We start from the raw sequence: 61,011 nt of genomic DNA on the forward strand, positions 1-61,011 counted from the left end.
GTCACATTTTCTGGATAAAAACCACACTGTTGAAGGATCATTGGTAAGGCTGTGAATCTGAAGGAAAATGAAGACCAAAGAGCATTCTACAGAAGTTAGAGATAAAGTAATACAAATGCATAGATTAGGGAAAGGGTACAAAATAATATCCAAGTGTTTGGATATCCCAGTCAGCACAGTAAGATCAATAATCAGGAAGTGGAATCTGCATCACACCACCCAGACACTGCCAAGAAAAGGCTGTCCCTCAAAACTCAGCGCTCAAACAAAAAGGAGGCTTGTGAGAGAAGCCACAGAGAGGCCAACAATCACTTTGAAGGAGCTACAGAGTTCAATAACTGGGAGTGGAGTAATGGTGCACCAGTCAACCATATCACGTGCTCTGCATAACATTGGCCTGTATGGGAGTGTGGCAAGAAAGAAGCCGTTACTCAAAAAGTAAGGTTTTGTGGTCAGATGAGACCAAGATAGAGCTTTTTGGCCAAAACTCAAAGCGCTATGTGTGGCGCAAACCTAACACTGCCCATGTCTCAAGACACACCATCCCTACAGTGAAGTATGGTGGTGGCAGCATCATGCTGTGGGGATGCTTCTCATCAGCAGGGATTGAAGGAAGAATAGATGGAGCAAAATACAGGAAAATACTGCAAGAGAATTTGTTTCAGTCCGCTAAAAAACTGAAGCTTGGGAGGAAATTCACCTTTCAGCAGGACAATGATCCCAAGCACAAGGCCAAAGCAACATTGGAGTGGCTCAAGAACAAAAAGGTGAATGTCCTACAGTGACCCAGTCAAAGTCCTGATCTCAATCTGTGGCACTAGTTGAAAATTGCGGTCCACAAGCGTCGTCCAATCAACCTGAACAACCTGGAGCAAATCTGCCAAGAAGAATGGGCCAAAATCACTCCGACACTGTGTGCAAAGCTGGTACTTACTTACCCCAAAAGACTTAAAGCTGTTATTGCAGTGAAAGGTGGCTCTACCAAATATTAATGTGTGGGGGTTGAATACTTATGCAAGCAAGATATTTCAGTTTTTTATTTTTCTTAAAAATATTTCCCAACATAAAACCAATGTCACCTTACAATAACTGAGTTTGAGTTAAAATATCAAACATAACGACATTTCAATGTACCATTTGTAATTCAGTAATATGAGAGAATTGGTCAGGGGTCTGAATACTTTTGCACGGCACTGTATATGTTTGTTGTAAGATACACATATAGAGCATATACACGAAAAGAGCGGAAAAAAAGTTTCAACGCAGAGTACTGTTTGCAAAGAAGGGGTTACATTTGATGCCGTGACCCACATTTGAAAGATCAGCTCAGCCGATCGCCGTGGGACAAACGTGTGATTCAGGTTCTAAGATGCAGACGGGTATAGGGGAGGTGTAATTGCAGAACAGTGGAAAGCAAATACGTTATACGCCGCATTACAATGTATATTGATGTTTACAATTTAAATTTGAAGTCGAATGTGTAACATGATTCCTGGAGCTAGCGGCTACACCTATTCAGTTGATGTAAGAAACATGTTTTTCTTTATTTAATGTTGTTTTCATTTCAATGTTTTGAACTATTGTAAGTTTTCTTTTTATAGAATTACAATGGCACACTGGAGTGATAAGACTGTTAATGTAGAACAATGCGAGTCAGTAAAGCATAAGCAACAGTGCCGCAAGTTCAGCCCTGTTGCAGCTGCTGGTTTCAGTGCAGCAGGAATGGGAAGGGGGTGGATTAGAAATGTACCGGCAATGCAAATTCCACCAGGAGGCGCCAAAGAGCATATAATGTTTAGCACTCCAAACACCCACAGTGTCGAATCTGGTGTTTTGGGTTTCAAAATGGCAGAAATGCAGTAGTCTTGTCCATCCTTTTGTGTATCTGATTCAAAGAATGCTACTTGTGAAAAAGAGCATCATGGACTTTCAGGGGAGATGTTAACACAGGTAATTGCGCAGTTGGGAAAACAAATTGGAGAATCTATTGTTTCTCAGTTAGTTAATAGTAAGTTAGTAGAAAGTGTAAATTCCCCAAACCATGACAGTTCACATGATGATAACAGTGTTGGTTTACAGTTTTTCCCAATTGTTTACACACTAAAATTGGAACTTGAAACGCAATCATCGAAACCTGAAACTCATGTACCAAATCCCTAAACCAAGTCTGCAAAATTGCAAGCACAATTCCTGCTTTACACTCAGTTTCCAATTCTATATCACACTTTTTGCAAAACACTACACACTGTTCTCTACATTAGGCACAACATTAAAAATTAAAGTCTCTGTAGTCCCTTTGGAAAGCAACGCCAATCACAATGCCAAGCTCTATACACCAATTGGCAACACTCACTCCTCACAGGTGTAAACACTAGTTGCTGAATTGTTCACTTAGAAATCAGAGCTTTAGCACTAGAAAAGGCCACAGATGAGCTCTCCTGTTTTGGAGGAAAATGGAAGTCAATGGTGAAGCAAGAGCTAGAGGTCAAGGAGTGGGAGTAAGAGGAGGAAGAGGAGGATGAGGAAGGACAGTTGTCTCAGATAAGATCAGGGCCACATTGGTTGACCATGTGCTCAACCATGGATTTAATATGAGGGAGGCTGGGCAGAGAGTTCAGCCCAACCTGAGCCGCTACACTGTTGCATCTATCATCTGTACATTCAGAAATGAGAACCGGTAAGTTACCTACCATCTACACTATGCTCTTTATGTATGTATACTGTAGTATACTGCAGACCGACATATCAGTAGGCCTATGTTACTCAGTGATTGTTGGTCAATGTTACAGTAATGTTATTTCATATTGAAAGAAAATAGATTATATTAGCTTACTGTAGCCAGTCATATCATATTTGTGGATCTTCTGCAGAACTGAGAGACGGCCAGGCCATGGTGGAAGACACCGGCTGTTCACACCAGAACAGGAGACTGCTGTTGTGAACATGGTGGTGGCAAACAATAACATTAGACTACGAGAAATCCACAACCACATAATTGCAGACAACACAATATTCAATAACATTCACCAGGTGGGCTTGTCTGCATTGGACCGTGTATTACAGCGCAACCGAATTCAGATGAAACAGGTCTACATGGTGCCATTTGAGTGAAACTCAGAGAAGGTTAAAGAACAGCGCTATGAATATGTGCAAGTAAGTACTATACTGTGCATTTACTATCATATCAGCACTGTATAGACACATTACAGTACTGTAATCCAGTGTATTGTGCCTCACCATATTGACTGCTCTAGGTCTATTTCACATATTGTCTTGTTGTCTGTTTCAGAGAGTCTTGGAGCTGGATGCCGCTGCAATTCAGCACATTTATATTTACATTGATGAGACTGGCTTCAACCTAGCCAAAAGAAGGGGACGGGGATGGAACATTATTGGCCACCGTGCCATTGTGAATGTCCCTGGACAGCGTGGAGGGAATATCACCATGTGCGCAGCCGTTAGCCAGCAAGGCGTCCTCCATCACCATGCCAACCTTGGTCCCTACAACATAACCCTTCTCATCACATTCCTGGACACACTACATGGCATCCTCATTCCAGCCGAGCAGAGGGGTGGACCAGAGCAGCCCAGGTATGTTGTCATCTGGGACAACGTGAGTTTCCACCGGGCTGCTCTGGTCCGCAACTGGTTCATCGAACCCACAATTTATTGTTCTATACCTCCCACCATATTCCCCATTCATAAACTCAATTGAAGAGTTTTTTTCGGCATGGCGATGGAAGGTGTATGACCATCATCCCCTCCCATGCGTGCCTCTTCTCCAGGCAATGGAGGATGCATGTGGTGAAGTTGATGTGGGGGCTTTCGGCGGCTGGATCCGTCACTCCAGAAGATTCTTTCCCCGCTGTTTAGCCAGGGGCAACATCGCTTGTGATGTAGATGAGGTGCTGTGGCCAGACCAAAATAGGAGGCGGGATGCAGCCTAATTTCTTTTATCTTACATTTTGCATATGTTTTTGTCTTTTTGTGTTTAGAGTTTTGAAAGAATGAGCCACTCATTTTTTATTTTTGTACAGAAAACCCTTTATCTTACTGAATGTTTTTCCTGGTTTTCTCCTGTTGGGTGTGGAAAGTGTTACATACAAAACACAAGTGTTCAAAAATACTGCATTTTGGAAATAAATGACAATGTTTATGTTACTGTATTGTATTTGTGTGTGTTTATTTATATATATTTGAGTAGGTATACATTACTGTGACAATTTTTTACAATCGGCTACAGTGTAACACTGAAAATGCAAAAGGCATAAAACTACTGATGGGATATTCATAGTAGTGTTTTGTGTTGAGCACATCAGTGTGTTGTTGGTTGGTAGACAGATCTATTCATATGAAGCGTCATTTTGGAAAGAGATAAAACAGTTTTGAATGCAGTGTTTGCTTTTGCTAGAGTTTTGGGAAAATGAGCCAAAGATTCAGCAAACGTGTGTAAACAATTGGGAAAAACTGTAAAAGAGCACAATAGGGTTTCTGAAACTGCTAGCACACTTGATTTGTCGAAGCTCAATGTGATTGTAAAGTCTGAGGTTAAGGAACCACCTACATTTCGTGGTGATGAAACCGATAAGTGTAATGTTTATGAACAGAAGTAATGCAAAGTTATTGAGGAAGAAAGACTTTGAAGTTCAGGTGTATTCACGTGAAATTATGGAAAAATTAAGAGGAAAAGCTAAAGATGTTGTGAAAATTGCAGTCAGAAATAGTAACGTAAATTTGCAAATAAATTCTGAAGTGATCTTTAGCATACTGAAGCAGCATTTTAGTGATGCAATTTCGTCTACAACTCCACTGGCCGATTTCTATGCTACTTTGCCTCAGCCCAATGAAAGTGCATTTAATTATTGGATAAGGGTTAACAAGTCTATGTATCTTGTGACTGTGTTTGCAAAGAAGGGGTAGGAAGGTTGATGACCCAGGTTTAGAGGTTGCAATGCTGTTCATTAGACACTGCCCCGATGCACAACTGGCTAGTGCTTTTAAGACCAGACCACTGGAAAAATGGTCAGTCCAGAAAGTACAGGATATGCTGGATAGCCACCAGTGAGAGCTAAGATTAAAAGGTAACTGGCTTAGCACTGGTGCTACAAAAGGTCAAAGTAATATTGTGGTTAAGTCTAGGACAACAAGCAAACAAGCCAAAGAGGAAGCTTCTGATGTGACCCATGTGCAGCTTGAACACAAGTGTTCGCAGCCCAGTGCCAGACAAGGTTCAGAAAATGATGGCACACTGACAAAGTTAGTTGATCTGCTTGCAAAGGCTCTTAACAACAATGTAGGTGGGAGACCTCAAAAACAGATTAGTGTGCAGACAGAGGTAGAGCTTATAGAACGCAGTGAGCTCAGTGTTAATGATAGTAGAGAGGCAAATGACACACTTATAGGTTGTGGGGGGCTTCAGGTTCAACCCAAATGCATTTATGACCTTGAAATAACCTTGTATGGCTATCAAATGATTGTTCCTGTTTTAGTGATACCAGGACAAGTGGATGCATTTATTATTGGTACTAATTTGATAAAACATCTCATTCAGGTTATGAAAAGCGATGGCAATTACTGGAGGCTCCTGAAAGAACCTGACAAAGGGGAGAGGGGTGAGAGTGGTAGATTTATGACTTTAATGGCCAACCTTGTGCGATGGAAAGGAGATCACATTCCAAATAAGGTGGGAATGGCAAAATTGAGGAAGACAGTGGTCCTCCAACCTCACAGTGAGCATGTGTTATAAGAACATAAGAACATAAGAAAGTTTATAAACGAGAGGAGGCCATTCGGCCCATCTTGCTCGTTTGGTTGTTAGTAGCTTATTGATCCCAAAATCTCATCAAGCAGCTTCTTGAAGGATCCCAGGGTGTCAGCTTCAACAACAATACTGGGGAGTTGATTCCAGACCCTCACAATTCTCTGTGTAAAAAAGTGTCTCCTATTTTCTGTTCTGAATGCCCCTTTTTCTAAACTCCATTTGTGACCCCTGGTCCTTGTTTCTTTTTTCAGGCTGAAAAAGTCCCTTGGGTCAACACTGTCAATACCTTTTAGAATTTTGAATGCTTGAATTAGGTCGCCACGTAGTCTTCTTTGTTCAAGACTGAACAGATTCAATTCTTTTAGCCTGTCTGCATATGACATGCCTTTTAAGCCCGGAATAATTCTGGTCGCTCTTCTTTGCACTCTTTCTAGAGCAGCAATATCTTTTTTATAGCGAGGTGACCAGAACTGAACACAATATTCAAGATGAGGTCTTACTAGTGCATTGTACAGTTTTAACATTACTTCCCTTGATTTAAATTCAACACTTTTCACAATGTATCCGAGCATCTTGTTAGCCTTTTTTATAGCTTCCCCACATTGTCTAGATGAAGACATTTCTGAGTCAACAAAAACTCCTAGGTCTTTTTCATAGATTCCTTCTCCAATTTCAATATCTCCCATATGATATTTATAATGTACATTTTTATTTCCTGCGTGCAGTACCTTACACTTTTCTCTATTAAATGTCATTTGCCATGTGTCTGCCCAGTTCTGAATCTTGTCTAGATCATTTTGAATGACCTTTGCTGCTGCAACAGTGTTTGCCACTCCTCCTACTTTTGTGTCGTCTGCAAATTTAACAAGTTTGCTTACTATACCAGAATCTAAATCATTAATGTAGATTAGGAATAGCAGAGGACCTAATACTGATCCCTGTGGTACACCACTGGTTACCACACTCCATTCTGAGGTTTTTCCTCTAATCAGTACTTTCTGTTTTCTACATGTTAACCACTCCCTAATCCATGTACATGTGTTTCCTTGAATCCCAACTGCGTTCAGTTTGAGAATTAATCTTTTGTGCGGGACTTTGTCAAAAGCTTTCTGGAAATCTAAATAAACCATGTCATATGCTTTGCAATTATCCATTTTCGATGTTGCATCCTCAAAAAAATCAAGCAAGTTAGTTAGGCACGATCTCCCTTTCCTAAAACCATGTTGACTGTCTCCCAGTACCCTGTTACCATATAGGTAATTTTCCATTTTGGATCTTATTATAGTTTCCATAAGTTTGCATATAATAGAAGTCAGGCTTACTGGTCTGTAGTTACCTGGTTCAGTTTTGTTTCCCTTTTTGTGGATCGGTATTACGTTTGCAATTTTCCAGTCTGTCGGTACCACCCCTGTGTCAAGAGACTGCTGCATGATCTTGGTTAGCGGTTTGTAAATTACTTCTTTCATTTCTTTGAGTACTACTGGGAGGATCTCATCCGGCCCAGGGGATTTGTTTATTTTAAGAGCTCCTAGTCCCTTTAACACTTCTGCCTCAGTTATGCTAAAGTTATTTAAAACTGGATAGGAACTGGATGACATGTGGGGCATGTTGTCAGTATCTTCCTTTGTAAAAACTTGTGAAAAGTAATCATTTAACATATTTGCTATTTTTTTTTCTTCCTCTACGATTTTGCCATTTGTATCTCTTAAACATTTAATCTCCTCTCTGAATGTTCTCTTGCTGTTGTAATATTGGAAAAACATTTTGGAATTGGTTTTAGCTCCCTTAGCAATGTTCATTTCTATTTCTCTCTTGGCCTTTCTAACTTCCTTTTTGACTTGCATTTGCAGTTCTGTGTACTCTTTCTGCGTACTTTCTTTTTGGTCCTTTTTTAATGCTCTGTAAAGTGCCTTTTTTCGCTGAATATTTTTTTTAATTGATCTATTAAACCATTTTGGCAATTTAGTTTTACATTTAGATTTGTCTACTTTAGGGATATAATTGTTTTGCGCCTCTAGTACTACATTTTTGAAGAACAACCATCCTTCTTCTGTGGGTGTTTTCTCTATTTTACTCCAATCTACTTCTGTTAGTCTCTGTTTCATACCTTCATAGTTTGCTTTTCTAAAATTGTTATGGGGTAAGCTACCAGACAAAGTCCAAATATCGGCTGGTAGTACTGTTATGGTTGAATCTTTCACTTCAAGAGCTGTCAACAGAAATGTACTGGTTGGTCGAGTTGTAACACCTTTATGGGGATATGGGTGGGTGCCTGTAAAAGTAATTAATTCTTTGAGTGAGCCATTGACTTTGAGACATAACACAAAAATTGCAGATGTGCATCCATGTATTGCTCTTAAGGATTTTGACTGGGGACTCGGTACGGACAGCACCCATGTTAATAGCAGAACTGAAACGGAAGGCATTCAAATGAATTTCCAATGTACACGTAATGTAAACTCCATTGTCATTGAGTTAGAACATGCTGGACTAGACTTGAATTCATGTGAAGTAAGCGATCATTGGAAGACTAAGCTTAGAGATTTAGTTGTTAAATACGAGCAGATTTTTTCAAGGAACAAACTGGATTGTGGTGAAGCTAAAGACTTTGTACACAGGACACACCTGAAAGATAAGCGTCCTTTCTGTTTACCTTATTGTAGGGTTTCACCTGCAGACTATCACAGGCTTAAGCAGGTTCTTAATGATATGGAAGAGAAAGGCATTATAGGAAGTCAAATAGTGAATGGACTTCACCGTTGGTGCTTGTGTGGAAAAAATCAGGGGATGTGCGTGTGTGTACTGATTTCCGTGAACTGAACCGACACACCTTTAAGGATGCCTATCCTTTGCCTCATCAGTCAGATGCTTTAGCTGCTCTTGGAGGCAATTCCTTGTTTAGCTCTATGGACCTTACTTCTGGCTTTTATAATGTTCCATTGCACGAAAGCGATAAGAAATATATTGCTTGTACTACACCAGTTGGCTTGTTTGAGTATAATCGAATGCCACAGGGTTGCATTTTTGTAATTCTCCAGGCTCTTCTATGCGAATCATGAGTTCTATTTTTGGTGACCAGAATTACACCAGCTTGTTGTGTTGTCTTGATGATTTACTGGTGTTTGCACCCAGTGAGGAGATAGCTCTTCAGAGGCTGGAAATTGTGTTTAGTCATCTCCAAAACCATGGTCTTAAGTTGTCTCCAAAGAAATGTCACTTTTTGCAAAGACAGCTGAAATTGTTAGAGCACGTGATCAGTGAAGAGGATGTGTCCACCGACCCAGATAAGGTGGCAGTAGTAGCTAATCTCACTGAGAGAGACTTAATGCTGGAAGATGGCTGCACACCCTCTCCTAAGAAAGTCAGGTCTGTTCTAGGGATGTTGAATTATTACAATCATTTCATTGAGGGTTTCTCTGCGAAAGCTAGACCGCTGTACAAGCTGACTGCTGAACAAGGCTCAAAGGGTCGCTCGAAGAGAGTCAGGTTTAAGAAACTAAGTCCTGAAGACTGGACAACAGAGTGTCAGCAATCTTTCTTAAGCTTAAAGGAGGATCTCATACAAACAGTGGTTTTGGCTCACCATGATTTTGATAAGCCTTTTGTTTTGTCAGCTGATGCCTCTTCATATGGGTTAGGTGCCTGCTTGAGTCAAGTGGCAGATGGAAAACAGAGGGCCACGGCCTGTGGCTTTTGCTAGTAAATCTTTGAATCGGGCACAGACGAAATATCCAGCACACCACCTTGAATTTCTTGCTTTAAAGTGGGCAGTCTGTGTCAAGTTTAGTCACTGGTTGAGAGGAAGAACTTTCACAATATGGAGCGATAATAACCCATTGACGTATATACTAACAAAGCCCAAGCTGGATGCTTGTGAGCAATGGTGGGTGTCAAAACTTGTTCCATACAATTTTGATTTGAAATATGTCCCAGGTGTCAAAAATGTAATTCCAGTCCGTCTGAGCGGGTCCCCCTTTGTGAAAACAAGTGTGACAGAGCATCTCACCCGTGAGCCTACCAGGCTGTTATAGACAAGTCGGAGTCAATTCAGAAGAAAGATATTCATGATGCTTTCCATCTGACGGTCAACACTCAAGCTTTGGTTACTTCAGCAGGTAGTGAACAGTTGGAAGGTATGGTAACAGCTGAAGAGATGACAGCTATTCTGGATGTACATTGTCAATAGGGGTGCACGGTGCAGAACAGAGCAGTCAGTTTGGCAGCGAGCAACCAGTGTGCCGCACTTCATTCTCAGCAGACCATTCCGGCCTTTTCCCATAACGACTTTAAACGAAGGCAAGAAGAAGACAGCATAGTATCCAGGGTGATGTTTTACGTGCAAAGGAAGCGTCGTCTGTCCAGATATGAAAAGTGTCATGATGGTGTTCGAGTGTTGAGGTGTCACAAAGATGGCCAGAGTGGGTGACGTCCGACCAGAAACAGGAAAATAAATAAAGAGAGATGTGAAGTTTGGTGAAGCTGAGCGAATGCTTTCGCTCAGCATTTAATAAATAAACAGAACAGAAAATAAATGGTGGTAAAACAAAAACACAAGGACATGGCATATTCGCCAAAACAAAAGAGATAAACAAAATGGACTATCACTAAACAAAACACGGTGAGCTTCTTAACAATTACACCGTGTAACAATTTTTTTTTTTGTTCCTGGGTAGTAAGTGTTATTTCCTAATTGCTTATGCCTCAAAAGTATAGAAAATATTCCCCACAAACTTTGCTTTTGTGACCAGGACAGTGATATTTCAAAATATGACTAGTTCCAATGGGAAAACGGGCAAATGTGTGTCTTTTCGTTCACATAAAGTCAGAAAAAAACAACATATGAATCCAAATTAACATGTATTTACAGTATAATTGTAAATCTCGAAAAACTACTCATTTCTAAATCTTTTATTGTCATTTTTGTATTACTTTAGTATAAATACATGTTAATTTGGATTCATATGTTGTTTTTTTCTGACTTTATGTGAACGAAAAGACACACTGTGGCAGAGCAAAGCTCTGCCCTTTTTAAATTGGCAGTGATGGGGTTAATTTCCCCTACCTGCCTGGGTTTATTATGTTCAGGTGGCTGGGGTTGATTAGTTGATTAGGTTAATTAACGATCAATCAGTGCCCAGCCACCTGACATAAAAGGAGGCCTCTGCTTCTCATTTGGGAGGAGGGAGCTGAGGAAGCAGGTTGGTGTTTTGTTGGTTGTGATTTTTCAATTTTCTAAATCCAGTGAAGGCATTGCCCAGCCTGGAAACTTTTATTTTGTAAATTTTGTTTTTTATCTTTCTTTTTGTGTTTCAATCCCTTTGTTTTGGCCCTTGTGCCTTTTTATTTTTGTATCTATTTATAATAAAAGTATATTTTTTTGAACTACAGTCTGTCTCTGGGCCTCTATCCACTCGCCAGCCTGCCACATTTGGTGTCAGGAGTGGGATAGTGCCACCTAGAGGCTCAGAGCAGTGTTTTTTTTTTTTTTGTTTTTTTTTAATTTTTGGGATAATTTTTTTTTTTTTTTTTTTAAAAAAAAAAAATGGGAAATTGCAGACAGCGGCAAAGGCAGGACAAGCAGCAGCTGAAGAAATGTAAGCTGCTGCAGCCACCGCTGGAGGACATGGCCAGCCTCTTCCCTTGGTGTTCCTGGTGCGGGAAGGAGGACCATCGTTGGCGGTCCTGCCCAGATGTGCCACTGGCCAACTGGTGTGGCCGGTGTGAGGAGGACGGCCACAACTGGGCAGGATGCCCCTACAACCAGGCCCAGGAAGAGGTGCAGTATTCACACTGGGCATCAGGGGCCACCTCACTACCTCCAGCACCACCACCGTCCCAGGAGATCTGGGACTGGTTGATGCACCCTGAGGCAGACCTCATCCACGATCTCCCCATAGTTATCAATGCGCTGTGGCGTCGAGATGGGGAGAGGTGGGAACAGTGGGAGGAACAACACCACCCAGCGTCCTTCCCAGAGGTTGCCCTCATGGTGGTTAATTACCTGGCGGTAGACATGGGAGATGCCCCGGTCACTCCAATAAAGAGGGGTGAGCCGCCTTCCCGAGAGCCAGAGAGGGGTGAGCCGCCTTCCCGAGAGCCAGAGAGGGGTGAGGAGCCACCTTCCCCAGAGCCAGAGAGGGGTGAGGAGCCACCTTCCCCAGAGCCAGAGAGGGGTGAGGAGCCACCTTCCCCAGAGCCAGAGAGGGGTGAGGAGCCACCTTCCCCAGAGCCAGAGAGGGGTGAGGAGCCACCTTCCCCAGAGCCAGAGAGGGGTGAGGAGCCACCGTCCCCAGAGCCAGAGAGGGGGGAGGAGCCACCGCTCCCAGAGCCAGGGAGGGGGAGGAGCCGCCGCTCCCAGAGCCAGAGAGGGGGGAGCTATGGCCCAGGGATGCCATGCCCGCTCCGCTCAGGGATGACACATTCGCATCGCCTGGGGTTGCCTGCTGCTTCGCATCGCCTGGGGTTGCCTGCTGCTTCGTATCGCCTGGGGTTGCCTGCTGCTGTCTGCTGCTGTCTCCTTTTTGTTTTCTAAGGTTGCCGAGGGTCCGCTGCCGTCGCCGCCTCCGCCACTAGAAGGAGCCGGGCCGCCATCGCCGTACTACCTTGAAGATCTGGGGCACCCTCAACCAAAGAAGGCTTGGGGGCTCAGACATCAACACCGCCCACCACCACCCACCATAACAGCCCACCCAAGGGACATAATTGGACTCTTGTGGGGTGGGGGGAAGGGCGGAGTTGGCTGATTGCGGCCAGTGTACGTTGTACATGGGGGGAGGTGTGTGGCAGAGCAAAGCTCTGCCCTTTTTAAATTGGCAGGGATGGGGTTAATTTCCCCTACCTGCCTGGGTTTATTATGTTCAGGTGGCTGGGGTTGATTAGGTTAATTTTAACGATCAATCAGTGCCCAGCCACCTGACATAAAAGGAAGCCTATGCTTCTCATTTGGGAGGAGGGAGCTGAGGAAGCAGGTTGGTGTTTTGTTGGTTGTGATTTTTCAATTTTCTAAATCCAGTGAAGGCATTGCCCAGCCTGGAAACCTTTATTTTGTAAATTTTGTTTTTTATCTTTCTTTTTGTGTTTCAATCCCTTTGTTTTGGCCCTTGTGCCTTTTTATTTTTGTATCTATTTATAATAAAAGTATATTTTTTGAACTGCAGTCTGTCTCTGGGCCTCTATCCACTCGCCAGCCTGCCACATACACATTTGCCCGTTTTCCCATTGGAAATAGTGATATTTTGAAATATCACTGTCCTGGTCACAAGAGCAAAGTTTGTGGGGAATAATAACCATTTTATATACTTTTGAGGCATAAGCAATTAGTAAATAACACTTACTACCCAGGAACAAAAATTGTGTTACATAGTGTTATTATTTTATTATTTATTCTCTTTAGCTCCGTCTCCAATCCCGTTCTCCACTCATCGAACACACAAACCCAAGTATGTGAAAACTTGTTGCTTTTATGCAGCTGTACCGAGACTCAACTGCTAATCAATCATTCAATTGGAGTCGCGGTACAACTGCACGTGAATTAATAAAGTGCAATTCCCCGTGCTCACATATTATATTTTACTTGCACGTGAAGTGCTGTGCAATCCTCGTGCCTAAATACAAATATACATTTTAAACACTTGTGTTACACTGACCCGTTTATATCCTGTGTACCAATGACTGTACACCAACATTAAACACATAACACGCAACATATAACAGAAAATATACACAGGGGCAGGCACTTCGTCACATGAGGCTATTAAAGCAATGGAGAAAACTCCAAATCAAAGATGGCATACTGTATAGAGTGGCAAAAGACATTATCTCTGGTCAGAAAAGGTACCAATTTATTGTACCTTGTGTTGACATCTGTTGTGTTAAAAGGAGTTCATGATGAGGCTGGACACCAAGGGCAATTTAGAATGCTGCAACTAGCATGCCAAAGATTCTTCTGGGCTGTCCTTGAACAGGAGGTGAAAGACTATGTGACGAAGTGTAGGAGATGTGTTTTGAGCAAGTCCCCTGAACCTGAAGCTAGGGCTCCACTTGAATCCATACAAACCTTTTCTCCTCTTGAATTGGTTTGCGTATACTTCTGGTCAGCTGAGGACCATAGAAATAGCAACATGGACGTTCTTGTGGTCACTGACCATTTTGCTCGTCTTGCACATGCTTTTCCCTGTACAAACAGCTAAACAGGTAGCCAAGCGCTTTTGGCATGATTATTTCTGTGTATATGGTTTCCCACAACGCATTCATTCAGATCATAGTTCGAATTTTGAGTCACAGCTGGTGCAGGAATTGCTTGATATAGCTCATGTAGAAAAATCTTGTACAACAGTATCACCAGCTGGGAATGGCAGTGTTGAATGATTTAATCATACGTTGGGAACAATGATAAGAGCACTGCCCCCTAGAACTAAGCATAAGTGGCCACAAATGATTAACACGCTGACATTCTCTTATAACTGCACGACCCATGAGATGACTGGTTCTGCATCGTTTTACCTCATGTTTGGGAGGATACCTCGCCTACCTGTTGATGTGATGTTCGGCAATGTGCTGACAGATGAGAACGTGATGGATTACGATGCTTATGTGTCCCAGCTGAGACAAGATCTAAAGGAAGCTGTCCATGTTGCACAGAAAAATGCACTGAGAGAGCAAGGGCACCAGAAACGTTAGTTTGACAAGAAAGTCAAGGGCCCAATATTCAACACAATGTTTATTTTTTTAAGTTAAGTCATTTTTATTATGTATTCTGCTTCGAGATACATGTATAAAAATATGTTATTCTATGATCTAAGGGACCTTACAATACTTCCTGAAAGCTTTGTTGAAAAATATATATGTTTAGGTAGATTACAATACATTGTATCGCCTGAGTGATTGCAATAATACAGGTTTATTCTCAGGGTCTTTATAAGCAATAATGGACAATATTGTCAATTTATTTTCTCAAAATAAATATTTATAAATAAAATAATAGTTTCTCATTTCATTATTATCGGTAATAAGGAAAAAAAATGTACCTGATACATTTAGTTCATGAAATAGTATATGCTTGTATCCACTTGTTTCTGATATTTATAAATGTTGTAAAAAACATATATATTAAAACACATGAGACAGAAGACCCAGACACAAGATTTGCAGTTTTCAAGCACTTTTGTGCAATTTTATTAATTATAGAAATAAAAGACAAAACAAAACAAAACAAAACAAAAGCCTAACTCCATTTCGGAGCGCTTACTCAAACTTTTTCTTGGTCCATAACTAAAACTGAATGGCTAAGCCGTTTACCAGGAAAACAAAATAACACACTTTCACAAATACAAACAAACCACACAGGTCTTTTCACCATGACAGCATCTCTCCACACAGACTGGACACTGCCCCGAAATAAACACTTTGGTGCTGTTTAAATATTTTCCTGCTACAGGCTGGTAACATCAATTAATTTAACACAAATGATTACATCCACACACTGGCAGGGACAGAAATGAACCCTACCCCCGCCAATCACCAACACATTGCTTCCACTGATATGCAAGGTTAACAGCATCCCTATTTCACCCTCTGTGACAGGGAGAAGGAATCTGAGCTGCATGTCTCCCTCCTGCCAGAAAGGGTTGGCCGATAATGACATTTTCAGCTATCGATTATCGTCTGTAAATTATCGCGATAATCATGATTATCCGCCGAATAAATAAAATATTTTAAATGCGTGTAATTTATCAAATTTATAATTGAGCAACATGATAACCTCTAGTCTGTCACTGAATTGAGAAGAAAAAAAAAACTAGACAGTATGGGTGCCGAGTTTTTAAATTTCTGATGGGTGCCCAGCAAATGCAAGTATAAATATACACCTGTTGTAACTTGTATGTTAATGCATTATGTAGTTTTCCTATAAAATACATATATTTTTAAACATTTATGTTAATTTTTGTTTACTTTCATAAAGAAAGTGCCACTAATATAACATTACCTGGAAGCATTGGTTTTCTTTACTTGTGTGGCGAATCTGCCATTAAGAATCAAACTAGATTTAAATATATATACATACTTTAGTATGAGTTTTGCACATGGCTGCTTGTATGCAGACAGTTTAATAAAATAAACTGTTTCAACGCGATTGTGACAGAGAAAGAATGAATCTGAGTTACAAATCTCCCTCCCGACCAGTGAGGGAGCTGTGTACAGGAACAATGTGCCCCAGACTGGATGGTTTAGCAATTCATTCCAGGGAAAGGTGGAGGCTAGCCATCTAGAAAGGGGGCGGAGCCACAGCACACTAAGTCACAGGTCTCGGGGACACACAATATGAGCGCTGTAACCGAACAGTGTTATAAACGGGGGAGGGGTGGGGGGCGCTGCAGGACACAACACCGCACATCTGACTAAAACACAAAAAAAAGGTAACATTCACACTCATGGATCATTTTAATTAGCAATTTTTAAACTATAAATAGCCTGGCTAAACAGCAGTCAGGAGTTCAGTTTGAAGTGACAGACAAGCAAACAAATGCAAGAAGGAGAGCGGGTCGGGAGAGGGGAAGAGGGAATGGGCTCACCCCGATACTGTATTTACTGTAGAAATATTGCATGAATCACTAGTATATGGGACCTTGCTGTAGGAGCATTATATCCGAGGCGGGTTATAACGAAAGCCTCATAGTGAGGGAGCACTGTACTTATCATTGGTACCTTTTACAGACAACATACCACTTGAATTGAGAGCGTGTGATGTAAAAATTACAATTTATATTTGAATGTATTTCTATGATAACCCTAACAAGAGATAGACAAACTCATTGATTACCAGAGACATGTGTTGGTCAGCCAGATTTAAGTGGATTATAAATTGAGAGAACCGGTTTCTGTCTGCTGTGAAGATCGGCTAGGCTTGACTGTTAAATATTCAGATTGTTATCAGAACTAAGTATCGAGCTTCAAACAAAGCATTTCACACTTGTCACAATAAATTGCTAGCATCGTGTCTCCGAATGGATATTCAGTACGAAATCTGGTCAAAATGGTGTCATACCGCCATCTGGTGAATGATGGACATGGTTCAGTTTGTAATTAAAATACATTGGCTTTGCTGGTAATTTATGTTAACTGTCATAAAAACGATATTCTTGTGAACTCGTAAATTTACAAACATATAAAATAGTGTATTAAAAGCCTTACTTAAACAACAAAAAAATAAGTAATTTTCCATTCAGAATAAAAACAAATAATAAGTATTGGACTTATATGATTTATTTTTTCTACTGCATTGTGTGAAATTGCATCAGGAAAATAAAAATTAATTAATTAATAAGTAAAAATTAATAACTTAGCAAAAGTTATTTCACAAAAGAGTATTTTTAACTGAATACATTTTCTGTGATACAACCCCCATGAAGATGGGGAGGTGTCTTGATGAAGTTATGATGTCATCTGCTTACATTCAAAACAGCCAATAAAATTACTGAATAGAGGGTTTACCAATGGAATGATTAGGATAGTCGACCAATTGAATGGCAAAAGCAGAGATACACCTATTTGCAAATGTTATAAAAATGCTATAACATGGAAAACATTCTCTCCAGTGACTCTCAAAGCAAATCAAAGCTCTCGCTCAAACAAATCAAAGCACAATACAACTCATTATGCATAAATCAATTGTGTGATTAATTCTGTTTAAATGGATTATGAAATACATTGAGTATATTGAAAACTAATTACTACAATCTAATACAACCTACTCTTATTTTTGTAACTTTAATAAAAGGTTTTACTTTCAACAAGATTTGTTGTTTTGTTTTTATATGTTGAAACAAGCACTGATATATGATAACATTGAATTGAATCAAAGTGAAATATTGTCTAAATGCAGAATGAATGAATCATATTTATAGCCAGAATTCTCTGATTACTGTAGAATATATATTCAATGTTTAAGTCTAACCTTTGATTGCACTTGGATATGACTGTAGTTGTGCCGGTGATGTGGAAGGATATTGTGGTAACACCCTAGAACTTTTTATAGTAAAATATTGTTTATACTTAGCTGAAGGCGTGTCTTGAAGGTATTCAAATGCTGCACTGCTGTGCAAAAGTCTTAGACATATTTTTTTTTGGGACACTTCTCATAACCCCCCCACCCCCAAGTTGAGAACCACTGGGTAAATGTAATGGATTCGCTACTACAACACTTCATTTTAGCTGCTCATGTATAGTTTTCTTTAAGTTGTGATCACAAGTTTTTGAAGATTCTGATCAATGTGAATTAAAGATTGATAAATTGATAAGCTTGGTTTCGTCTTACCCAAACTATGCTGTATTTTATAGTTTTTATAATAGTGGAAAACACTAATGGAGGTTTTTTTTTGAGTAAATTGTTGATGATCATAACATCGTTCTATCTATCTATCTATCTATCTATCTATATCTATATATATATATATATATATATATATATATATATATATATATATATATATATATATACATACACACATACATATACATTGGAACTAGACTTTTGCACAGCAGTGTACACGGTTACATGTCTTGAGATTGGGGACTCGTTAAATTATCACCACATTCTGTGCTACAGATTCCCCTGCAGTGTTTATAAGAAACATATTACATTCCCTTTGCTTTATTCTGGGTTGGCTGTAGTTGTATATTTTTCAATTTCCTATTGCTTTGATCTTTGTTTTCACACATCACAGGTACATCAACTGGGGAATTACTTTTCTTCAGCTTTCATCGCCAGGTGTGACGGTACGGCTTGTGGTGACGTCCTCAGACCAGAAAGCTGACAGAGACACATGGCTACGCTGGTTGAAAGGCGTGTTTTTATTAAACAAAGGTTTGAACAAAAAAAAAAAAACAATGCTCACAGAGCCAAAATAAAAGTTTAAACAAAAACAGTCCCTCCACCCAAACATGTACCGTGCTGGTGCTTCCAACACACGTAGCAATCTTTTAACTTTCATTTTCAATCTTCCTCCTCTCTCTTGCTCCTGTTCCTCCTCCTTGAACACCCACCATGCTCAGCCAAAGCTATGGGTTTTTATACATGTGACCGTCTCCAGATTAGCAATAAATGAATAAACCTGGAGATGGTCACGTTCTGCGTGAGATTGATATCTGCATGGTCGACATCCACCCTGTTAATTAATTCACTGCTGGCCATACATTCTCACGAGATATCTGACCAGCTGCCACCATCGCCTATGTCAGACCATAGCCAAACCAAACAATAATACATTTTAAATAATAATACAATACATTTATCATAACAATACATTCATCTGCAAACCATTATTATAAATGCCCTTGCAATAACACATTTAAAACATACCATACATCGAGCCAATATCACCACAATTCAACATATTTATCAGCAGGGCTTTGCCCTGCCCCCTATTTACACGCAAGGCCTTCCTGCCCTGCCACACCAGAAGAAGGACCTTTTTCTTCTAAACTTTGTATTGTGAAAGCAGGAAACCAGCATTGTTGCAGGAGGGAGCATGTTCTGGATACACGCGATATTTAAAATAGAATTTTTCTTCCTACTGTTGAACACTCCCGGTGCTGAGAAATGTATTCCCCAGTTCATTTTACGACCCATGATGTGTGATTTTCAAAAGAGTGAAAAATATGTTTAAACATATAACAGTGAGATATGGACAACAAGGGACAGAGCAAAGGGAATGCCTTTCTTGCACAGCGATACTGAAAAATAGGCTAATTTAAATGAATATTAACTATACACAACTAAACTAGAATGCACAAAACAAAGGAAGCTTATTTGGAATTTATGGATGCGTCATAAACCAGTTTCACAAAGATCTCTGAACCCTAAAATATGGGAAAGAAAGTATGTGTTCCAGCTTCCTTTTGAAACAGTCCAGAGTGTCTGGACTCACACTGAATACAGAATGACTGAGTGCACCTCCCAGCAGCAGGGTGTGCTGTGGCAGCAGCTTTCAGACAGAGTATCGGATGCTGACCTTCTTGCGTGTGTGCTCGGTACATCGCTCCAGGATGACCTCTTTGCTGGGACGAGGGGGCACACTGGGGAGTGCCTTTGTCTGGTCTGAGAGAGATGGGGTGCTGCCATTCTGGTTATCGTTCTCTACAAGACAAATAGCAAGTTCAGTCTTACCTGTTGTGCACTTCCATTCATAGTACAGGTTTCAAATGTTTAGAAAGAAACATGCTATAGCAAACATGTATCTTAATTTGAAAATGTGAGATTTGGTACTACACTAGGTAAAAGAAAATTCTTAGTTTGCTTGCCTTGCCTTCCTGGAAGTCTTTTACTGCTTACTTCACTGATCATTTCACCCCAGAGGTGGGTCAAAGCATCTTAAGCCCCTTTCGCACTTATAAACGGCCATCATGCATTTTGTGTCGCTTGACCAGAGTCATCCTGATGTGGATCAGCCCTAGGATAACCACTTCTTCTTATGCTTAGGTATATATATATATATATATATATATATATATATATATATATATATATATATATATATATATATATATATGTTACTTTTTTTACTGTTTCCCTCGAAGAGTGGGTGCGGGGTGTTCAATCACGATATATACATTGGAGCCCGCTGTTTTAGAACGTATGAATGCATTTCCGCTGTACAGCTTTATACTGAAGTTTTAACATGCTCACTGAGTTTAATAATTTAAAGTTAAAATATTATAATGATTCTGTGCTTATCTTCATATATATGATCTGTTTCAGTGCTTATCTTCAGTCATATTGGCTGTGGTCAATAAAGTGAATCATTTTATTTTAAAATAGTTTTTGTACACTAGTCAAAGTAACATTGCTAAGGATCAAAACATGCCTGCATACAGCTACTGTGGGGATGAGAGATTGAGTGTTCTTTTCTGAAATGTATCAGACTGAACTTGAGGGTTACTCTGCATTCTTACCTCTGCCTCTTTTTGTAAAGCCCAGTACAAACATGTATCTTTTTTCAATGATCTGAAATACGATTAGTCTAATGTCACTAGCTGCTAAAACGATTACAAAAATGATGTTACAGTCAGCACTCGAATTTCCGTTACCCAGATGCACGTCAGTCACGTTTTACCACCCTTGTATTAAGAATAAAATCAATCCCCATTATATATATATATATATATATATATATATATATATATATATATATATATATATATATATATATATATATATATATATATATATATATATATTTTTTTTTTTTTATGGAACACCCTAATGCACTTATCCACCACACGCGATTTCCGACACCGTCACCAGTTTTCTGAAACAAAGCCCATCGCTTCAATGTTACAATGTACTTGTTATTCGTTATAGCGCGCGTTTTCTTTTATTGTTTTTTTCTCGCATCAGTCTCTTCTTTATTGTACAGTTACACAGCACTTCCTCCAATTCAAACAACAAAAATGCAGCCAAAACAAAGCGAACGAGACAAGCTACTGTAATGTAAAAGTGAATCATTTTTAGATATTGTGATGCATTTTTTAAAAAAAAATCTTTGATCTTTAGTTGCTTTGTGCATTTTCATTTGCAAGTGAACTGTCACATTATGGCCTTATTGAGCAATATATTCTGCAATTTTGAATAATGACTTTGGATACTGTTTTAATTCTGGAAACTTCTTTAAATCTTTTACTAAATTACATTGCCTGTTACATTTAACGCAGTTCTGTGCATGGGTAAAATTTTGATTTCATTTTGCTGTTGGGTCATTAAAATGGGGAATTTTGCATACTGCTGCAATACCGACTGGATTTAAAAGTATGTACTGTATTACAGTCCACAGTCATCGCTTTTGGCAAGTAATATTTTCAGAATCACATCGTTCTGAATTAAAATACTCCTTCTATTGAAAATATAGTACTGTTCCAACAAAACCAACTATAGTACATCTAAATGGAAGCCTACATATTTAAACACAGTCCTTTCACCTGTGCATTTTTGCCATTTTATCTTTTTTGTGTTCCCTGAAAAAACGGACAAGGGTTGGAACAGGCCAAAATGAAATAATCAGATATGTGTCATGCACGTTTAACCATCTGTGACAGAGAAAAAATGAATCTTGGTTATAAATCTCCCTCCTGACCTGTGAGGGTGCTGTGTAAAGGGAACAGTGTGCCCCGGACTAGATGGTGTGACAGTTCATTCCAGGGTCAGTTGGAAGTCGGCCATCCAGGAAGGGGTCGGAGCCACAGTACACAAAGTCATCGCCCTGGCAATTGCGATTGGAGGAAAAACATTTGCACTCACCAATCTAGGGGGCATGGCTGAAGGTACAAAAGGGGATGTGGCAAAGCAAACTGTTCCTTTGTTATGGTTACGAGAGAACCGTTGAAGGACCATGAGTGTTTAGTGTTTGTTTGTTTTGTCGTGCTAATTGCAACATTTGTTCTTGTTAGGCAGCTAACATGTACGAGGAGCTGTTGCTAAAGACCAGCATAAACCTGGACAACACTGCACTACTGTTCACTAATACGAGGCAGTCTTCCCAGCGACAGCGAGTGGAAGCAACAGCGAGTGGCAGAAGTGCAGGCATGGAAAAGTACAGAGCAGTTTAGAAGCAGTAAGAAGAAATTGCATCTTTAATTGCTTTAATCAAAAAACAGAGGACATTGGGGAAACACAGCAGCAGCTCAAAGTCAAACAGCCGCGTGTGTTTTTTTGATAACAAACAAGCTGAAACTCGGAGCAGCTGATTCAAATTCAGTGCCGTTCTGAGACACGGGCGAGGGGAGGAGCCAAACAACGCAGTTAAACGAGGCAGTCTTCCCAGCGACAGCGAGTGGAAGCAACAGCGAGTGGGAGAAGTACAGGCGTGGAAAAGTACAGAGCAGTTTAGAAGCAGTTTCAAAGCATGCTGACAGCTGCAGAAGAAACTAAACTTCAAAAAAAAAAACCTCAACATGGTCTTCAAGCCAGTAATCTGTGACACCTGCTTGATGTGGGAAATCCGAGAAAACCCAGCAGAGCTAAACCAAGTGTGCGTAAAGTGCCGCGCGATCCAGGACTTGCATAAACTAGTAAGTATGCTAGAAATGGAGCTGGAAGAAGTGAGAAAGCAACAGGATCTCGAGGAACTGGCACACCCACAATTCATGGAAGTCTGCATCACCCCTAACAGACTGAAAGCCACCAGAGAGATAAAAGGTCAGAACAGTTGGGTTCAGGTAGGCAGAAGCAGGGAAAAAAAGAAACTTCCTCAAACACAACTACCAGAAATCAAAACAACCAACAAATTTGAGTCACTTCAGAATTTTGATGAGCAGAACCAACAACAACAGAATGAAAGGAACAACATCCAGGACCCTATTGACAGTGGTGACCAGACAGCAAAAAAAAGGGAGGTCATGATTGTTGGGGACTCCATATTGAGAAACACAGCAAGTTCAATTCGCAGTTTGGACCCCCTTACTACAACAGTGTGCTGCCTTCCGGGAGCCTCGGTCAAGCACATCACTGAGAACGTGGACAGGCTCCTAGAACGAACAGGAGACGACCCGGTAGTAGTCGTCCACATCAGTACAAACAACATTGGAAGAGACAGACCAAAATCCCTGCAAAACAAATTCAGAGAGCTAGGAAGGAAATTAAAAGAGAAAACCAAAACTGTGGTATTTTCTGGTATACTACCGGCACCTTGCAAAGGACCATATGGACAGCTGGAAATAATTAATCAAAACGCATGGCTGAACACGTGGTGCACACGGGAAGGCTTCACCTATCTTGATCATTGGACCACATTCTACAATGAGGACTATCTGTATAGACGGGACGGACTGCACTTAAATAACAAGGGAACCAGTCTACTTGGAGAAAAAATCCTCGAGCAGGTTCAGAAGCATTTAAACTAGAAAGGAAGGGGGGAGAAATCAACAAAAAAACAGAAGGGAGACCGCATCAAAACAAGAACAACAAACCATTAAATATATTTATCTAAATGCTAGAAGTATCAGAAACAAAATTCTAGAACTTGAAGCTACTGCACTAACAAGTAACTATGATGTGATAGGTGTTACTGAAACTTGGTTGTCTGAGAGTGATGGGGACGAATATAATATTTGTAGGTATACACTGTATAGGAAAGACAGGCAGGACAGAAGAGGAGGGGTAGTGCTATACAATAACGGACAAAAATTCAAAGGGCATAATAATAGGAGCATGCTATAGACCGCGAGATTCAGACGGTGAGCAAAATAATCTGTTATACAATGACATTAGAAATGTGTGTAGCAAAGGAGAAGCCATACTAATAGGGGATTTCAACTTCCCCCATATAAAATGGGAAAACCCGGTGGGTAGCACGAAGGATGAAATTGAAATGGTGGAAATGACAAATGACTGCTTCCTAACACAATTTGTCAAGGCACCGACTAGAGGGGAGGCATGCCTTGATTTAGTCTTTTCAAATAACGAAGACAGAATAACTAAAACAGAGGACAGAGAACCACTGGCAAACTCAGACCACAACATGGTTTCATTTGAAGCGTTTTTTAAAACCCCAAAAGTAAAGACTAAAGCTAAGGTTTACAATTTTAGAAAAGCAAACTATGAAGGTATGAAACAGAGACTAACAGAAGTAGATTGGAGTAAAATAGAGAAAACACCCACAGAAGAAGGATGGTTGTTCTTCAAAAATATAGTACTAGAGGTGCAAAACAATTACATCCCTAAAGTAGACAAATCTAAATGTAAAACTGAATTGCCAAAATGGTTTAATAGATCAATTAAAAAAAATATTCAGCGAAAAAAGACACTTTATAGAGCATTAAAAAAGGACCAAAAAGAAAGTACGCAGAAAAAGTACACGGAACTGCAAAGGCAAGTCAAAAAGGAAGTTAGAAAGGCCGAGAGAAATAGAAATGAACATTGCTAAGGGAGCTAAAACCAATCCTAAAATATTTTTCCAATATTACAACAGCAAGAGAACATTCAAAGAGCAAATGAGTAAATGAATAAAAGAGTAAATGTTTGAGAGATACAAATGGCAAAATCATAGAGGAAGAAAAAAAAATAGCAAATATATTAAATGATTACTTTTCATAAGTTTTTACAAAGGAAGATACTGACAACATGCCCCACATGTCACCCAGTTCCTATCCAGTTTTAAATAACTTTAGCATAACTGAGGCAGAAGTGTTAAAGGGACTAGGAGCTCTTAAAATAAACAAATCCCCTGGGCCAGATGAGATCTTCCCAATAGTACTCAAAGAAATGAAAGAAGTAATTTACAAACCGCTAACCAAGATCATGCAGCAGTCTCTTGACACAGGGGTGGTACCGACAGACTAGAAAATTGCAAACGTAATACCGATCCACAAAAAGGGAAACAAAACTGAACCAGGTAACTACAGACCAGTAAGCCTGACTTCTATTATATGCAAACTTATGGAAACTATAATAAGATCCAAAATGGAAAATTACCTATGTGGTAACAGGGTCCTGGGAGACAGTCAACATGGTTTTAGGAAAGGGAGATCGTGTCTAACTAAGTTGTTTGATTTTTTAGAGGATGCAACATCGATAATGGATAATTGCAAAGCATATGACATGGTTTATTTAGATTTCCAGAAAGCTTTTGACACAGTCCCGCACAAAAGATTAATTCTCAAACTGAACGCAGTTGGAATTCAAGGAAACACATGTACATGGATTAGGGAGTGGTTAACATGTAGAAAACAGAAAGTACTGATTAAAGGAAAAACCTCAGAATGGAGTGTGGTAACCAGTGGTGTACCACAGGGATCAGTATTAGGTCCTCTTCTATTCCTAATCTACATTAATGATTTAGATTCTGGTATAGTAAGCAAACTTGTTAAATTTGCAGACGACACAAAAGTAGGAGGAGTGGCAAACACTGTTGCAGCAGCAAAGGTCATTCAAAATGATCTAGACAAGATTCAGAACTGGGCAGACACATGGCAAATGACATTTAATAGAGAAAAGTGTAAGGTACTGCATGCAGGAAATAAAAATGTACATTATAAATATCATATGGGAGATACTGAAATTGGAGAAGGAATCTATGAAAAAGACCTAGGAGTTTTTGTTGACTCAGAAATGTCTTCATCTAGACAATGTGGGGAAGCTATAAAAAAGGCTAACAAGATGCTCAGATACATTGTGAAAAGTGTTGAATTTAAATCAAGGGAAGTAATGTTAAAACTGTACAATGCACTAGTAAGACCTCATCTTGAATATTGTTTGCAGTTCTGGTCACCTCGCTATAAAAAAGATATTGCTGCTCTAGAAAGAGTGCAAAGAAGAGCGACCAGAATTATTCTGGGCTTAAAAGGCATGTCACATGCAGACAGGCTAAAAGAATTGAATCTGTTCAGTCTTGAACAAAGAAGACTACGTGGCGACCTAATTCAAGCATTCATAATTCTAAAAGGTATTGACAGTGTTGACCCAAGGGACTTTTTCAGCCTGAAAAAAGAAACAAGGACCAGGGGTCACAAATGGAGATTAGACAAAGGGGCATTCAGAACAGAAAATAGGAGGCACTTTTTTACACAGAGAATTGTGAGGGTCTGGAATCAACTCCCCAGTAATGTTGTTGAAGCTGACACCCTGGGATCCTTCAAGAAGCTGCTTGATGAGATTCTAGGATCAATAAGCTACTAACAACCAAACGAGCAAGATGGGCCGAATGGCCTCCTCTCGTTTGTAAACTTTCTTATGTTCTTATGTTCTTAATAATTGTATTTTACCACTCGCACTTAAAGCACTCACTCTGGTCTTGTGACTGTGTTTGTGTTCTGTGTGTGTATTTACTGTGATTATTATTCCGGGACTCAACCCCGTGGGTTTGACTGAGCAGTACACATAGTTGTGTATGGCCAGTAATTATTATTTACAGTTGTCAAGTCACTTTGGATTATAAATAAACCATCACTGTACCGTGAACGTTGTTGTTTGTCATTACTTGAGCACTGCATCATCACCTCTACATCTGCGCACTGCAAACCACTTTGCCACACCGCCACGGAAGTCAGAATTTCACGGGGTCAGATATGTAAGTGCTCACTGTATGCCACTATTTGATTAATGTAGTTACAGTATGTATCTGTGAAATGTTTCAAAAGTGAAAAACTGGGATATCAGAACAATTAGGTTAGCATTAAAGCCTCCACGACTTTTAAAACACAGAAGTTTCAGTGAAAATAACCGTAATCTTACACACGATATTATTATAAAATTAGACTTTCCGAATTTGTTATAAAACAAATTAATTCACCAACTTCGAACATTTCCCTGACAGTCTATTTTAAAACCCATCTCCCTCACATTGACATCCATCATCAGTGTGAAGAGATCAAAATCCTAACCTGGGCTGACGGTTTTATTGAAAACGATCTGTTGCTGATAGAAATGAACCAATCTGGTTTGAAATCGTATCAATCCCTGTGGCAGATGGAAATGTAGCTATAGAGTGAATCCCTGGCGCTCAGTAGTTACCATTGTTGGCCTGGCTCTCTTGCACACTGTACATCTTTTGGTGCTGGTTTGCAGGGGTTCTATAAGCCTCTCGCTGGCCACGCTGGTGCAGATATCGACGGCTGTTGCGACGGTACGTGTCCTGGGAAATTCTCTGCCGGCCCCGATTGTGAATACTCTTAGCATTCCGAATCGTGGATCTGTGGAGGAGAAATGGGTGAAATACACACAACGCATAACAATATGACAAGGTACCCCATTCCATACCCTCACCACTCTCTGCCAAACCACTTTCTACTGTGTCCTCTGGTTCTAAGTTCTGTGCTGAGTTTAAAGTATTGGTACCCTGAGTCACTGCCCCAGGCAGCTCACTGACCTCCTGGCTGAGGGAGTGTCTCTCACTGCCCCAGGGAGCACACTGACCTCCTGGCTGAGGGAGTGTCTCTCACTGCCCCAGGGAGCACACTGACCTCCTGGCTGAGGGAGTGTCTCTCACTGCCCCAGGGAGCACACTGACCTCCTAGGCGGGGGAGCAGCTCTCTGATCGAACTCTCTCTCAGTATCTGTAGCCCGGCTCTCTCCAGACTTCCTCAGGTACATGGAGGGGTAGTGTCCTGTCTGCTCTCCCTGCCTGCAAAGAGACCGGACAGTCAGCCATACAGCTAGCACTGCACAGATTACGTTTTAGGACCCCACCTTATAAAGCCACAATAAACATTGTTTTTAATCTCTGGTTATCTGACGGTGAACGTCTGTGTATGAGGGAATATCGACACTCAGAGGTGAAAGCAGGCTGAACGTTTTTTTTTTTTTTTTTTTTTTTACACTCTAAGGGCCTGTGAATAAGTTGGCTTTAGTGGTGACGTCAGACCAGAAAGGAACACACAGCACTGCAAGGTGAAATGGTGAATGAAACGCACTGTTGTGCGTATTTATTTACATGCAGAAAATAAACGGTTGTATAAGACAAAACACTGAACAAAACAAACAGGACTAACACCAAACAAACAAAGTGGACGAACAGAAAAAAGTATTGTGCTGGTTCTTTCAGCACAAAATAGCAATTGTTCTTTTTAAATGTAACACATTATCTCTCCTTCTCTCTCATCCGTTCTCCACTCACCAAGCACACAACCCCGAGTGAGTGAACATGCATGCTTTTATGCAGCTGCACCGAGACTCGACTGGAATCTCAGTACAACTGCACGTGAATTAAATTAGTGAACTCTTGTGTTCACACACTATATACTTTTTAATCTGCACATGGAGTAATGTGCAAGCCTCATGCCTAAATACAAATATATTTTAAATCCCTCATGTTACACAGACCCACTTATATCCCGTGTACCAATGACTATACACCAACATTAACACACCACACGCAACATATAGCACACAAATACACACAGGGGCGGGGCACAGCCACAGGGCCCAATTTACAAACTGCTTTTGTGGGCTTTAGTACCATTTCTGACTTAATATAAGTTATATTATCTTTCTTCAGCAAAAGATCTGACCCACAAATGTCTGTGTGCTTGAATTAGTGCTACTACCATGTTTTTTAAATCGCGCTTTGTGAACTCAATTGGGGCAGTTGTGGGTTAATTATATAATCCAGTGGTGGCCAAACTTCCTGATCCTACGAGCCGCATAACAAAATTTCCATATGGTTGAGAGCCGCAAGAAACAAACTGTAAACATGAAATGTTTGCAAGCAAGACATTTTAAACACTAGCATTGTTGTGCAGTACAGCAGTTGTTTAGCTATCTCTTGATGGCAGCAAAATACACAAGAACAATTGATAGAATATTGCCTACAGTTTCTGTGTAATTTGTACTGTACTGTAGAGCTACAGTGTATTAAACTTTAAATGTAATACACTGGTGCTTTTCCATTATTTCTGTTTACACTCTATGTATTACGCACTTAAATATAATATATTCAGTTATTATGAAACAAAATACAATAACTGACCTGATTTCACCAAAAACACCACATACACACGTTTGTAGGATTCCTTTTGACAAGCTCTTCCCTTGAAGATCTGAATGCATTGTTTTTTTTTTTTTAAAGACTCTTTTTTTGCTGTGTGTATGACATACTGTTGATAGCTTTGTGGATGACAGATGCACTGTATTTATTTTGAAAGGGATTACAATACCTGCTTGTGACGAGGCCTAAGATATGTAAATATAATTTTTATTCTAGACCTGCAATGTAACATGTGAACATGCATTCTCTAGTCTAGCGCCAGCACTCCAATTTTATAAAAAAATTCATTCATCTCAATAAGGACGCTTGCCACCAGCGACATTCCAGGTTTGCCGTAGAAAACTTGTTTCTTTAATAAACATCGAAAGCAGCATCTGCCTAAGTCTGATCCAGGAGGATATTCAGATGTAAATGTGCTGTGATTTGTTTCATAATGACGTTTGAGGTTGCTCGTCCTGTATAGGCTGCAGTGTGTAAGCGATGTGTTGCAGATGATTTGTTGCAGATGAGACATAGTATTACCGCTGTTTTCAGGGAAAGCAAACTCTTTCTCCCAGACTGCTTTAAAGTCTCATACTTTCATTTATTACTCGAGAAGGGTTTGCTCAATGCTATTGTCTCCACGAAACAAACAACGCTTAATTCAAAATGATGAAATTTACTTTCAGCTGCACAACCGGTTTTCACTCTGTGATCAAAATACGCATGTGCCAGCGAGCGGTGTCGAAAGTCAATAAATGATGAAATATCCTTGCAGTGAACATGCAGGCTCAAAGAAACAGGTGCGAGAGAGAACGAGAGAGAAGAAAGAAGAATTAACACGAATGAATACAGAGAGCTTGTTGCGTTTATTTTTACTTTCTGTCTCTTCATTTTTGTTTATTATGCTTTCTTCAGTTCATTTGAGCCGCAAAGTGTCCCAAGAGCTGCATGTGGCCTGCGAGCCGGTTAGGGATGCAAAACCGGCAGGGACTGTTTCTCCTCATCGCACTACAGCGAACCCTGCTGGCCAGGCACTCAGTGAGCCCAATAGCAGACACCTGCAGGGCTGGCCTTTGTCCTCTAGAGGTTGGTAGCTCACTGACTTCCGCTCTGGAATTCCGGGCTGTAAGAGGAAGCTGGCTTGGTCGTGTGATCGGAGAACGCTCACTGAACCTTGAGTTCTCCTGAGCTAAGTGGAATTGCTGCGGTGAGGGGAAAAAATTATTGGACATTCCAAAATGGGGAGAAAAAAAAGAGTAAAATAATTGGGCACAATAAATTAACAAAACAAAAGTGTATTTAAAAAAAGCTGGGTACTTGCCTGATGACCCACCAGCCCTCCAGCAGCTTGTGGATCACCTCGATGGTCTCGCCCTCTTGGAGAGTGAGCTCGTCATCCTGTTCAGCAGTGTAGGCCTTTGTGGTGACAAACAGCTCCCCTAAAACACACACACACTACGATACATACCAATGTACCAGCAAGAGCAATGGGGAGGCACATATACCGAGCAGCAAAAGAAACTTATCACTATTATAACACATTTATTTAAAAAAATGTAAGATATATAAATGATGGACATTGACAAAATGTTTTTGATTTCTTTTTAATCACTCGATCATTCATCCTTCCCCACGACATGCTTGAGTGACTATGACTGAATCCACTTGGGTTCTCACAGCCAGCCATTTCAAACCTGGCGAGATGGTATAACCAGACACACTCTGCCAATGACAGGCCACCAACTGGGAGACCAAGAGTCACAACACCTGCCCAAGATCGACAGATTGTTAATCAGAAAAATAAAAAGTCACTGCACCTGCTCTAAAACAGTGTTTGTCATTTTGATCACATCTAGTGAATTTTATCCAAATATAAGTGATACATTTCTTTTGATGCTCAAATATAAGTGATACGTTTCTTTTGATGCTCAAATATAAGTGATACGCTTCTTTTGATGCTCAGTATATTAAGATTATAATTAGTAGAAATTGTATACTTAGGGGACCATGATCATCTGGTTCCTAGTAGCTGACTGATCTCAAAACTTTGTCAAGGATTCAGTGATTCAGCATTTCAGAATTTCACCCTTGCTCAGGGAGAAAGAGGTGAGCTCACTCACCTGCATAGTTGGGCTCCTGCTCCTCTGTCTCATCAGGGCCCTCTAGTGGCTCCAGGTAGGAAGCAGGGACCCAGCCACGTCGAGACTCACACTGACAGAACCACCAGCCTAGGGTACGAGAGAGACAGAGAGAGAGAAAGAGAGAGAGAGACAGAGACAGAGAAAGAGAGAAACATTCCAGAGTCATCATTAAAAGGACACTCCTTCCATTCCCAGACCTAAAACCAAGCCCAACTAAAACAACTCTCCATTCTTCCATTACATCTCCATCATCCTGCTGCAATGTTCACTGGATTGCTGCATTCCCCTTAACAGAAAATCCACCCTGTTAGAACTTGTAGAAAGATGACTCCATTTCCCCATGTGGAAAGATTGCCTATGATGTGACAGCATACACCAACTCTGAACAGTTCTGAGAGTTAATCACTTAAAATATTGATAGGGTTTTCAACTCTTTTTAAGATTTCAGACTCCCCTAATTTGTTTTGTTCCAGGCTAAATAAATGATTTCAATCTCTCTTCATAGCTCTTTACTTTAAGCCCTGGGATTAGTATGGTTGCTCTTCATTGGACTCTCTCCAGGGTCATAATGTCCTTTTAGCAATATGGTCACTAACTGAAAAAAGTATTGTGGGTGTGAATCTCCTCATACCATCCTTTGATTTGTACTCTACTCTTTAGATTATATACCCAAACATTCAGTTTGCCCTTTTCAAATGAAAGAAAGAAACTCACCATTGGTACTCTTCTCCACTATATCCACTTGCTCTCCTTCCTTGAGGTCGAGCTGGTACTTGGAGCTCTTGTTGTAGTCTGCGATGACTCTGTAGGTCTGCAATATGATGGGTCCTGTGATCTCTAAACAACACAGAGAAAGCTTTCTGTAAAGCATGCTCCCCAGGTGTTTGGTAAAGCAGGGACTGCTTCATGGTCACGCATGGTGTAACAATAACTGACGCAAACTTATTGAAAATGTGTTCATTTCACTGTAAGAAAAGTGGTCTTTCCCTCCTCTTTACAACTGAGTACCAATCAAATGAAGTGATCTAAAAGCTGACTGGAAGTTCAGCTCTCACTTAGCTTTTACCATGGCAATGGAAGTAATTATTAGGCCATCAAAATGGGGAGTGGGAGGAGAGCGCTTGGCTTCTGGAACGCGACTACCACCAGTTAGAGCATACATGGATGACATGACAACAATGACTACAACAGTAGCCTGCACTAATTGGTTATTGGGCAAACTAATCAATAACTTTGAATGGGCACAAATGCAATTCAAGCCCACTAAATCAAGGAGCATCTCTATAATTAAAGGTAATATAGTGGATAAGAGGTTCTACATTAATGGTGAGGCAAAGCCAACATCTTGGGAGATGGTATGATGGGGACCTAAAAATGTAAAACTCTGATGTTTTCAGTTTGGTCTACTGCCAAGACTTCTGTGGTCATTCACTGTGTATGAGGTTTCCTTGACAACAGAGCGAATCTGGAAACATTAATCAGTTTATACATCAGGAAATGGTTAGGAGTTCCACACTGCCTCAACAGCGTGGGACTGTATGGTAAAGGAATACTGCAGCTGCCAGTCTCTGCTGTAACTGAGGGGGCCTTGGTCTCAGTTCAGCTCCTCCTACATGGCACAATGCACCCCCAGATTAATTGAGGAAGCTGATAGTCAACAAGGTACAAAAGCAGGAGGATGAGGTAGGTAAAGACAAGCAGGGAGGATGGACAAGATGGGAAAGTGTGGAACAACGCAAGATCGGCTGGCAAGACCTATGGACAATGGAAAAGAGCAGGATCAGTTTCCTCATCAGGTCAACATATGATATTCTCCCATCACCACAGAATCATAACACTGTGTAACAATTATTATTATTTTTTTTTTGGTTCCTGGGTAGTAAGTGTTATTTCCTAATTGCTTATGCCTCAAAAGTATAGAAAATTGTTATTATTCCCCACAAACTTTGCTTTTGTGACCAGGACAGTGATATTTTGAAATGTACCTATTTTCCAGAACATTCCAGATAGATTCAGTGCTGAGTAAACTTGGAGTAACTTCTAGAACTTTCTAGAACTTTCCAGTAATATAAATAGTAGTATAAATACAGGGTCCTTAAGCCCACCAGTTCAGTTTAGTTCCAGCTGCCTAAGTGGATACATATCTGCATTTTTCTGAGATGGCATCAAGAGGCTGCAATGGTGGCATTCCTGATGGGTCTCCAAGGCGGTTTTACCAAGTTTCCCTGCTATCTTTGCCTTTGGGACAGCAGGGACACCAAGGCGCACTACCACAGGCGGGACTGGCCACAGCGGACCGAGTTCTCTGTGGGGAGGAACAACGTCAAGTGGGAGCCACTGGTGGACCCCCGGGAGGTGCTGATGCCACCACTGCACATCAAATTGGGCCTTATGAAACAATTTGTCAGAGCTCTAGATAAGGAGTCGGCAGCCTTCAAGTACCTTCAAGACTTCTTCCCTAAGCTGTCTGAGGCAAAGGTCAAAGCCGGTGTCTTCGTCGGACCACAGAGAAAGAAGATCCTGGAGTGCAATGAATTCCCCAAGAAGCTCACTAGTAAGGAGAAAGCGGCTTGGAACAGCTTTGTCGCAGTGGTTCGGGGCTTCCTGGGCAATCACAAGGCCGAAAACTATGTGGAGCTGGTTGAGACTCTGGTGAAGAACTATGGCACAATGGGCTGTAGGATGTCCCTCAAAGTCTATATCCTTGATGCTCATCTTGATAAATTCAAGGAGAACATGGGAGCGTACTCGGAGGAGCAAGGCGAGCGCTTCCACCAGGATATACTGGACTTTGAACGCCGCTACCAAGGACAGTATAACGAGAACATGATGGGAGACTACATTTGGGGGCTGATTCGTGAAAGTGATTTACAGTATAATCGTAAATCTTAAAAAACTACTCACTTCTAAATCTTTTGTAGTCATTTTTGTATTACTTTAGTATAAATACATGTTAATTTGGATTCATATGTTGTTTTTTTCTGACTTTATGTGAACGAAAATACACAAATTCGCCCGTTTTCTCATTGGAAATAGGTAAATTTAAAAATATCACTGTCCTGGTCACAAAAGCAAAGTTTGTGGGGAATAATAGCCATTTTCTATACTTTTGAGGCATAAGCAATTAGGAAATAACACTTACTACCCAGGAACAAAAATTGTGTTACATAGTGTAATCTATGGGTAGGAGAGGATCCGTGGTGTCCTTTGTGTTCATTGCCAGCTACATTAAGACACATTTGACAGTATGTAAGGTGGGTCTTAGCCAAGGTAGATTTACTTGGTGTCATGACCAGGTGCTGCAGTGTTTGTCCCCAGCACTGGAAGACAAGCGCAGTATGACGAACAGGTTGCCACCAATTCCATCAATATATGAAACGCAAAGAACAATATTCTTCTGTCCAGGGGAGTAACCTCCAAGAAAAGGTATTGAAACCAAAACTCGTCTAGGACAACTAGAAGCAGCAAGAGACAGGAAAATACTGGCAGATGTTGGACAACGGCTTATTTTACCACCTGAGATTGTCACCGCTAACCTTCAACCTGATATTGTCTTGTGGGCTGGATCAGCACGGTTTGTTCACCTGGTTGAGTTAACAGTGCCATGGGAGGATGCTGTGGATGAGGCGCATGAGAGGAAGAAGCTTTGGTAAACTCAACTAGCTGCTGAAGTGAAACAGCGAGGGTGGAGAGTTCAGGTTTACCCAGTGGAGGTGGGTTAGCGAAGATTTGTGGCACCCTCCACATCCCGGTTTCTCGGAGACATCGGATTCAGTGGTCAAGAGTTCTGATGCATAGTGAAGAACTTATCTGAAGCAGCAGAGAGGATCAGCAACTGGCTTTGGTTGAGATGAAAAGATTCTGGTTGGGGACCTCAAGCATTGTAGAAAGAAAGCAATGTCGATGTAAAGGAAGGTAAGTAAGCTGGACTTAGCTGAGTGGGGGACGGAGGGGGGGTGATGCTGGGACACCATAATCACTGTCAAGCCCTCTTAATGTGTTGTGGGCTAGTCGACGAAACACCGAGGATAGAAAATGCCCACTTAAAGACACCAGAGAAGTACCCTACTCAGCTCAGTCCAGATGGTTGTCATGCTGATGCGCTAGGGAGACCGCACAGTGGTTGATCCCTGGAGCCAGCATTGCAGCTGTTGTGTGTGCTGATGCACCAGGGAGGCAAAATAGGCTGATCCCTGGAGCCAGCATTACAATTCAGCCAACAACACCAGGCAGAAGGATATCTACATCATCAGATGGCAGGAAACACAGACGGATCACATTAGTTTACAGTAAAATAAGCTATGTCTCAGTTGGTGCTTAGCTTGGTGAGAGCTGAGTCCAATATCAGCATGAAGTTTTAACACCTACTCTCATGTAATGGAAATTGTAGGGAAAATAGATTTTCCAAAATAATCTGAAACAACTTGAAACATCAGTACATCTCAAAATTAAGACCAATGACATACTAACAGCCTCTATATTCCCCCATCTTATGATACGCTCAATAATTTGTGTTAAAGAAGGTCCTTAGCAAGTTTCATATTAATTTGAGAAGTGGTTCTTTAGGCAAATGCCAAACTCTAAAGCGTGATGTGCAGAGATAGCTGCATGGGCTCTAGTCAAGATAAAGTAAAAGAGTGTATACCTGATGTGTTGCTCCTTGAATTGTCTTTAGCCATCAGAAAGGTTTCATTCTTCTTGTACCTGCACAGAACAGCAAGATAACTACAGGATGTACAGCTGTTTATGCCCAAATATGCATTTTACTTCAGTTTCCTTTAATGGCAGTCCACCACAGCAATCCCTGCGCTGTGGTTATGATAAATCAGCAGGCATCTATAAGCAATTAAGCCAAATACCTTGTGCCCTGGCTGCTCTTGGAAGAACAGAATGAAATGAGAGGTGGCTATTTGGTCCATCAGTGCTCGTTTGGTCCCACCAAGTAGCTGATTGTTCTCTTAACAGGTCTTAAAGGATCCCATCAACCACCTGACTTGAGAACCCATTCCATACCCCCACCACTCTCTGTGTGATGAAGTGTCTCCTCCCCTATATCCTTAGTCTGTTTCCACTTTATTTCTAGCTGTGTCCTCTGGTCCTGGTTTCTGTGCTGTGCTAAAATATTGGTTTAGGTTAACTATGTCAAGTCCTTTCAGATTTCACCTGAACCAGCTGGACTTGCCTGGTGCCTGACCAATAGGGGTCACTGTGGTAAAGTTCCTGAGTTGAACGTGCAAAGTCTAATACAGTGCATGCACAATAGCACTACTTTTGTGTCCATCCTTCATCTTGTACAGAAGTCTCTCTCAATGCCTACAAAGTGCAGTTACTTTTAATATCTTTCAATTCATGTAAAGCAATGCCCGTGAGTTCATCTCAGAGTGAATCAAGCGTTTCTGGACCATGTCTAGCAAAGAGCAGCACAAAGAAGCAATACAAATTAACACTAAATCAGGCAGTGTCTAATCAGGTTAATCTGGCAGTGTTTAACCAGGTTAATCTGGCAGTGTTTAACCAGGCTAATCTGGCAGTGTTTAACCAGGTTAATCTGGCAGTGTTTAACCAGGTTAATCTGGCAGTGTTTGATCAGGTTAATCTGGCAGTATTTAACCAGGTTAATCTGACAGTGTCTAACCAGGTTAATCTGGTAGTGTTTAACCAGGTTAATCTGGCAGTGTTTAACCAGGTTAATCTGGCAGTGTTTAACCAGGTTAATCTGGCAGTGTTTAACCAGGTTAATCTGGCAGTGTTTAACCAGGTTAATCTGGCAGTGTTTAACCAGGTTAATCTGGCAGTGTTTAACCAGGTTAATCTGGCAGTGTTTAATCAGGTTAATCTGGCAGTGTTTAACCAGGTTAATCTGGCAGTGTTTAACCAGGTTAATCTGGCAGTGTTTAACCAGGTTAATCTGGCAGTGTTAACCAGGTTAATCTGGCAGTGTTTAACCAGGTTAATCTGGCAGTGTTTAACCAGGTTAATCTGGCAGTGTTTAACCAGGTTAATCTGGCAGTGTTTAACCAGGTTAATCTGGCAGTGTTTAACCAGGTTAATCTGGCTAACCAGGTTAATCTGGCAGTGTTTAACCAGGTTAATCTGGCAGTGTTTAACCAGGTTAATCTGGCAGTGTAACCAGGTTAATCTGGCAGGTTTAACCAGGTTAATCTGGTTTAACCAGGTTAATCTGGCAGTGTTTAACCAGGTTAATCTGGCAGTGTTTAACCAGGTTAATCTGGCAGTGTTTAACCAGGTTAATCTGGCAGTGTTTAACCAGGTTAATCTGGCAGTGTTTAACCAGGTTAATCTGGCAGTGTTTAACCAGGTTAATCTGGCAGTGTTTAACCAGGTTAATCTGGCAGTGTTTAACCAGGTTAATCTGGCAGTGTTTAACCAGGTTAATCTGGCAGTGTTTAACCAGGTTAATCTGGCAGTGTTTAACCAGGTTAATCTGGCAGTGTTTAACCAGGTTAATCTGGCAGTGTTTAACCAGTGTTTAACCAGGTTAATCTGGCAGTGTTTAACCAGGTTAATCTGGCAGAGTGTTAACCAATCTGGCAGTGTTTAACCAGGTTAATCTGGCAGTGTTTAACCAGGTTAATCTGGCAGTGTTTAACCAGGCTAATCTGGCAGTGTTTAATCTGGCAGGTTTAACCAGGTGAATCTGGCAGTGTTTAACCAGGTGAATCTCAGTGTTTAACCAGGCTGGCAGTGTTTAACCAGGTTAATCTGGCAGTTTAACCAGGTTAATCTGGCAGTGTTTAACCAGGTGAATCTGGCAGTGTTTAACCAGGTTAATCTGGCAGTGTTTAACCAGGTTAATCTGGCAGTGTTTAACCAGGTTAATCTGGCAGTGTTTAACCAGGTTAATCTGGCAGTGTTTAACCAGGTTAATCTGGCAGTGTTTAACCAGGTGAATCTGGCAGTTTAACCAGGTTTAACCAGGTGAATCTGGCAGTGTTTAACCAGGTGAATCTGGCAGTGTTTAACCAGGTGAATCTGGCAGAGTTTAACCAGGTTAATCTGGCAGTGTTTAACCAGGCTAATCTGGCAGTGTTTAACCAGGTTAATCTGGCAGTGTTTAACCAGGATAACCATATACAAGTGATTGCATCTCACACAATAACTCCACAACTCTCATCTGCTGTACACGTCTGTTAGCTACATGGGCCACAAAAGCCCAGTTTTGAAAGCAACAAATGTTATAGTAACATGTATTTTTATTTTAAAACACGGTATCTGGTACACTTGGTAAAGGAATCTCTGTTTGCAAGCTTTGTTAGTGTTTCTCATTCATCTGGAGGGTAAAATTCCTAGCTTCTTTCCTGTCACTAATCAACCAGCTGCTTCATCTACTGCCTAACATGATGAGTGGATGAGGATGAGGATGATGATGGGGATTATTATTTCAGCCAGTCACTTGACCCAGAAGACACTGTTGAGGTGAAATGACCCAGCAAGTGCAAACAGAATAAGGCTCAGAAAATGAGAAGCTAAAAGTAGAACCAGATGTCATGTTTTAAGATGGAAATCCATGTGTGCTATAAGATGAGTTTATTTAAAAACATTCACGGTTGGAAGTGGAGATTAGGACAGAGGGAAGGAGGCACTTCTTAACACAAAGAGTGGGAAGGGTATGGAATGGGTTACCCAGCTAAACTGTTGATTCTGAATTAATGAGGTCCCTTAGGACTTGACAAAGTTTTGAGATCAATAATCTAACTATCCACCTCACTGCAGTGCCCAGGACACTCAGGGTGTGATAATAATCTAACTGTCCACTTCACCACAATGCCCAGGACACTCAGAGTGTGATAATAATCTAACTATCCACTTCACTGCAATGCCCAGGACACTCAGAGTGTGATAATAATCTAACTGTCCACTTCACCACAATGCCCAGGACACTCAGAGTGTGATAATAATCTAACTATCCACTTCACCACAATGCCCAGGACACTCAGAGTCTGATAATAATCTAACTATCCACTTCACCACAATGCCCAGGACACTCAGAGTGTGATAATAATCTAACTATCCACTTCACCGCAGTGCCCAGGACACTCAGAGTGTTATAATAATCTAACTGTCCACTTCACCACAATGCCCAGGACACTCAGAGTGTGATAATAATCTAACTGTCCACTTCACCACAATGCCCAGGACACTCAGAGTGTGATAATAATCTAACTATCCACTTCACCACAATGCCCAGGACACTCAGAGTGTGATAATAATCTAACTGTCCACTTCACCACAATGCCCAGGACACTCAGAGTGTGATAATAATCTAACTATCCACTTCACCACAATGCCCAGGACACTCAGAGTGTGATAATAATCTAACTATCCACTTCACTGCAGTGCCCAGGACACTCAGAGTGTGATAATAATCTAACTGTCCACTTCACTGCAGTGCCCAGGACACTCAGAGTGTGATAATAATCTAACTGTCCACTTCACCACAATGCCCAGTGACACTCAGGAGTGTGATAATAATCTAACTATCCACTTCACCACAATGCCCAGGACACTCAGAGTGTGATAATAATCTAACTATCCACTTCACCTCAATGCCCAGGACACTCAGAGTGTGATAATAATCTAACTATCCACTTCACCACAATGCCCAGGACACTCAGAGTGTGATAATAATCTAACTGTCCACTTCACCACAATGCCCAGGACACTCAGAGTGTGATAATAATCTAACTATCCACTTCACCACAATGCCCAGGACACTCAGAGTGTGATAATAATCTAACTGTCCACTTCACCACAATGCCCAGGACACTCAGAGTGTGATAATAATCTAACTATCCACTTCACCACAATGCCCAGGACACTCAGAGTGTGATAATAATCTAACTGTCCACTTCACAGAGTGTGATAATAATCTAACTGTCCACTTCACCAATGCCCACACTCAGAGTGTGATAATAATCTAACTGTCCACTTCACCACAATGCCCAGGACACTCAGAGTGTGATAATAATCTAACTGTCCACTTCACCACAATGCCCAGGACACTCAGAGTGTGATAATAATCTAACTGTCCACTTCACCACAATGCCCAGGACACTCAGAGTGTGATAATAATAATGCCCAGGACACTCAGAGTGTGATAATAATCTAACTATCCACTTCACCACAATGCCCAGGACACTCAGAGTGTGATAATAATCTAACTATCCACTTCACCACAATGCCCAGGACACTCAGAGTGTGATAATAATCTAACTGTCCACTTCACCACAATGCCCAGGACACTCAGAGTGTGATAATAATCTAACTGTCCACTTCACCACAATGCCCAGGACACTCAGAGTGTGATAATAATCTAACTATCCACTTCACCACAATGCCCAGGACACTCAGAGTGTGATAATAATCTAACTATCCACTTCACCGCAGTGCCCAGGACACTCAGAGTGTGATAATAATCTAACTGTCCACTTCACCACAATGCCCAGGACACTCAGAGTGTGATAATAATAATAACTAATCCACTTCACCACAATGCCCAGGACACTCAGAGTGTGATAATAATCTAACTATCCACTTCACCACAATGCCCAGGACACTCAGAGTGTGATAATAATCTAACTGTCCACTTCACCACAATGCCCAGGACACTCAGAGTGTGATAATAATCTAACTATCCACTTCACCACAATGCCCAGGACACTCAGAGTGTGATAATAATCTAACTATCCACTTCACCACAATGCCCAGGACACTCAGAGTGTGATAATAATCTAACTATCCACTTCACCACAATGCCCAGGACACTCAGAGTGTGATAATAATCTAACTGTCCACTTCACCACAATGCCCAGGACACTCAGAGTGTGATAATAATCTAACTATCCACTTCACCACAATGCCCAGGACACTCAGAGTGTGATAATAATCTAACTGTCCACTTCACCACAATGCCCAGGACACTCAGAGTGTGATAATAATCTAACTATCCACTTCACCACAATGCCCAGGACACTCAGAGTGTGATAATAATCTAACTATCCACTTCACCACAATGCCCAGGACACTCAGAGTGTGATAATAATCTAACTATCCACTTCACAGGACACTCAATGCCCAGGACACTCAGAGTGTGATAATAATCTAACTGTCCACTTCACCACAATGCCCAGGACACTCAGAGTGTGATAATAATCTAACTGTCCACTTCACCACAATGCCCAGGACACTCAGAGTGTGATAATAATCTAACTATCCACTTCACCACAATGCCCAGGACACTCAGAGTGTGATAATAATCTAACTGTCCACTTCACCACAATGCCCAGGACACTCAGAGTGTGATAATAATCTAACTATCCACTTCAACCACTCAGTGTGCCCAGGACACTCAGAGTGTGATAATAATCTAACTATCCACTTCACCACAATGCCCAGGACACTCAGAGTGTGATAATAATCTAACTGTCCACTTCACCACAATGCCCAGGACACTCAGAGTGTGATAATAATCTAACTATCCACTTCACCACAATGCCCAGGACACTCAGAGTGTGATAATAATCTAACTGTCCACTTCACCACAATGCCCAGGACACTCAGAGTGTGATAATAATCTAACTATCCACTTCACCACAATGCCCAGGACACTCAGAGTGTGATAATAATCTAACTATCCACTTCACCACAATGCCCAGGACACTCAGAGTGTGATAATAATCTAACTATCCACTTCACCACAATGACACCAGAGTGTGATAATAATCTAACTATCCACTTCACCACAATGCCCAGGACACTCAGAGTGTGATAATAATCTAACTATCCACTTCACCACAATGCCCAGGACACTCAGAGTGTGATAATAATCTAACTATCCACTTCACCACAATGCCCAGGACACTCAGAGTGTGATAATAATCTAACTGTCCACTTCACCACAATGCCCAGGACAGAGTGTGATAATAATCTAACTGTCCACTTCCTTCCACTGCCCAGGACATTTCAGAGTGATAATAATCTAACTATCCACTTCACCACAATGCCCAGGACACTCAGAGTGTGATAATAATCTAACTGTCCACTTCACCACAATGCCCAGGACACTCAGAGTGTGATAATAATCTAACTATCCACTTCACCACAATGCCCAGGACACTCAGAGTGTGATAATAATCTAACTGTCCACTTCACCACAATGCCCCACTCAGAGTGTGATAATAATCTAACTGTCCACTTCACCACTCAGAGTGTGATAATAATCTAATGCCCAGACACTCAGAGTGTGATAATAATCTAACTATCCACTTCACCACAATGCCCAGGACACTCTGATAATAATCTAACTGTCCACTTCACCACAATGCCCAGGACACTCAGAGTGTGATAATAATCTAACTGTCCACTTCACCACAATGCCCAGGACACTCAGAGTGTGTGATAATAATGACACTCAGAGTGTTATAATAATCTAACTATCCACTTCACCACAATGCCCAGGACACTCAGAGTGTGATAATAATCTAACTAATCTAACTGTACTTCACCACAATGCCCAGGACACTCAGAGTGTGATAATAATCTAACTGTCCACACAGTGCCCAGGACACTCAGAGTGTGATAATAATCTAACTGTCCACTTCACCACAGTGCCCAGGACACTCAGAGTGATAATAATGATAATAATCTAACTGTCCACTTCACCACAGTGCCCAGGACACTCAGAGTGTGATAATAATCTAACTGTCCACTTGCCCAGGACACTCAGAGTGTGATAATAATCTAACTGTCCACTTCACCACAATGCCCAGGACACTCAGAGTGTGATAATAACTATCCACTTCACCACTCACACAACACTCAGAGTGTGATGCCCAGGACACTCAGAGTGTGATAATAATAATAATCTAACTATCCACTTCACCAACTGTCCCCACAATGCCCAGGACACTCAGATGTGATAATAATCTAAGTCCACTTCACCACAATGCCCAGGACACTCAGAGTGTGATAATAATCTAACTATCCACTTCACCACAATGCCCAGGACACTCAGAGTGTGATAACTAATCTAACTATCCACTTCACCGAGGTGCCCCTCAATGCCCAGGACACTCAGAGTGTGATAATAATTTTAACTGTCCACTTCACTGTGCAGTGCCCACCTTTGCACTCAGAGTGTGATAATAATCTAACTATCCACTTCACCACAGTGCCCAGGACACTCAGAGTGTGATAATAATCTAACTGTCCACTTCAATGCCCAGGACCAGTGTGATAATAATCTAACTATCCACTTCACCACAATCACTGATAATAATCTAACTATCCACTTCACCACAATGCCCAGGACACTTGAGTGTGATAATAATCTAAATCCACTTCACCACAGTGCCCAGGACACTCAGAGTGTGATAATAATCTAACTGTCCACTTCACCACAATGCCCAGGACACTCAGAGTGTGATAATAATCTAACTATCCACTTCACCACAATGCCCAGGACACTCAGAGTGTGATAATAATCTAACTGTCCACTTCACCACAATGCCCAGGACACTCAGAGTGTGATAATAATCTAACTGTCCACTTCACCACAATGCCCAGGACACTCAGAGTGTGATAATAATCTAACTATCCACTTCACCACAATGCCCATGCCCAGTGTGATAATAACACTCAGAGTGTGATAATAATCTAACTATCCACTTCACCACAATGCCCAGGACACTCAGAGTGTGATAATAATAATCTAACAATCCACTTCACCACTTCATGCCCAGGACACTCAGAGTGTGATAATAATCTAACTGTCCACTTCACCACAATGCCCAGGACACTCAGAGTGTGATAATAATCTAACTATCCACTTCACTTCACCACAATGCCCCACAGAGTGTGATAATAATCTAACCACTTCACCACAATGCCCAGGACACTCAGAGTGTGATAATAATCTAACTATCCACTTAATCTAACTAACCACAATGCCCAGGACACTCAGGACACTCAGAGTGTGATAATAATCTAACTATCCACTTCACCACAATGCCCAGGACACTCAGAGTGTGATAATAATCTAACTGTCCACTTCACCACAATGCCCAGGACACTCAGAGTGTGATAATAATCTAACTGTCCACTTCACACTCAGGACACTCAGTGTGATAATAATCTAACTATCCACTTCACCACAATGCCCAGGACACTCAGAGTGTGATAATAATCTAACTGTCCACTTCACCACAATGCCCAGGACACTCAGTGTGATAATAATCTAACTATCCACTTCACTGCACTCAGAGTGTGATAATAATCTAACTGTCCACTTCACCACAATGCCCAGGACACTCAGAGTGTATCCACTTCACCACAATGCCCAGGACACTCAGAGTGTGATAATAATCTAACTGTCCACTTCACCACAATGCCCAGGACACTCAGAGTGTGATAATAATCTAACTATCCACTTCACCACAATGCCCAGGACACTAATAATCTAACTGTCCACTTCACCACAATGCCCAGGACACTCAGAGTGTGATAATAATCTAACTGTCCACTTCACCACAATGCCCAGGACACTCAGAGTGTGATAATAATCTAACTATCCACTTCACCACAATGCCCAGGACACTCAGAGTGTGATAATAATCTAACTGTCCACTTCACCACAATGCCCAGGACACTCAGAGTGTGATAATAATCTAACTATCCACTTCACCACAATGCCCAGGACACTCAGAGTGTGATAATAATCTAACTGTCCACTTCACCACAATGCCCAGGACACTCAGAGTGTGATAATAATCTAACTGTCCACTTCACCACAATGCCCAGGACACTCAGAGTGTGATAATAATCTAACTATCCACTTCACCACAATGCCCAGGACACTCAGAGTGTGATAATAATCTAACTATCCACTTCACCACAATGCCCAGGACACTCAGTGTGCCCAGGACACTCAGAGTGTGATAATAATAACTATCCACTTATGCCCAGGACACTCAGAGTGTGATAATAATCTAACTATCCACTTCACCACAATGCCCAGGACACTCAGAGTGTGATAATAATCTAACTATCCACTTCACCAGTGCCCAGGACACTCAGAGTGTGATAATAATCTAACTGTCCACTTCACAGAGTGTGCAATGCCCAGGACACTCAGAGTGTGATAATAATCTAACTATCCACTTCACAGAGTGTGATAATAATCACTGTGCCCAGGACACTCAGAGTGTGATAATAATCTAACTGTCCACTTCACCACAATGCCCAGGACACTCAGAGTGTGATAATAATCTAACTATCCACTTCACCACAATGCCCAGGACACTCAGAGTGTGATAATAATCTAACTATCCACTTCACCACAATGCCCAGGACACTCAGAGTGTGATAATAATCTAACTATCCACTTCACCACAATGCCCAGGACACTCAGAGTGTGATAATAATCTAACTATCCACTTCACCACAATGCCCAGGACACTCAGAGTGTGATAATAATCTAACTATCCACTTCACTGCAGTGCCCAGGACACTCAGAGTGTGATAATAATCTAACTGTCCACTTCACCACAATGCCCAGGACACTCAGAGTGTGATAATAATCTAACTGTCCACTTCACCACAATGCCCAGGACACTCAGAGTGTGATAATAATCTAACTATCCACTTCACCACAATGCCCAGGACACTCAGAGTGTGATAATAATCTAACTATCCACTTCACCACAATGCCCAGGACACTCAGAGTGTGATAATAATCTAACTATCCACTTCACCACAATGCCCAGGACACTCAGAGTGTGATAATAATCTAACTGTCCACTTCACCACAATGCCCAGGACACTCAGAGTGTGATAATAATCTAACTATCCACTTCACCACAATGCCCAGGACACTCAGAGTGTGATAATAATCTAACTGTCCACTTCACCACAATGCCCAGGACACTCAGAGTGTGATAATAATCTAACTATCCACTTCACCACAATGCCCAGGACACTCAGAGTGTGATAATAATCTAACTATCCACTTCACCACAATGCCCAGGACACTCAGAGTGTGATAATAATCTAACTATCCACTTCACCACAATGCCCAGGACACTCAGAGTGTGATAATAATCTAACTATCCACTTCACCACAATGCCCAGGACACTCAGAGTGTGATAATAATCTAACTATCCACTTCACCACAATGCCCAGGACACTCAGAGTGTGATAATAATCTAACTATCCACTTCACCACAGTGCCCAGGACACTCAGAGTGTGATAATAATCTAACTGTCCACTTCACCACAATGCCCAGGACACTCAGAGTGTGATAATAATCTAACTATCCACTTCACCACAATGCCCAGGACACTCAGAGTGTGATAATAATCTAACTATCCACTTCACCACAATGCCCAGGACACTCAGAGTGTGATAATAATCTAACTGTCCACTTCACCACAATGCCCAGGACACTCAGAGTGTGATAATAATCTAACTATCCACTTCACCACAATGCCCAGGACACTCAGAGTGTGATAATAATCTAACTGTCCACTTCACCACAATGCCCAGGACACTCAGAGTGTGATAATAATCTAACTATCCACTTCACCACAATGCCCAGGACACTCAGAGTGTGATAATAATCTAACTGTCCACTTCACCACAATGCCCAGGACACTCAGAGTGTGATAATAATCTAACTATCCACTTCACCACAATGCCCAGGACACTCAGAGTGTGATAATAATCTAACTGTCCACTTCACCACAATGCCCAGGACACTCAGAGTGTGATAATAATCTAACTATCCACTTCACCACACCACAGACGGGTCCTGTAGTCTACACTATTATTTATAGATTGTAGGTGCAGTGACGTTGCCCAGGACACTCAGAGTGTGATAATAATCTAACTGTCCACTTCACCACAATGCCCAGGACACTCAGAGTGTGATAATAATCTAACTATCCACTTCACCACAATGCCCAGGACACTCAGAGTGTGATAATAATCTAACTATCCACTTCACCACAATGCCCAGGACACTCAGAGTGTGATAATAATCTAACTGTCCACTTCACCACAATGCCCAGGACACTCAGAGTGTGATAATAATCTAACTATCCACTTCACCACAATGCCCAGGACACTCAGAGTGTGATAATAATCTAACTATCCACTTCACCGCAGTGCCCAGGACACTCAGAGTGTGATAATAATCTAACTGTCCACTTCACCACAATGCCCAGGACACTCAGAGTGTGATAATAATCTAACTATCCACTTCACCACAATGCCCAGGACACTCAGAGTGTGATAATAATCTAACTGTCCACTTCACCACAATGCCCAGGACACTCAGAGTGTGATAATAATCTAACTATCCACTTCACCACAATGCCCAGGACACTCAGAGTGTGATAATAATCTAACTATCCACTTCACCACAATGCCCAGGACACTCAGAGTGTGATAATAATCTAACTGTCCACTTCACCACAATGCCCAGGACACTCAGAGTGTGATAATAATCTAACTATCCACTTCACCACAATGCCCAGGACACTCAGAGTGTGATAATAATCTAACTGTCCACTTCACCACAATGCCCAGGACACTCAGAGTGTGATAATAATCTAACTATCCACTTCACCACAATGCCCAGGACACTCAGAGTGTGATAATAATCTAACTATCCACTTCACCACAATGCCCAGGACACTCAGAGTGTGATAATAATCTAACTATCCACTTCACCACAATGCCCAGGACACTCAGAGTGTGATAATAATCTAACTGTCCACTTCACCACAATGCCCAGGGCACTCAGAGTGTGATAATAATCTAACTATCCACTTCACCACAATGCCCAGGACACTCAGAGTGTGATAATAATCTAACTATCCACTTCACCACAATGCCCAGGACACTCAGAGTGTGATAATAATCTAACTATCCACTTCACCACAATGCCCAGGACACTCAGAGTGTGATAATAATCTAACTATCCACTTCACCACAATGCTCAGGACTCTCTGAGTGTGATAATAATCTAACTATCCACTTTACCACAATGCCCAGGACACTCAGAGTGTGATAATAATCTAATTATCCACTTCACCACAATGCCCAGGACACTCAGAGTGTGATAATAATCTAACTGTCCCCTTCACCACAATGCTCAGGACTCTCTGAGTGTGATAATAATCTAACTATCCACTTTACCACAATGCTCAGGACACTCAGAGTGTGATAATAATCTAACTGTCCCCTTCACCACAATGCTCAGGACTCTCTGAGTGTGATAATAATCTAACTATCCACTTCACCGCAGTGCCCAGGACACTCAGAGTGTTATAATAATGTAACTGTCCACTTCACCACAATGCCCAGGACACTCAGAATGTGATAATAATCTAATTATCCACTCACGGGTGTGGCGCGGGTGGGTTCTCGTCCTCATCGCGCACCTGGTAGAAGCGCAGCAGAAGCTGGCAGCGTGAGATCTTGGGCGGCAGGTTGATCAGAGAGTGGCAGTACTCAGCCAGCGTGCCCTGCCGCGTCTCTGTTGTCTTTTGATTGTCAAACCACTTAGGAGCTGAGGGGGGTTTAAAAAAAAAAAAGAAAAATAGGTTATATTTTGTACTATTAAATAATAAAAAAAATTTAAAGAAAGAAAACAAAAGTAGTTATTTTGTAACCTCTTCAAGTGTTCCAAAATATATTTTTTTTTAGTTGATTGTTTTAATCACAGATGTTTAAAATATCTCTCTCTGTTAACATGTGAAGGAAGCCTGTAAATGCAAGTAATATTTACATCTAATTTCATATAATATTTACGTCTAATTTCATAACAAAACCAATGAACCCACTTGGAAAAAATGATTAACAGGAACAGATTATTGTACTGGAAGTATCTTTCGGAAGTGTATCAGAATTCTAATCACAAATAAGTAACTATATGTTGCCTCCTAAATCTGCTTTTTAGTTCAGTAACTGTAAAGGAAGCACAGACATATTTGAACTTTTGATTATTTGGAGGTTAATGTCCAGTGTTTAAACCAGAGCTTCTCAAACTCGGTCCTGGGGACCCCCTGTGGCTGCTGGTTTTCATTCCAACCAAGCTCTCAGTTAACTAGACCCTTAATTGAACTATTAATTTGCTTAATTGGACCTTTTTAATTGTTTTCAGCTCTTGAATGGTTGCATATTTCAAGTTAGCTATAACATTTGATAAGTAACTTGAACTGCAACTGTTTAAGAGCTGAAAACAAGCACAAAGGCCTAATTAAGCAAATTATCAGTTCAATTAAGGGTCTAGTTAAGTAACTGAGAGCTTGGTTGGATGAAAACCAGTAGACACAGGGGGTCCCCAGGACCGAGTTTGAGAAGCCCTGGTATAAACCTACTTAAACACTATTTTTAGACACATTTTATTTAAGTATTTTCTATATTTTAAGTAATTTAATAAGTTGATCAAGTTTGTATGATGCCATGATTTACACATGGGTATTGATGGGATTCGTGCTGTTTTGGAACTGAAACTCTTCCGAGACTGAGTCTATCTGTTCTGAGGGTTATACTTACAGCTATTCTATACTTTCTCGTCATGTACGAGGCAGATCAATAGAAATGCAATTGATTTACAAATAGAATTTTATGCAAATTCAAATCTTATTTTGTCTAAAGGATTACTACTTATGTAAAACACAATAACATACTGCCTTGGTCTTTATCTTCAAAAGGGAATGATAGGAATCCCTCACAATAGCATGATCCTAAGTTTATAATCTTTTTTCTCTTACTGTTCAGGTGCAATGTGGAAGTAAACCCAGGTCCCTCTGATCCGGACTGTCTGCTGTTACCCTCTGAATTTAGTAATCATAGTGGTTTAAAATGTGTCCACGTCAATATACGAAGTCTGGTACCAAAATCTGACTTGGCTTGGCCTGGTAATTAATGACAGGGCTGTGGATTGGTTCTCAAGGACTACTTAACAAATCGAACACAAGCAATAAGAGCTGATGAAAATATTTCAACCTTTTTATCTCTGTGCAAAGGGGTTTCTCAGGGTTCAGTATTTGGACCATTACTATTTACATTTTATATAAATTATTTGCAATGTAACTTGGGAACTAATAATTCATGCATACATCTATATGCAGATGACTCTATTCTATATACAACTGGATATTCCAGCTGTTCAGCTCTGCAGAGTGCATTTGATATTCTGCAAAAACAGCTCCTCCGAGATAGATTACTGCTGAATGCGACTAAGACTCAAACCATGTTGTTTTGTTCTAATTGGAAGAAAATTAGTGATCAGACCTGGCTATCACTACTGTGTAGGGTGAATCACTCAAGAAAGTGTCCTCTTATAAATATTTAGGAATATCGATCGATGAGCTACTTATATTTAATTATCACATTGATAAACTGCTTTCAAAATTAGGACCTAAACTAGGATTCCCTTTTAGGAATAAGAAGTTTATTTTTTTCTCAGGCTGGCAGATTAAAGTTTGTGACTGTTACTATTCTATCTGTTTTTGGTCTATGGTGGTTTTATCTATCAGTTTGCTTCCAAGCAGTCTTTGCAAAAATTAGATGTAATATATAATTCATGCTGCCATTTTGTTTTAGGGTGTCCTTTTTTGACACATCATTGTAAATGTATAAAAAACTAGGGTGGTTTTCATTGACTGTATTACTGCCTCTTTGTTTATTTGTTATTATTGTCTAAGGCTGGACCACACAAATATGAATTGTGTTGTTTTATGTATGATTGTGTCTGTGTATGACAGGACCCCTTGTAAATGAAGACTCGGTCTCAAAGGGTTAATTTCCTGTATAAATAAAATAAATAAATAAAAATAAATCAACTGGTCAATATGAGGTCCCTAGTCTCTGGTAAAGCCATTTGAATTTTATCATTAAAGCAATGTTTAATCTCTGTTCCAACTCAATCCACCGCAAAATATGTATATACAATATTCATTTATGTATTTTACATTTTTTTCAATACAGTAACCCCAGCAACAACTTGTCTCTGATTTGAATGACAAGTTGAATTAAACCACTGGATGCAGTCTGATTACTTATTATTTGTTTATTTAACAGACTCCTTTATCCAAGGCGACTTACACAGACTAGGGTGTGTGTGAACTGTGCATCAGCTGCAGAATCACTTATAACAACGTCTCACCCGAAAGACGGAGCACAAGGAGGTGAAGTGACTTGCTCAGGGTCACACAGTGAGTGAGCTGGGTTTTGAACCGGGGATCTCCTGGTTACAAGCCCCTTTTCTTTAACCACTGGACCACACAACGGTGCTCTCCTGTATCAAACTAGCTAGGAAGGAGTCTTTGAATTAACTTTCTGAGCACACTGAAATAGTAACTGAACAAACAGTATGATCAGCACTGACACATGTAGGCTACTAGACATCTTCTTATCCATTTTATAATCTGAACATGAAAACTAAAAATTGCCATTGTTAGAGAAAATACCCAATATTATGTTGAGGACCCTCCCTAAATAACAATATTACACAGTAAGCACAGTCCACTGATTTGAATCTGCTTTAACAGAGTCTGCTACGCCCTAAATGTTATAGAAAACTCTGAATGGTTGTTGTTTTTTCAACAAAACAGGCATTCAAACTTGCATAAATTGATACCATTACAAAAAATCTTTGTGGGAACTTGTTGACATCAGACCAGGAAGAAGACCGGACACAAGCACTGTGAGCAAACGGTGCTGGTGCGCAGATTGAATAAACAAATAAAAGATTTAGACAAAACAAAACACTTAACAAAGCAAAATGGCACAGTGGCCAAAACAGACAGACATGGAACACTCAAGTATCACACTGATATATATCTAGCAGGAATAGCAATTGCAATTTGTTTATTTCACCTCCCAACTCTCGTTCCACCTCTGAACACACCCAACCTGGACTGAGAAATCCGTGCTCCTTAAATACAGCTGTGTCGGGACTTGATTGCTAATCATTCAATCTGGCCCCAGCACAGTCTGCACATGAACTAATTGTGACATCCCCCTGCTCACATATCAATATACACTTTAACTCAGTCGTGTTACATAACCCAGCGTATACAAAATAAACCAAATACACCCAGGGGCGGGGGTGACCCCATCAAAGAACTGTATAGAGATACTTCACAGTTTTCTGTGTATAAGTTTATGACCCCAACTTAGGAAAAGTCTTAAAATACTATACAGAAAATGAAAAGAAAAAAAGCATTTAAGCTAATTGGAAACTAGAGTCGAGTCAAATAGACCCGAACCTGTTAATAATTGTGTTTTTACTGTTTTTCATATGTTTGGAAACCTACAGCTTTCAGTGTGCAAAGTTGTACTTTCCTCATTAAGCATCTGTTACAGCCCACATGACTTCCAGCCAGGGGCAGACTTCCTCCTTCAAGGGTTTCACATTCAGGAAACCAGTTTCATTGTGGTTACTCCCACTTTCATCACTTACCACTGCCTAACTATATTTGACTTAAGTCCAACATGAAAGGTGCTTTGGGTTTGGAGTTCCCCTTATTTTGCCAATATGGAGAGGCCATCAAAAAGGCAATGGGAGATAACTTAGCAAAAGTGAGAACAGTGAATTGTCAGATCAGACAAGTTTCCTGATAATACAAACTATTTTGGAGCCCTCCCCAAGAAAAAAAGTGTGAATAAAATGAAATGCCCTAGTTTGACCCTGTGGTGGAGTGTTCCGCCCCTTTATGTTTATTGGTGTTTTATGTTGTATGTAGTGTGTTAATGTTGGTGTTTATGTATAAAATACACAGGATATAAATATGGGTTACGAGCACAAGTGTTTAAAATGTATATTTGTATTTAGGTACGAGGATTGCACAGCACTTCACATGCAGGTAAAATAATATGTGAGCACAGGGAATTGCAGGGGTGACGTCAGACCAGAAATGCAGACTCCAAACAATGAGGAATGGCGGTGAATCTGTGACGCTGCGGCGTCCAGGGTTTTATTGTAAAATAATAATAACAAACAAAAGATTTAAACAAAATACACGACTGAAAATAAAGGGCGCGTTGGCCAAAGTAAATAGACAGACAAACAAACAAAGAGCTTCCAGCACGAAATAACAATTGTTAATAGACTCTCTCCCATTCTCCCCTCACAAACACACAACCCAGAGTGAATGAAAACATGCAGCTTTTATGCAGCTGTACTGAGACTTGATTGCTAATCAGTCATTCAATTGGAGTCTCGGTACAATTGCACGTGAATTAATAAAAGTGCAATTCCCCAATAGTTGAATAGGTCTGAGACTGGAGGGAGCACCCTTTCTCTTAGGGATAGTGGGAGCAGTTCAGTCTCCATGCTTCGGGCCTGCCCTGGACTGGAGGGAGCACCCTCTTAGTCAAATAGTTAGACTATAGATAGGAATAGGTAGTCCTTTTTTAACCTTATAAAAGTGTCCCACATCAGAAAGTTTCACACATAGCAAAGTGTAATGAAATATAGCAGTGTAATGAAATATATCAAAGTATAATGAAATATAGCAGTGTAATGAAATATAGCAAAGTGTAATGAAATATAGCAAAAACGACCTCTTTGCCTCACATTTCTATTTTGTTATGTTCTAATATGTTCATGTTCATTTGCATTCACTTCTCTTTTTTCAAGCCTGACCTGTTGCAGGTGTTTCCTTTCACCATTCAAAGTGGCCTGCACTCATTTTCTATAGACAGGCAAGCCACATGCAGATACAGCTGGCAGTGGAGAATGAACAGTGAATGTGAGTACATACCGAATGAACAGTGAGTGTGTGTACTGAATGAACAGTGAGTGTGTGTACTGAATGAACAGTGAGTGTGTGTACTGAATGAATAGTGAGTGTGTGCACTGAATGAATAGTGAGTGTGTGCACTGAATGAAGAGTGAGTGTGTGTACGTACTGAATGAACAGTGAGTGTGTGTGTACTGAATGAACAGTGTGTGTACGTACTGAATGAACAGTGAGTGTGTGTACTGAATGAACAGTGAGTGTGTGTACGCACTGAATGAACAGTGAGTGTGTGTACGTACTGAATGAACAGTGAGTGTGTGTACGTACTGAATGAACAGTGAGTGTGTGTACTGAATGAACAGTGAGTGTGTGTACGTACTGAATGAATAGTGAGTGTGTGTACTGAATGAACAGTGATTGTGTGTACTGAATGAACAGTGAGTGTGTGTGTACTGAATGAACAGTGAGTGTGTGTACTGAATGAATAGTGAGTGTGTGTACTGAATGAACAGTGAGTGTGTGTACTGAATGAACAGTGAGTGTGTGTACGTACTGAATGAACAGTGAGTGTGTGTACGTACTGAATGAACAGTGAGTGTGTGTACTGAATGAACAGTGAGTGTGTGTACATACTGAATGAACAGTGAGTGTGTGTACATATGTGTGTATAAAACTAGAATAGGTTCACCAAGAGAAATACCCTGGCAACCAGACAGTGTGGGGAAGCAATGAAAAAGGCAAATGCTTAGGTATATAAAAGTCTACAAATCAAAGGAGGTTTTGATGAGGTTGTATAATGCACTGGTGAGACTGCACCAGGAATACTGTGTCCAATACTGGTCATCTCAGAACCAAAGTGACATTGTGAAGAGCAACCAGGCTAATTCCAGGGCAGAACTGAATCTATTTATCTTAGAACAAAGAATTAGGGGGGACTTGAACGACAACTTTAAAAGGATTTGGCAAAGTTAACAATATCCAATACTTTAAGCATAGAAACCAGAATCAGAGGACACAGTTGGAAATGAAGTGTAGATTAGGCTTAGGACGGGGTAGGAGAGAGTGGTGAGTGTATGAACAGGTAATTGGTCCATTCCATGCCCCGACCACAGTGCTTGTCTGGTTCCTAGTAGCTGATTGATCTCAAAACTGTGTCAAGTCAGGTCTTAAAGGATCCAAATGATTTAGCATCAACTACAAGACTTGGTAGCCCATTCCATACCTTCACCATTCTGTGAAGAAGTGTCTCCTACCATCTGTCCTAATCTCCACTTAATTTCCAACTGTGTCCTCTGGTCCTGGTTTCTGTGCTTAAAGTATTGGTTAGGGTTAACCATGTAAAGTGTTTTTAAAATGTTAAAGATTCAGATTGAGATTAAGAAAACACAGATAGATATCCATCTCATAGGACATACACATTTAGGCAGATCCAGTGAAAGGATGCTGTACAAGCTTACCTGGCAGTGGGGGCAGGATCTTGTCTTTGATGTCAATGTCTCCGGATTCAATAGGGAACATCTCCTTCAGTGCTTTCTAATACAAGAGAGAGAGATTAAAAGATTAAAACACACAGAGCAGCAGGGATAGCTCAAGAGCTTTCCACAGTATCCTCCTGTAAGCATGTATCAAGAGTGACCTGGACCAGAGGGAGCACACTTTCTCTTAGGAGGGGAGTGGTTCAGACTCCATGCCTCAAGCCTGTCCTGGACTGGAGGGATCACCATTTTTCTGGTGGTGGGGGGAGCAAGCCTGAGACTCCTTTTAGAAGTTGCTGGTTTGTATTCAGTTTATTACACAAGATTAGGTTGCTGAAAATTTCAGGATAATACAAATCACCAGAAAACTAAAGAATGTGTTGACACTTTCATACTTCCGCAACCAGATGAGAGAAAAAAGAAGTTAGGGAACTGCCCTGCCTGCAGTCTCAGTTGGGTGATCATGGGTTATTTCACTGATTACTGCACGACTGAGCAAACACCACCCCTCTGCCTGGAAAGGAAGTCTTAGCAGTTACTGTGCTGTAACAGTGGGTTTTACAATGTGATTTAGGGAAGTATAGATTACATTACATTACATTACATAAACTGTACTATTGCTGTGCATTTCTTGTTTCACAGTTGCTGTGAATTCCATTCAATAGTGATCAGCCTTATAAAAGCGTACCCTGGAAAATGTTTCACTGGGAATTGTCCCTTGTGTTATAATAAGCTGGCACAGGTTGTGGGTAGGAAGTGTACAGCAAACATGTAAGTGAGACATACAGGCATATATATGGACAGACAGAACACAACCCCCCTCTATATCCCCAGATACTACTCTGAATAACTTAGGCTAAATAATGTTCTTACCACCAGTGGGGATAATAATACTCATGTATCTCTACTGAACTCTTTTATAGTTTCCTCATATTTTGTTATAATGTGTAAAATATGATATTAGTGGATTCTTCTTAGTTACATTTGAATTGCTGTTTTGTAAATCCTGTACTGTGAGTACGCTGTTTGGCGAATCTAATAAAATGAATTGCAGTGCCACTATCTTTGTTTTTATAACTCATTCAGACAAAGGCTTCAGCATACAAGCGTTGAACATGAATGACTCCTAAGCATTGTGAGCAGGGTCCTGGGACTAACCCTTGCCTGTAAAGCAGCTTTTTTATTTGAATGTGGAATCAGTGACTCACGTGGAAGGCGTAGATCTCAGAAAACTTTCTGTAGATCAGCTTCTCTGACAGGTCACTCCATTTCACCAAGAACATGTAAACCTGTAAGACAGGTGTCAGTATTACTAACTCATCAGCCGCAATACAATGGCTTATCAGCAGGGATCCTCGTTTTCCGCAATAAAAAAATTAATTCTCAGATTAAAAAAAAAACAATAAAAATCTGTGTTATTCTGCAATTAAAATAAAAGGCTAAGCCCACTCGTCACATTATAAGAGAGACAAACAGTACTACTGAATAGCAGTGAACACGGGGAGCACTTATTGGTACATTTTTCAATTATAAGGAAGTTACAAGCTCATCAGTGCCATCAATCAATAATAGAGACAGACTTACTATTTCACTTTAAACATTATACTTCTGTGCAATAATAATAAAAAACAAACAATAGTATTAGATTAGCTTGTCTCGAGTTAGTCTTTGTCACCTGGATGGGTATTGCCAAACGCATTGACCCAATCTTTAGAGGGGATTTTTTTCTTCTTTTCGGCACTTTCAATCAGCTTGTTGAATAGTAACAACGCACTGGATAGTGAAGTGAACTACATTTGAATGTGACAGCACGCCTCATTCACAACCTTGGCCTCTGTACACTAGAAGCACTTTTACTGAACAAGTATGCTTGCGTAAATGTAAAACAATATTGCTTGTGTTGATGATTATATATGATCAGTTTATTGATTTGATTATCAAACAAAGCCTTGCATGTTTTTAGCCCTGCCCTGTGTAAAGCTAAACATTCTCGACTGCATTGACAAATCAGGGTTATGCCACGGTAAACGGATTTCAAGGATCCCTGCTTACCAGTACATCATTGAAAAAGCTGTGATAGGTGTGATGTCGGTATCTCATTGTTGTTTCTGCTTTGATCATTATTTGACATGATTATAAACCAAAAATTGCTCCTCAGGCTTAAAACATGATATATTTCTCAAAATAGCTCACTTTTTTGTAACCAAAGGAGGATAACTTTCCACTATGAGCTGAAGATTCTAACCAGATGCTGGTTTGTTAACCCTGACATGTCTGAGGACAATAGTGTTTTGAATATTAACTGCTGAGTGACATCAGAGGGCAGCCGTGTTTGTCACTACTGAGCACTAAGATGGCTGGTTGGTAGGCAATAGCGCAGACTATTAACCGATAGGTTTGCGAGTTTCAGTCTAAGGGTTTAATAAATTCTGATAAGAACATTAGAAAATGTATGAATAAGTGGAGACCATTTGGCCTATCTACGCTTGTCCAGTTCCTAGTAGCTGATTGATCTCAAAACTTGTCAAGTTGGGTCTTAAAGAAAGGTAGCCCATTCCATACCCTTAGTACTCTCTGTGTGAATAAGTGTCTCCTACCCTCTGTGTCCTAAGTCTATTTCCAACTGTGTCATTGGACTCTCTCCAAGCCCACAATGTCCCTTTGGTTCTGTGGTGACCAGTACTGGACACAGTACTCTAAGTGCGGTCTCACCAGTGCATTATACACCTTCATCATAGCCTCCTTCGAACACTTTTATATACCTAAGCATTTGCCTTTATGGTTGCTTCCCCACGCTGTCTGGTTGCTGACAGCGATGAATCTCTTACACCAGGGTATTTCTCTTTATGAGTCTGTTCCACTCATTTGATATCTGGCCTACATTTCAATTGATATAAAATTCCACACATCTCAGCGACAAAAAGATACTTACAATATCTTTCACATACAACCTTCCTAGCCATACCAAAGGCACTAAGTCCTTTTCAAAGCATTACTCCTGTCTCACATTGTAAGGAGAAAAATCATATTAATGTAACAAAAGGGTAAACAACATCTCAGGAGTTCTTAAGATACTTTAAACTATTTGACAGTTATTTGGTAAAACACAGTGAAAGCATGGTAAAGCATTATAAAGCACAGAGAGGTATAGCAAAGCACAGGTGAGCATTATAAAGCACAGAGAGGTATAGCAAAGCACAGGTGAGCATTATAAAGCACAGATAGGTATGGTAAAGCACAGGTGAGCACTATAAAGCACAGAGAGGTATAGCAAAGCACAGGTGAGCATTATAAAGCACAGTGAGGTATGATAAAGCATATAAAAAATATGGTAACCCGTGGTATGGTAAATGCAAAGTATTTAACTATGGGAAAGGCATGGCAAACAGCAACATTGCAATAGAAAACTTTTATAAGGGTAGCTGCTGCAATTTAATATGGGCTACTGTCTCAGCTATTGATAGATAGACAGATAAAAGACTCACGTAGTGCTGGCTGGGAAAAAACCTTCTCTCAAAGCCAAGAAGCTCAATATGGCGGATGTAGATGTCACCCATTCTGAGGATGTGAAGCCTAGTGCAGAAGACTGGATCCTGAGAGACAGAGATAGCTGGTGATTGAACATGTACTAAAGGATTGACTGAGGCACCAGCTCTTCTACAGCTCTGCTGCTGTGCTGCCTGACTCCTCCCCTTACTCAAGCTATGCTGTCTGTGCACTTAAACCACACCCTGACTCCTCCCCTTACTCAAGCTATGCTGTCTGTGCACTTAAACCACACCCTGACTCCTCCCCTTACTCAGGGCAAATTCCTACAGTACTAGAAAATTAATAGATTTGAGCCCTTGCCAAAGTTCAAAAGCAGACTACATTCTTCACTCATTGTTAGTTCCTCATAAAAACACAACATGCCCTTATCAAAATGACATTGTTATCTGATTTCATTCATAATATTCTTCAGAAAGTTTAAGAACCGGTTCATTTGGAAGAGGTGATTTTCATAGGATGGGCAGGTGTATTGTATCTAACATGATACATATACATACAGGAACATCAATACTTTGGAAATACATCAGGCTTTGTGAAGGACAATGAGGAACTCAAACTGAAAATAAACAAAAACATGACATAATATGGTTCTGTGTGATTTGTGGTTCTGTCATCCAGCTGGTTGAAAAAGCCTGCTTCTGATTTCAAGCAAACAGTATTAGAGTCAAACAGATGAGCTCTCAGAAGTAAACAGGCCTTCAAAACAGATTTGATGATTATTGCTCATTACTATAATACATATGACCAATTCAATCAATATGCCGATATAAAGTAGAAACAAAGTAAATGATCTAAAATGTGAATGAAACTACCTTGCTTAATAAAACTAAAGTGACCTGCAGATTCCAGATATCTGCTCCGAGACTCCAAGCTATAGGGTTCAACACCCCTTTCAATCCAGGGGTTATTCCACTCTTTGTGGCTTCAACACCCCTTTCAATCCAGGGGTTATTCCACTCTTTGTGGCTTCAACACCCCTTTCAATCCAGGGGTTATTCCACTCTTTGTGGCTTCAACACCCCTTTCAATCCAGGGGTTATTCCACTCTTTGTGGCTTCAACAACCCTTTCAATCCAGGGGTTATTCCACTCTTTGTGGCTTCAACACCCCTTTCAATCCAGGGGTTATTCCACTCTTTGTGGCTTCAACACCCCTTTCAATCCAGGGGTTATTCCACTCTTTGTGGAATGGGTCGCACGCAGGCTCTGCCTCACATTACTGTCAGCTTGTTTTCGGGAGAGGTTGCCCATGTCCGTTGCTTCCCCTTGTTCTGCAGCTTCGCCCGGGTCACTGCTCATTCCAGGTTCACTTTTGTTAGGGACCTCAACTAACATTTAATTTCCTTTTGCATTTTTCTGTTTTAGTTTAATGTTTATCTCTAACGCAGCTCACATTTCAATTAGGTCTACACACAATAACTTTGTAAACTCAAAGACTTTTCACTTCATCTTTTCACTTCAAAGGATGTATTTTTTAACAAAGGTTTAGGGTATGCTGGCTGTGTGTTTGTGTATGCCCAGCATGGAATATCACTCGTGGTAAACATCCTTATTCAGATGAAAGAATCTTTTTATACAATTGGAGTGCTGGCGTTAGACTAAAAAATGCATGTCTAAATGTTATTTTGCAGGTCTAGAATGATGATATTGTTATATTTATGTCTTACATCTCATCATGAGCAGGTCTTCTTTCGTATGGCATTTTGGACTAACACATTACAGATCAGCATCCAGATTTGAAAGCCAATCGAGTGCACCAGGGGTACCAGCATGTAAAGACCCCACATTGCCCTTGAAAGATCTGACTGGGCAGATGTTGAAAATGTGCTGCACTGTCTGAAGTATTGAGCCGCATT

At 40.7% G+C, this 61,011-nt stretch overlaps 1 protein-coding gene across 2 annotated transcripts; it reads right to left on the minus strand.

The window, feature by feature from the left end:
* Positions 1–18,285: 18,285 nt before the first annotated feature.
* ncf1 (neutrophil cytosolic factor 1) lies at positions 18,286–59,272 on the minus strand. Of its 2 annotated transcripts, XM_041236616.1 has the most exons (11): positions 59,093–59,269; positions 56,816–56,896; positions 55,590–55,665; positions 48,782–48,947; positions 36,001–36,059; positions 32,070–32,192; positions 31,335–31,442; positions 30,536–30,653; positions 27,757–27,870; positions 27,261–27,439; positions 18,288–19,895 (listed from the first exon to the last, which is right to left on the minus strand). In XM_041236616.1, exons 1-11 carry the CDS (start codon positions 59,162–59,164, stop codon positions 19,747–19,749), a joined length of 1,245 nt encoding a protein of 414 aa, XP_041092550.1. In that variant the 5' UTR covers positions 59,165–59,269; the 3' UTR covers positions 18,288–19,746. The 2 variants fall into 2 exon arrangements, with proteins under 2 accessions (XP_041092551.1, XP_041092550.1); XM_041236617.1 differs by lacking the exon at positions 56,816–56,896 and having other exon boundaries at positions 18,286–19,895; positions 59,093–59,272.
* Between the last annotated feature and the right edge of the window lie 1,739 nt (positions 59,273–61,011).

This window comes from Polyodon spathula, chromosome 41, assembly GCF_017654505.1.
Source record: "Polyodon spathula isolate WHYD16114869_AA chromosome 41, ASM1765450v1, whole genome shotgun sequence".
NCBI lineage: Eukaryota > Metazoa > Chordata > Actinopteri > Acipenseriformes > Polyodontidae > Polyodon > Polyodon spathula.

Bases quoted from the DNA above. Each gene is read 5' to 3' on its own strand.
- ncf1 (XM_041236616.1), bottom strand. From the start codon at position 59,164: ATGGGTGACATCTACATCCGCCATATTGAGCTTCTTGGCTTTGAGAGA. The intron at 36,060-48,781 runs GTGAGTGGATAA...TGTTCTGTGCAG, and splicing joins AACCCACCCGCGCCACACCC to GTACAAGAAGAATGAAACCT. The intron at 19,896-27,260 runs GTAACTACTGAG...TTTGTCTTGTAG, and splicing joins AGAGAGCCAGGCCAACAATG to AGAACGATAACCAGAATGGC.